Source organism: Rhipicephalus microplus, chromosome X, assembly GCF_043290135.1.
Source record: "Rhipicephalus microplus isolate Deutch F79 chromosome X, USDA_Rmic, whole genome shotgun sequence".
In the NCBI taxonomy this organism is placed as follows: Eukaryota; Metazoa; Arthropoda; class Arachnida; order Ixodida; family Ixodidae; genus Rhipicephalus; species Rhipicephalus microplus.
In genome coordinates this window covers 87,786,199-87,847,146 of record NC_134710.1, presented here as the reverse complement: position 1 = coordinate 87,847,146, position 60,948 = coordinate 87,786,199, and the positions used below count along the sequence as shown (strand labels likewise).

Genomic DNA, 60,948 nt, shown 5'->3' with positions numbered 1-60,948 from the left:
TTTCAAGCCCAATGCATTGCTTAAACCAGCGTTTTTTTTTTACCCAAAAGGCAAAATAAAGCTGTTAAACATGCAAAACTTGCTGTGAACGCTTTATCTCCTAACGGGAGACGATGGTGGCAATGGATTCACAGCCTCCCGTACGTGCACTCGCTCGGGCAAAACGAGTCCCGGCGGCTGTGAGCAGGCGTGATAATCTTCTAGGTTGCATTGGCCTATGTCGTTCCCGTGTCCCTTTTCGTTTATCCTGAAGTATAGGGAGTTTTAGCTTGTACGTATACTTCTTTACGTTACCGTGTTACCGGTTTATGTTTACCGTGTTACCGGAACCCGAGTTTTAGCAGTGTTTTGCTACACATACGGGAACCTTTACGTTCGTACGTAAAAGTTTACATTCGCTGATGATGATGATCATGGATGCACACATATTCGTTTTCTTTTAAATAAAACTTAACCAGCACTGTGGCGCAAATATAATAACTTTTAACATGTAAAATTGTCAAGTGTTTTGGTGCTATATAATCACCTAGCCCATTAAAGTTGGCTGCGTGCAGAAGGCTATAAGGAGCCACCGCATAATTCTTTAAGCTTCTCTGGCTAAGCCTCTCTGGTTGAACGGTCAGCGGCTAGCCGCATTCGCAAAGAAGTGGTCGTCGATATGGCAAAGAGTGTGCTCCAAGATGCATTCCTGGCTCAAAATCTACCGTGGAAGTACATCGACGATCTACTGATTACGGATCTGCTACAGCCGCAGCCGCAGAGGAACCTTCACGAGAACGGAGTATTGGATATCGACGCCATCGATGAAACCACCTTTTATCGTAACTTCAGGTTCCACAAAGGCGATTTGGACGACCTGATCGTTGGCCTGCTCATTCCCGGTGAAGTGGTGAGTGCGCAGCGCGTCCGAGTGTCAGATCGCGAGGCTTTGTGTATGACACTGCGGCGCCTCGCTTATCCAAATCGACTTTGTGACCTGGAGACAATATTCAACCGCCACAGCTCCGTGATCTCAAGTGTGGTGTCCAAAGTAATGTCTCACATCGAATATTACTTTGGACACCTGCTTGCAGATCTCACGGTTCATGGCTGGATGAACCTCCAGAACCTGCAACTGTTTTCACAGGTAAGCATAAAAGTCGATCAATTTTGTGCGAATATCACCTTTTTTTGTACGAAGCAAAGTTGTAACATGTCCAAAAATTACGGCATATTCACGGGGTGAATGATGATGAATGGGCGAAGCTCCGGAGGGATTCATCGGTAAACTGTGAATCTTCCGTGTAATTCGCCCAGTCGATCATCATGTAAAGACGTGAGAAACGCTGTGTGTGTATATACACAAATCAACTTTTATTTGTTCTTAGACGATGGATGGCTTGCGATGCCCCTTCATTATGACGGCTTTATGGTCTGTGAAATGAAGGGAGAGCGGTTCCTGTATGGGTTGCAGTGGGCAATTCGCAAATACTAGTTCTATGCATGTTCCTCGGATCGTGGTAGGTTTCATATGGTCAAACGATATACGTCTGAGTGCATATCTAGAAGCCATATGTTGGATAAGCCAATTATTGTCTATGATAGCCACGTTAAAGTCTCCAAGTAGTACAAATGGTCCATTCTTGTATTTGTTCTCATAATTTCGTAACGCAGTGTCTATGAATGTCTTGATGTTCCCGGTCGATATGTGACATCATTCCTATTTTATAAGATCTCGCGTCTTTCATCAACTACAAGTACCGCTTTCTAGTTTATAACATCTTGCATCTTTTCATCATCAGCTACAAGTACCACCATCTAGTAAACACTACAAGAACTAAACGAGAGGTGGCTACATACAGGAGACGGTACCGCCATCTAGTGAACACTGCAAGAACTAAACTAGAGGTGGCTACATACAGGGGACGCTACCGCCATCTAGTGAACACTGCAAGAACTAAACTAGAGGTGGCTACATACAGGCTACAGGGGACGCACCGCCCACGCCCTAAGGAGCTTCGCCCCTAAAAACTGGCAGAATATCCATAGTAGCTGGCGTGAAAGTTGAAACGACAAAATACGCCACGTTTATTTCAATTACTGATTTCGATTTCGTTGCATTGCGAGTCTACTAAATTGGCGATTTTACGGCATAGCAGCAGGACGCTGCAGTAAAAACCTTGATTCAGGCTGGTTAAATGCATTGAAATGCGTCTGTTCGTTCCTCAAAGTTTAAAATGTTCAGTTCGCGTCGCAGCGAGTTTAAAGACATATTCGCACACGCTGAGAGAATACATCTGTACTACAATTTTGAGCTCAGACAAACATGGGCACATTCCAGCGATCACATTACATGTAAATGTGGCAGCTTGTGTTGTTTTTGTAGCCTGTTTATTCTTTTGCAACGCTGTTTCTACTGTGCAAGAAGACCATTACACACGAAAAAACAACAAACAACAGGTCAATGAGACCACAAGAAGGCGGTGCAATGACCTCTTGTGCGAATTCTTTCACCGGAAATCCTTGATGAAGTTGTTCGGATCCATAACGGTATTCCGTGTGAGCCATGTATGTAATACCAATATTACCGGACCGGTAACACGTGTTTCAAGAACAAGATTGAAAGTAGAGCACCCATTATGTGAGCTATTGGCATCAAACATCTGTGACACAGAGGAAGGAAATATGCTAGCAGACTCATGTGGCAACACACTGAGGCTCATCGAGACTCTGGTCAAGCTGTGCATCTGTGTTGTTTGTTGGTCTCAGCAATAAGTCGGCGAGTTTGATTTCAAGTGAATGCAGTGGAGAAAAAACTTACTCATTTTGAGTCCGAGGGGGAAATTTTTGGCGAGTCTGAATCGGAGCAAGTGCCCAGAGCAAAATATATCTTTCGAGTGAGTCTAAGCGAGCTCCCATACTCTGGCAGGCTTCTCATTCTACGTTTACCTTTATATTTGTTACTAAATCGCTGCTGTGCATAATGTTTATGCTTTAAGTACTCCTAATCGTTGGCCTTCTAATGTGACATGAAACATCATTTGCATTTAGTGTCCTTTTAATTCAAGGAGCCCAAGTCTAACTGTAAGTTAGGAGAGGCACGCATAATTCACCCTTCAATTATATTGCATATTGCAGTGCGTCTTTGTGAAATGTTAAGTGAAAATATTTGTCAGTAATGGATTCAACACTGACGCACTGGGCACTGCTTGTTCTTGAGCACCAAGCTCATGCTGTGTCTGCTTTTATCATTGAGTAAGCTAAGAATATGAATGCTTCTAGTAAACTCATAAGTGTGCTTCACAAAAGCAGCAAGCATCATAAACAATAATTGCCACTGCTTTCTCACATATGGTTACTGCTAAAATAAAAAGACATCATTGTTATATTTGGCACTGTTTACCGTTTTGGAATATAGCCTGGTCCAAAAAGGGAAATGTTCATGTTTATGTATCAATCACCCGTTACTGTAACTGCCACTTGACGTGCACTCCTAGACTGCTAAGAACGTCATTTGTTATTTTGAGTTAGCTTATTCACGGCCTGGCATGAAATGATTCAACTTTTGATGCCCCTTAGAGTTTTGAAAGACAGAGTGAAACTCTGCTATCTGTTACGGTACGAGTAAAAAGCAAAGTGCCCTCCACTGCGGGTGGTGGAGACAGTAGCGTAAAACCAGTACAAGAACAGCTAGAAGGCAAGTGAGAATATTTCGTTTGGTCACGCTTGTTGTTTGTTTGTGTGTCTCGGCTGTTCATGTCAAATAAAAGAGCAAGGACAATGTTTTTTACTAAGATTATATCTGGAAACTGTACTTGTGCATAAATGCTATTGGCAGCTGCTTCATCTGTTCTTTTGTTATTCTTTTTAGGCCGTGCACCAGAAAGGTGCTCCACTGAAGAACTGCTGGGGTTTCATAGATGGCACGGCACGATAAATTTTTCGGCCGTCTAAGCTCCAGCAGGAGCACTACTCTAGGCACAAGCGCTTCCATTGCCAAAAATATCAGGCTGTTATGTGCGCCAATGGAATTATTTGCCAGCTAGATGGCCCATTCAGGGGACGGCGTCATGATGCTGGTAAGTTCTGCGAGTAAGATTTTGCCTTTGCAGAAACTCTGCTTGTAGCTGTCAAATGGCAAATTGTCATATCACAAACATACCTAGGTCATAACTCATGTGCTAAGAACCTAGCTGAACAGTGAGCTTTTGGTGTAGTGTTATTGTTATTTGTCTAGGGTAGTATAATGTCAGCATACTGAGATCGTATTTTTGACTTGCAGACGGCAGGCAGCTATCCTGTGAACAGATATGGCTAAGATCACTGTTAGTGCATGAGGAAGCCTCTGTGGCACAAGCACATAGAACACTGTTTCAGTTTTAGGACAGTCGCTGAAGGAAGCAACCGCAGTAGGTGGTAGCTGCGATTGCCACCACTCCCCATGCATTGAGAAGAAATTACTAATAATATACCACTCAATTGAGTTAGTTCTGAGAAATCTTTTTCAACAATATCGATGAGTAAGTCTCCTCATCTAAAAGCCATCTTAATGTTTGACCGTGTGGCTGAGTACAACTCCTGGATTTTTTTGTGTGTGTGACCACTGCTTCACAGTCAGCTTAAAATAATTGCATTCATGCAATTAAATGTGATGCCACATGGTCAGTGACATACCAAGGGGTGTTCATGCACACAGTTGCATCAAGTACAGATTGCTGAGAAAGAAAACTACTTGATCTTGCATAATCTTTTTCAACCAATTCATCTGTATATATAGTGACTACCAAGATCTTTTTCAACCAATTCATCTGTAAATATAGTGACTACCAACAATGTAAGCCAAGATGCCATTCCAGCTACCAAAGTTTTCGTTTCACAGTACACCAAATTTTGCAACAGCGTGAAACCAGACTTCTCCACTGTGAAATACAGTCGGGAGGTGAATGTTCTGATTTCAACATTAACTCAACATTACAGGCCACATACAGGTACTATGTTTGCATCAGCATTGTTCACTCCACTTGCGCTCATTACTGGGAAACCATTGTTTGTCATTCAAAAAGTTCTTTATTATTATTTTCTTATAGGGTTTATGGTAGTGCAGTTAAATATCCTGATGATTACAGTGCAAGCTAAACATTTCTTTGTTACATGCCATGCAAAAAAGTCACACGTGGTATTTTCACATCTGTCACACAATAATCTAATCAATTGCATTGTATACTGTTCCTTGAATGCAAGTTAACACAATAATTTTGATCTGGTAAATTTAACTTGCCCAAATTGCTTCAAGATCCTACAATGTGAAAAATTACCTCCTTTCTTGGAGCTGGCTTCAAGGAAACTGTCACTTGCAGCCATGTGTAATGAACTTCCCAACTTTTCACGTTTTAGCTGAAATATTAGTTATTTTGCTAGAAAGTTGTTAGATTAGCTTAAATGACATATAGTGTCAAATGCAGGTATGCAGCATGTCTGGGGAGAAGACACGGTGTAGAGCCAGCATGGCATTCTCTGCCATTCTTTACAACCATGTTGGCACAAATGGACACAAAAAATACTGTCGACACTGAACCTTGTGTTAATGCTGTGCACTGACCCTCATGGATCAACCAAGTTCTGGCATAAGAAAACTTGTGACACCTTTGGTTTGTTGCAGGCATCCTGAAAGACACCAGACTCTACGAAATATTGTCAAGGTAGCCAGGGGTAACAAATATGTGATTTATGGAGACCCGGCCTACCCATTAAAGCCTCTGCTCCTGAAGCCTTATGGAGGCGCCCGCTTGCAGCCATACCAGGCGCACTTCAACAAGTGCATGAGCACTGTACAGCAGGCTGTTGAGTGGGGCTTTGGTAAAGTGGCTGAAGACTTCGCATTTGTGGACTTTCACAAGAACTTGAAAGTGACGCGTCAGAGAGTGGGAAGGATGTATAAGGTCGCTACACTTCTCACCAACTGCCGCACCTGCCTGTACGACAGCCAGGTGTCTATGTACTTCGGCCTTGAGCCACCCTCACTCAGTAACTATTTAATTCCATTTAACTGATGCAACCCTATGCTTTCATTTTATTTCTTTTCAATTTACTGTAATAATATTTTTTTCTTGATACACAAGAACATTTGATTTGTGCAGAAAGTCTAGTGTCGAATGATGTTATGGTATTGTATTCAAGTGTGTGCCGTGATATGACCCTGATATATTGATATGTGGGGTTTCACGTCCCAAAACCACTATATGATTATGAGAGACGCCGTAGTGGAGGGCTCCAGAATTGTCGACCACCTGGGGTTCTTTAACGTGCAACCAAATCTGAGCACATATGCCTACAACATTTCCGCCTCCATCGGAAATGCAGCCGCCGTAGCCGAGTTTCAATCCACGATTTGCAGCTCAGCAGCCGAGTACCTTAGCCTTTAGACCACCACTGTGGGGCGTGATATAACAGTGGAGGACAGTGAAGAAAAACTGGCACTGGCGTGTAGAAGCAAAATGAATTAATAAATGAAATCCCACTTGGAGAAAACCACGGCTATAGTTCTGAAGCATGAGAAGAGAGGGAAGCAAATTAAACTGAAAAAAGAAGAACTTGAAGTAGGAAAGCAGCAAGATGACAGGCCATGCATCTCAGTCGTTGGGTTTTCTGATATGATCCAAGGCATCTATTTTAGTCTACCAGAGACCTGAGCACCTGTTGTTCTTGGCTGTGGGTTGCTGGTGTGCTGCTGCTGCTGAGAAAACGTTCATGTGCCCTTGGACTAGTGTAAGCAGTCGGACTCTGTGCCAGAGCTCAGATTCTGCTGGAGTCAAACACAAATCTATTGGCCGCGAGATCGAGCAAAGTCGTCACCTGGTGGATTGCTCCGTGCGTCGTCTGCTAGCCACGTCATGCTTCTATGTGCGCGTACGTCTTGGAAATTTTCAAAGTGTGGTTTGTCCAGTCATGTCAGTGCGAGTGTAACTATTTTACCTATGCCTATAACGACGTACGAGAGCATTTTATCTTTCGGATGCTTATGCGTTGTAATAAGATCAGCGAGTGCAACTTTCCAAAGCGCCGTTTATTGTCGTTGTATCCTCCATTCACCAGAATAATTTCAGAGTGGGTGCCGCTTTCTGTTTCAAGCATATCACAAAATGCTCTGGGCATCCTCCCAAACATGAGGACTATTAAATAGTGTATAAATGCAGCGTGTTACTATAGAGACTCGGTAGCAAAAAAAAAAACAGGCTCTAGGCCATACATTTGAGCGCTGTTGGTAGGTGTACAATTACCGCACTGTAGTTTATTGATCGTGCTAGGAGCCTTAGTTGTGTTTATCTGGCCGTGGTATCGCTACATAGGAATATTACTACCACATAAACAGTGACACATCGGTACTTAAACTGTACTGAAAACAGAGTTACCGCGTGCAACCGTGTGCTTAGATTTAAGAATGCTTTAAAGAAGCCAGACATTGGAAATAATTCAGACGGCATGCCTTATATGTAATGTCGTGTAACTTAACTGAAAATTTCATCTTTGTTACATTGTCTTCAGCGTTTATGTGGCATTGTTAGTGACTGACTGAAGGCAGTAATAATTTTTGTCTGAAAAAAAATATGATTGTCTCATTAATCAGGCTTTTGTTGTAGCACTGTGATGCACGTAATCAATTGATGAAAGCTTTCTGCTGAACTCTTATATAAGATTTTTATGTTATTACTGGTGCGAGAACATGTGCGTACATGTGGTAAATGCAGTATAGTGTCAGCCCCTGAGCCACTGAACGAAGCGCGGCTGCGAGTATTTGTATATGCGCCGTCGACCGCCTATCCACACTTGCGCGGGTGCGGTGCTGGCTCCTATAGCCCGATCTTTGGGAGGTTTCCCGATATGAGAAATCCTTGAACCGCTAGACACCAATGGCTAAGATACCCTTTATTGGCTGTTGTGCTTCGCTTTAGGCATCTTCTTCATAATTTATCTTCATGAGATCAGCTCCTGTGTCATCCCTTCTCTCTGCACATAACAGTATGTTAAAAACAAAGTAGTGCACAACTGTCTGACACTAGGCATGTAGCTTATGCCTTTCTTCATGACTTATCTTCAGATGAAGGGGTGATTATTTCTACACTGTTATCTTCTGTCTTTTTAGGTGTTATGTGTTCTGGTTTAAGTGCAGTTGTTCTCTAGTGGTGTCAGTTCTTCAAGGAGTGTTTAGAAGACGCCTCTGACATACCAAAAATAACAAAACTTGCTCGTTGTGCCAACAGAACCTAACAGCTACTCATGTCTGCATTTTCCCATTAGTCTATTGTAAGATGGTCTGTTGAAGGCCGCGATTAAGTATGGTGAACTACATGTGTGTGTGTGTGTATGTACATGACAAGGTAATCATGGTGGTGTTATCGGGTCGCTCCACACCTAAAAATCTACAACTTTTTTTATGAACCACGATGTAATGAAAATACGGAGATGAGAGCCAGACACCTTGCTATGTGGAAGGAGTGAAAGCAACTACCTGTAGCAGCACCTTCTGCCGATGCTCGTGCTCTAAACCCATTTTTATTTATTTGCAACACACCCTAAATTATTTAGAGCAAACTTTTATGCCCATTTTGCAAAATATTCAGATATATATATCCATTTTGATGCTTATAGCTGGGCAATAATGGTCAAATATTTTGCAAAGGTTGCTTGTGCTAAGTCTGCGAAATAGCGAGTGCCAAAAATGAGACGCCCAATCAAAATTACACACCACGCAGAGTTTCACACCGATGGCACGTTTAATTATGCTTGTTGAGTGCTTCTGATGGGACTTCGTACACGACTTTGAAGACTTCTGTTGTGTCTGTTTCAGCATATCTTGTTCACGCATACCCAACACACATAAAAAGGCCCTTAAAATACTTTGTGCCTTTTAGGTTATGCATTTTTAGGATTTGTGGTTACATTGATGTAAAATTTGATGGGATGTTTGCAGTTGCATAGATGTATATCTGTTTGGTGCTGAAAGATGTGTATAATTTATGCTGGTTTCTGCAGCTTTGTGAAAATGAAGGATTGTTCAGTATCTCACCCAGTGTCGATGTTTTGAAATAGCATACAGTAGTCTGGAGTAGAAAAATCACGGCCTAGGGTAGAGACTCATTGCTCACTCAAAGTAGCAAAGTGTGCATAAAATTGTGACATAAACCTGGTGAAAAAATATTTGGTTTTATTTTGTTTGACATATTTCATTACTAAAGTCACTACTCCGCTGGGGCACTCAAGGTTTCCAAAGCATCTATGTAAACTTTCAGGTACAACAAGCATCACAGAATGTATCGCATGAGACCACAAAATGAAAACTATTTTAGCCCAGCCAGAAACTTTGATCTACAAAGTGAAAGCAAGAGGCAACATCTGAACAAGAGCCGGCTAAGCAATGTAAATATACTTGAGTTTATTGTCTATCACATAATTAACCGACTAGATTTATTGAGAAGTAGCTCGGGGACATTCAAGATCTTAAGTACATGTAACAAATTTCACGTACATCTAGTATCACAATAATATATCATGATAGCCCCTGCAATGAAGACACTTTCTGCACAGCCAAAAAATTTCATCTAGCTTTTGACCAAGCTGGGTATGCACAACACCCTAAAAGAAATAGCCAAAGCACAATGCATTTCGCAGCTTGAATGCGTGTCAACCACTACCATAAGAAAACAAATTATGAACAAACTTGGTACAATTTACCACCAGCATGGCCAGAAAATTTATATCTCAACAAAAATTTGAAACACCAATGCAGTGGCTAATATTCATGGACACGTGCACCTCGACTACAACAGAGGCCGACGAAAGGCCAAAGCGGAGGCTTGGCTTTGTTTTTTTTGGCAGAGAGAAATGCATGCTTTGTTGACGTGACCGAGTATTGTAATTGTGACAAGGGTCACAATTACACTGCCGTAAGAATAGACAGGTTTCAAAGCTAAAATTACATGCAGCATACGCATGGAACATTCGAAAACAGCAGATGAAGTAGTCATATTGCTGCAGGAAAAAAAAACATGCACACGAGTGCAGAGTTGGTGCCCCGCCGCGGTGGTCTAGTGGCTAAGGTACTCGGCTGCTGACCCGCAGGGCGCGGGTTCGAATCCCGGCTGCGGCGGCTGCATTTCCGATGGAGGCGGAAATGTTGTAGGCCCGTGTGCTCAGATTTGCGTGCACGTTAAAGAACCCCAGGTGGTCTAAATTTCCGGAGCCCTCCACTACGGCGTCTCTCATAATCATATAGTGGTTTTGGGACGTTAAACCCCACATATCAATCAAAGCAGTGCAGAGTTGGTGTTTTGGCGGTATTTGTAGTGATTGCGCAGATGGTGATCAGTCGGGTCAATTTCCTCCAATCTAAGCGAGCTTTCTCGTTCTTTTTAGTGCAACATCATCCTCCCGGCAAGCGTAGCTCCATCCGGGTACAGATCATGGAGCATTAGTTAAGGCGAAGTATATATGGTTTGAGCCTGGTGACACGAACGTCACTATTGACGTGACGTAGCAAAAACACGTCAGCTGGTGCTATTTCGTATACCACGTCACAAAATTGGCGTAAGGTTTGTACGAACCAGAAAACCAAGAGAGCAGTTTTTCCGCTGAGCTAACACAGCACGAGGACGTCCAGAGCAGTACAAGAGAACCAAAAGGCAATTGTGTCTTTGTGCTGATGATCGTAGCGTCGCTTTTGAGAAGGTTGCGACGTTGCGAGGTCTTGACGAGTGACCTCTCGGGCATGGACGGCCGAAGTGATTGCATCGTGCGCGTAATTGGTCGTTGAGAATATAACACCAGATGGTAGGAATGTGTCGAACGGCCAGACAGGGCTGTAGCCATACAAAAAAAGAATGGGGAAAATCGAGCGGTTTCGTGACAGGACGAATTGTAAGCAAAATGATTGTACAGTAAAGCGGTGGACAAAGTGATGGGGATTGTCGGAAACGTACATGGCCAGCATGTCAGTTAAGAGTGTGGTTTAGTCGCTCAGTGGGCCCCTTCCTTTGATGGTGGTAGGCGGTAGCAATCTTGTGTTCAGAAGCTCAAAAGCGGAAAGGTCCATCGTCGACCTTTGACAATAAGTAACGGCCACGATCCGTTAGTAACTGTGGAAGGGTGCTGTGGTGTAGAGTAACATCGGGGAGTAGAAAGTCCACAACATCTGCTGCACAGCTGGTCGGCATTGCTTGTGCAATGGCGTATCTTGCTGCATAATCTGTCACAATGGCAATCCACCTGTAGCGAGAGAGGAAGACGGCACTGCGGCCAATGTGGTCGTGTCAAACTCTCTGCTTTATTTTTATTCGATTGCTGAAGTGGAGCGGCGGCGGCTGCCACGCCAAAACCGCCAGGCGCGTGAGCTTGTTCTAATCCTCACGCAGCTCGAGCTAGCATCATGCGCGAGGGGCGCGGCGCAGTGATCGAGAAATGACAATGATAATCATGCGTATAGGTCCCCCCAGCGCTTTGCGCGATTAGAAGTGTATACGACAAAGAAAGAGACTATACACGTCAACGACAATCCGCAAGGTGTCCGTTTGGCAAGTCCAGTTTGTCAACATGTACTGACCATCGAGAACCAGTGGGTATCTGGTGGACGACGCTGGGAGTTGCGCAGTGGACGAAGAAGTAAGCGTTCGGTCCCTGTGTTTGCAACACAAGTGGGTGACAAGATGACCAGCTGGGGCCAGCTGGAAGCGCACAGGGTGTCGCAAGTGAGCATTGCAGGTAGAGGTGCGTTCAGGGTGAGATGAGGGCGGGTGTACAAAAGTCGATTTGGCCCCTGCGCGCGAAGCAAGAACTCAGTAGGAGGCATGTCATGTGATCCAGCAGATGTGAATTCTGGAGGAGGCTCTGTGGGCGTACCTTGACTTGGGGAAGCACCTTCAGTAGTCGGTGCACGTGGGTTCGTGCGCAGGTCAGTATGGAGACGGGGGCCTGTATGGCAGGCGTGAGATGTGCGGTCTGCTGCGACATAGGCGGACCAGGCACATCGTCCTCAGGAGCGTCGGTCATACTAGCAGCGTCTCGGAAGTTTGGCCATGGTCGATGGCTGGTGGCTTTAACTTCGGCTGCGGGAGACTGTAAGGGCGATGCTGGTCGCTGCTGGCAGGATGCCCAGAGCGTTGAGGCTGGTAGAGAGTCCCCTTCGGACATTGGGGACGGTGAAGGTTCAGCGACCGGGAGGTGAATAGCGGGTGGAAGGATGTCTGCGCCAGACTCCGAGGCGTGCGGCCAGGTAGCCGTCGAAGAGTCGGATAGGGCCACGGTGTCGTGTGCCGTTGATGTCACGGAAGATGTGCATGTGGCAGGCACGTGCGACGAAGCTGCGCATGGGGGCTATGAGGGACTTACCTCCCCTCCGAGAGGAGGGGAGGTAAGTCGCAGTGGGGGCGTCTTCTACCTTGCGGTCATGGTCAGATGCAGGAGTGGATGTTTCTGCGACCGGACGAGGGGTAGAAGTAGTCGAAGCTGGGGTACCAAGGCAGCAGTCAATGGAGGGCTGCGGACCGGTTCGTACCTTGCTCTGCGACGCTTGGGAATCCTGCCAGGTTTCCCAGGCACATTGACCACTTTAAGCGCTACCTAGTTTCCGGAAGTGAAGCGGCCTGTGTATGGGGACAAAGAGTGGTGCATGAGCGGCGAACGTGTCCGATGACCTGGCGAAGACGGGGAGTGGTAAGATTTTGGCGAGAAATTGATCTGGTTGACGATAGTGATCTGGTTCGGCGTGTAGGGCGAGAAGGTATGATCATCGAGCAGCAGGTGGTTGCGACTGGCATAACCATTGACGCTTGGTTTGCCATTGTCGCTGACTAAGACATTGGATGTCGGTTTTCCAGGGTAGTGGCAAGCACATGACGTTTACTGCAAAGCTCCATCGTGGTACCCAGCGCATCCACCAAATGTTGCGGGAAGAGTGCAGAGGCACACGAGTGCATAGTTGGTATATTGACAATAATTTCAGCAGTTGTCCAGGGGGTGACGAGTCGCGTCATCTGCTTCCAATCTGAGCGAGCTTCTTCGTTCTCTATACTGCAACAATATTTCACTGGCCCTAAAAAATCAGGTATGCGAAGTTGTCTAATGCAAATCCGAAACAACAATAAAAAAAGTATTCTAAAAGCACGATTCCCAAGAAAGCCTTGGACATTCTGGCAAAAGCGGGCAGATCCCCAAACGTGAGCTCGGCAATCTTGTAGTTGCCCACTCACATCCCCACAGAACGTGATATCCTCACAAATAGAAACGAGACTACACACTTGATGGCCAGAGACATGCTGCGCTGAACACGGACATGCCTCTCGTACAATAAGGAACGTACCTCATGTATAAGGATAGGATCACTAACTATAATGAGAAAAACAAAAGCATATGTTAACACAAGAAGGATATTCCCACCGCTTAGTCCCAAACAAAACAGCAGACTGGCCATTTTCCGGGGGTAGCTCTAGATGAACAACTTCTCTAATCCAGTCCGTCTAAGATGGATATATTCGAACAACCATCAGGACGACACGTAAAATTCATACCAGAAAGGACGTGCAACACTCTAACACATGTTATAGGGTCGTAGTTAAGTTGCCAGAATGCTTGCAGTTACTCTGGAGACCCTTTCATTGAAGTTGGCTACTGCTCTGCACATCTAAACTTTGGCGTCTAAATGTGGGCAGTCCAGCAAGCTCACGAGCCGGCTTTGAGGCAAAGCTTTGACGTTTCCCCGTGCGACACCAAGCCGATATTGCATTAAACCTTGATAGACATTCGATAAAGTTGTATCCATAATGAAAAAATTGGAAGCGCAAACCAACGGGACACAAGAGAAGAGACAAACAAGCCCGTTGTCCCGTTGTTTGCGCTTCCAATTTTTTCATTATGAATTTGTACCAACTAGCTCGCCTGTCAACCCTTCTGAAAGTTGTATCTTTTGAACCATAAAGTGAGAGAAAGAGGCAACATCTGAATCTCGAGCTTGTGCCCCATAGCTAAAATGTCTCAGCCTGAAATAAAATTAGGGAAACAACAAATTCAACAATGAAGAGGAGGCTGTAACTCAATGAAGGCATATATGCACCTGCAGGCATCATATGACGTTGGTTAGAAAAGTACACAAACTTTGGTGGAACAGCAAAAACGGGCATTATTGGAGCATTGTAAACCTAAACACCCTCAAAGTAGTCCCCTTGGGACTCTAGAGACTGCTCTTAGAGGTGCTGCCATTGCTGGAAGCATTTGCACTGCTCCAGTCGCTCCCTCATTTTCCTCGCAATGAAAAACCAATGAGAGCACTGTGCATACCTCACTCAAACACTGCATCCCAGCAACTGACGGAATTGCCAGGCGGGAAAAAATTCACACGTGCACACGAAGGTTCAAAATCGGCTAATGCAAGCGCGCTTGTTCGAAATTCATGAAGTGCTTGCAAAAAAAAGGGGTCGGATACTTTTCTAACAGACCTCGTACATTTTCCACTGGCCTTATGTGAGACAGAGGGGCAATGTATTGGCAACAGCAAGTGGCAAACGGGAGGCGCTATCTGCAGAGCTTGTTGAACAGCTAACAGCAAAGCATCATCAAGAGCAGCTGTTGCAGTTTTGTACAAACATAAAATTGTTCATAAAATATGCATAAACCTCCATGTAACTAAGTACGAAACATCACCGATACAAATCATCGCATTGAAGGTTCTTCGCATAAGAGTTGGTACTTCTATGGCGAAACCCTCTGCAGTTTTATTCAAGTGATTTTATGACTTCTGTATTAGATTACCACACTGCATTTTTTCTACTTCAACTTTTTCCAAAATTTAGAAAAATGTATTCCCCTTCAACTGTAGTGGCTGGTCTCTGTTGCACGGAAGATGACTTGACAAACGCTAAAACTACATGTTTTGACCACTGGCACTAGCAGATGTTTTAGTGTATTGCATTCCTTTATCGATTTTTTTATAAAGCGCATAGACATTCAGGTGCTAAATAAAAATGAAACTTCACCCTTAATTTTCTCCACGAATAAATAATTTCCAACTGTGAAACATGGGGTTAGAGTTCTCAGAGTGCAGGTTGTCAACCTAAAACCAAGTCATTGTATCTCTTTAATGTTCATTCCAAGAATCCATGACAAGTAATTTTCATAATTTGTATTATAAAAGTTGGTCCTTTGCTGTTGACAAATGAGCTGCTGAAATGTCAGCCCATTTGGCTGAACACTTAATTTATAAAGAGGATTGTTATAAACACGCATGTGGCCCGGTAGCCTCACAACAGTACATGTGAACCATGACATAATAAGACACTTGCTTTGTGAGTGTATCTACTCCGCCCAACAACTGTTTCATGGTCAGTTGCGGTACAATGGAGCTACTTCAACTTTTGTTTGCCTTGGAATTGAAAAATTGAAGAATTTGCACTGGCTGAAGTTCGCGAGAAGACAGACCTCCTGCATGAAACACATGACGTCCCACACCCCATGGCAACATAACGGTAGCTGGCAGTGGGGGGAGTTTATAGCTGGAGGCTTCTATAGCTGACTTAGCGATTAGATATTATTTTTTAATGTCTGTTTTTCATACATTTACAGGCACAATAGACGCTCTACAATTTTTAGCTGAGAATAAAAGTACGGAGGGTGACCTTGTCATGGCCCCGAATAAGTACTTAGTTATGGCGGACTTAGCTACATGGAGGTTTAAACGGATACATCTACTTATTTATGAATGACTTTATGATTTCAAGCTGCGCTTCTTGATAGCCCCTATTGTGCCTGCGCTCTTCAGCTAGCGCCTCTAGCTCCTGCCGCCTTTGCTGGAGCTCAAGCTCCTTTAGCTTGAATTTTGCCTCCTGCTCCGCCTGCCTCTGTTGAAGCTCCATTTCTTTCAGCTTCATTTTCTGCTCATGGCGCTTTATCTCGAACCGGAGCCGCTCCTCTTCAAGTTAGAGGTGGCGGTTCTCGATTGCAGTGTCCCGATCACAGCGGGCCTCAATGAGGGCATATGTTGCCTCAGCGTACCGCTGTGGACCTGCACAAATTTACAAGGAACAGTTAACTGTCTTAGGTTCAAATGGATGAGCAAGTGCAACAGTTTACAAAACACCATGATATTCTACTGAGCACACATGGTTCTTTTTAACACAGTAGACTCTTAGTAAACTGAAATCTATTAAAAGGAATTGTTGCTTAAATGAAACAACTTCATTCAACACGGTTGCTTTCGTACTTAGATTCTCCACTTTTTTTTATCTTGGAGCTACTGTTAAATAGAAAACATTTTCTAGTCTCTTCACATTCCATTTAACGAAAGTCTACTGTACAGTACTATTCTAAAACACTAGACTTATTAAACACAGGCAGGTAAATACTGTATTAATAGTCAAGCTGCCTCTGTACACACAAAATTTCTTGCAACAAAATGTTGCGACTAGTTAAAAAAGTATTGGGAAAAATCTTATAAGTTGTTTCTACGCATCAAATGAAAGGTCAAGCCCTCAAAACCAAGAAAGTTCACTTATACACTTGACTACACTTTAGAAAGCAACTGAAACACGTTTTTAAAAAGCTGGTTCTGTTTCGTATACTGTATACTGACGTCAAGACACACTGTAGCCACATGAGTTGGCGACATGCTCACGCTAGATATGGTGATATGGTGACATTACACGGACGTTCCATCATCTATTGCTATACACATATGGGTCAAAGAAGGACCAAGTGTTGTTCTGGCTGGCATCCAGTTGCTGCACACTTGTTCTAGCACCCAATAGTGAACGAATCTATGGAACTTGTATCTATTGCGGCCTGTTTTGCTACTGAAAGTTTATACGGGGCAAAATGTTGCTGTCAAGACAACAAATCACAATAAAATTATTTCCTTGCCTTGTGATCAATTTAGACGATGTTGGAATGCACACACAATGACAGAAGCCATGTTTTACTTTACGCGATTGTAAGGTATGATGAACTACTGCAATCGAACAGCGAGGAGAAGTGACAGGAAAAGCAACATGTAAGCAGCAATTTTGTACGCTTTGGTATCTGACATCGCATGTGTTCATTTGGGTGTGTGAAGTCACCAGAATTGATACTGTAGCCTGACGTCATGCATGTACCATTGAAGTCTTAGCAGCACTTCCGGACCTTTATATTCGCTCAGAGACGTGTCTGTACACAGGAGATTTGTATAAGAGAGTAAACCCAGCTTTGAAAATCGGTGTTGGTGCACTTACAACTGCCTACATGCATACCTCTGATTGGAGTGGCTCGGGGGCGCACTATAGTTGAAGTGCGAGTCGCAGCAGTCAACGGTGAGCATGGGCTACTTTGAGCCCTGCGCTGCTGCGAATCAACTGGCAACTCTGAAAGGGCAATCAGTGAGTGAGTCATGCGAATTTATGCAATACATTTCAACCCCTTCCTTTTTTTTAACTGGCTGATTCTGTCCGATTTCTGATACAGTAAAAGCTCGTTAGGTCAAACAACACAGGACCGAAAAATTGTTTTAGTTATTTAATCTTGAATTATCAACAGTATCAAGAAAACAAAGAAATGCCTGTGATACCCCTATCACACCTGGCAATATAAGTGCACTTCGAGCGAGTACACTTAGCTGCGAGTGTCATTTGCGCGTTGTCACACGAGCAAGTTTAGTGTCACTCGCCGCAAAGTACACTTGCTGGCAAGCGCGTTCCCTAACCTCACTTCGCTTTGACCAAGTTTGTAGCCTCGGTCCCAGTGGCTTGCACAGAAATACGCTGTTGCCTAAAGCGGTCCTCATAATATTTTTGAACTATTGTTTTCATCATAAGGAATTCTGCTATATACTAAAACAAGTCATAAAGCAACAACTCTCGCTACTCTCTCCCTCAGGCAGTTTGCGGCCACATCCGCTGTGGGGATGCGGCACCTCATGCTTGGTGGGCTTCGCGGATCATTCATATTACCCACGTTGGAACCAAATGTAACCGAATCAACAGGTTTGATAGCAATAAACTATACAAATACTGGCCGGGGCCAGGAAAAACTCCCGAGTCATCCAATTTTCTTAATAATTCATTGAGGTCAAATTAACGAGCTTGTTCTGTATTACTCATGAAGCTGCACAGACTTGTGCTAAACAATCATGCACAAATTTCCAAAAATTAATCTTATAACAAAGATGACCTACTCTATGTCTATGACTCTTTAAAGTTAATGCAAAGGCTCTCTGGCTACACACATATACTTTCTGGCAGCGGAGCAAAGGTGATGACATTTTTATTAACAATTTAGTTCTGGAATATTTACTGGAATAGTTCCATTGTCTCCTAGTGCAGCAAATGCTTCACATCAATCGTAATATGCAACACTTCACTGCACTAAAAAGTAGCACCTTTTATTGCCACCTTGACTCCACCGCAAGTTCACATCATTGCAACCGACTGGAAGATGATTACGTGTGCTCAAACATTTCTCACAGTGAGAGTGGCCACATGTCCCTGAGAGTGTGGATCTATTGAAGGCCAGAACAGCACCCAGACAATGGCACACCTAAGCACATGCCACGTCATAAATTTGCCTAACATAAAAGGACACATGATACACCAGTTTGCCCATGTCTCCTTTCCTGGCCAAGACTAAAGATGCGATAAAGCCATATACTCGGAGATTTTAGGGGACAGAGAAATAAGCTTTCTCAAAGAAAGATTTACTACAAAATTGAAGTGTTTTTTACTCTTGCCTTCAATAGCAAGCATCTTCATTTACAATTGTGTACAAGTTCAGAAGGAGGCTGCTACTTGAGTCTAATGCACATAAACCAGACTTATTCTCAGGGAGACAAAGAAAAGATAGAAAAGCAGCAACGGCAACTAAAAGAAGTGGATCCATGATGAAACTATGCAACTAGTTTTTGAACATACTGAAACTACTTACACTTATTAGGTACTTATTCTCTTATTAATTTATTATTGCATAGGACAAAAATATTGTACTGAAAAACAAAACAATGTCCTTCGCTGAGCTCATATTAATTTAATTAAGGACTTGGTGCAAACGTTAGCAACAGCTAAAATCTGACCCTGTATTTCTTTCATAGCACCAAATAGAATTTTTCAGGCAATCTTGAATGATTTCCTAGACTCAATAGCTGCACCTAAAGTCGCTTTTGTTGATGTTGTAAGCACTAATGACGAAAATCATTCAAATCTGTAGGCATGCACCAACAAAACTAGGGATTACAAACCTGCAGCAGCAACATCTGAAGGACTAGATGTTGGGGTTTGAGCCCGACTGGGTGCAGCAGTTGCGATGCGGTCAGGTGCTGGGCATGAGGCCGTCCGGTTGTCTTCGAGTTCTGTACATCACAAGTGAACCAACATAAGAGCCGTGATGTGTGCTTTGAGCTTGAACCCAGCTTTCCTTTCCAATACACATCGGCAATAACTCGTCTCATGCAGCAGCTCTTTTGATGAGAAATACAGGCTCATCCTAGTGCCTTATTTACATGCTGGAGGCTAGGCCTCAATAGTGCCGGTGCAATTACTTGAAAAACCTTAATTTTTATGATCTCCCAGGTATAACATGGACCAAAAAAATGACAAACAACACAGGGTGATGCACAAGCTATCAACTAGCCCCTATTGCCGCCTTAGTAGCTTCAAAAACCCACTGCAAGGCTAAAAATTACAGGTAGGAGAAAAGAGAAAAATAATCGAAAGTAATTTCAGGCCATGCTGAGAGGCCCACCTGACTGGAAATGACTATTTAGGACTATTTTAAGGGCTCCATGGTGTTGCCATTTCTTCCGTGTGTTCGTGTACGTGCATTTTCCAGTCTTAAAATGAATTAACACCAACTGTCCCAATTATGCGTGCTACAGCATCCACTGGTTTATGCAACAGTGTATTCAGCACGTGTGTAATGAAAAACTTTTAGTGTTTCTCACTGTATTTTCACTCACCACAGTCAGGCAGATCCATGTGAATCTTTATGTTCTCCGGCTCATACATTGAATTAAGAAGTATCTGAGCCTGTGACGTGCTTGCACCATCTGCTGGTCAGGAAGAAAACATAAATTTTTATTGAGCTCTATTTATTATAGCCAGCAGAAATTTGATTTGTTATAACATAAGGGCTCTAAACCAAGGAACAAGAAACAAAAGAGAAGGAATACAAGTACTTATAGATAATGAGTAGGTTACACATAAATAGGAATAATTGTAAAAAATTGGAGAACCATGCTAAAAAACATCTACAAACTCCAGCTAGACAATTATTTCAGGTACACTTATAAATAGTCTATTTCAGCTTTGTGCAAAGCTGTTTAAGGCAAAAGTGTCATCTAATTCCTTGAAAAAAAACATTTCATCACAATCACATGTTGCTTGATCCTTAAATCTAGCCAGTACCTCAGCCGAACAATCTGTCTGATATTGAATCCCACTGTTTGGTTCAGAAGAGTGAAGTTGTTCTAATCTTTGCTAGACACTAAATGGCATATCACAGCCTTCTTTGGTGAGACAGCTATTCCTCAACCTTTGGCAGAATAGTTCAAGCTCTGACTTAGTAAAATGTTATGTAACTGGTGAAATGATTATGTAACAGAAAACAATTGCATATTCATAAGAATTTCATCTACTGCAGGGTGAAGGCTTGCATGAAGATATTCCAATTCGCCCATGTTGTGCAAGCAGACTGCATGTCATGTCTATAGCATTATCAATTTTGCCACTTGATATAACTCATGTTCAAGGTTCTCTGTGTGACTCTTTTCTGAGCATGTGTGTGTTTGTAAGTAGACATATCTTTTTGCACATGTGATCCTTTTTTACATCACGGTAATCACCTGACACCAGAAGTAGCAAGCTAGGCAATCAAGCAAACATTTCCGGAAATCTTATTAAACATTGCTATATCTCTGTCTCCACCTATCTGGTAAATATACCACAGTGCCACATAGGTAGCACCTAACTAAGTCATACAACAGGCCGCAAAGTGTGCTGCAAGCATGGCTGCTGCCTTCAGATTTCACACAGAAAACTTCCAGAGGTTGTGCCTGCTATGATCGTGCAGAAAGCAAACGCTTACAAATATTTGTCCAGTTTGTTATACTCTCTTCTTAACGTACTCAACCGGTGAAGCACTGTAGTATCATGCAATTGATCAAATGACACCACCTGTAAATTCAACGCAGGCCAAGTGTATGGCTCACTATCAGTTAAGTACGAGTAAGAATTGCGAAATCAGCACATTTCTTACCAGGCTCAACACCGTCCCCCGCTGTTAACTCCGTGTAGGCCGCCAGGGCATCTTCTTCCCTGTTGTCGACGCGACGTTTCGCTGGCGGGCGGGTGACCGAGTTTCTTGTGGCTCTTTTTTTGATGCCGTCGCGTTCAGCGAGCTGTCGTGCGGTTGATGGCGGTGGCGTGTAGCCGCACTCGCGCGCTATGTCAGCCGCTTGCTGCAGGAGGTCCTCCAGTTCGGACTGTTCCTCCTCTGTACCGGAGCTATTGCGGAGCCAGTAATCACAATTTTTGTCAATGGGAAAGAACAGTACATAAGAAAGTTCAATAGGAGACGCACTTACCTCTTAATTTTCTTCTTCTGATCTCGCAAAAAACGCAGGAGGATTAAGTTAAGCCTTTCCCTGACACTGCGAATGCTGAAGCACCTGCCGAGCACCTCAGAGAGCCGATCGGTTATCTTCAGCCGCCTCGTAGGGTCAAGGAAAGGATTTACATATAATACCTCCTTTACCAGAGCGATGTCATCGCTGAGAGTAAATTGCTTGCGCCCAGACATCGATTCCGCTGACAGAGTGAATGTAGACAACGTGTTCGCCGTTAGCGCTTCTGCTTCGGCTTGTCTTGACTCGGTGTCTTGCTCCGGGCCGTGAACGTAAAGCCTATCCGGCGAGTAGTTTACGTTACGTAAAGGTTCACGTTCTGTAAAGACTCGCGCATGCGCAGATTCTATCCGGTATCCGGTAACACGGTAACGTAAAGAAGTATACGTACAAACTAAAACTCCCTAATACGAGGGACTACGGCACATTTACTTCCTTCCCATCACGAAAAACTTTCGAAGGAGTAGGCTGTACGCTGGCGCTTATTACTGTCCAGAACCTACACAAAGTTACACCACCAAAGAGAAAAACGATTTTGCCCTTACTAGTGAATTACTCTTTAGCAATTCCAAAGTCACCACACTTACCACGATATGATACTTGGTAAATGAGGAAACAAGCAAAAAGAAAATTTCTGATTGTTTTTGTATTTCGCGGGCATTTGTAGTTAGCAGAAAAACACCAATAATTCACAAATACAATCTTCGAAACGGTCTAATCGGACGTTTTGCAAAGCGATTTACAACTTTCTCATTGAAAGTTTTCATTTTCATCCATCTTCGTTCCTTTAAAAGTTAGTTAATTAGACAGATCTATATAAACAATACTTTCGAACACAAAATATAGTATAACTCCAGGTAACTGTCAGCAACATGCATTTCGTAGCGTCGTAATTGCATGTGTCAGTATATTTTTATAGTCTAGCTAAAGATATCTGGGGCACCCTGTATATGGCAGTAGGGCAGTTTTAACAGCCGAGCTGTTTAAGCTTAGAGAAGCGCCAGTGGTCGACCACGCAAAATTGGCGAAGCCGCCAAGAGCGAAGCTCAGAAAAGGCTAATGCAAAGTATAGTTTTGCAATGCCATGGTAGAAAGATGTAGGAGAGTAAATGTACCCTAAAGCATAATGTAGTGTAGCGGGGCGGTGAGAAAGTGATGTGAGGGGTAGTAGAGCAACAGAATAAAGGGAGTTTGTAAAGCATACCATGTATATCAGGGGTCTCAAACATGCGGCTCGCGGGTTGTATGCGTCCTGTGAGGCTATCGGCTGCGGCGCGCGACCAGCACGGGACTGTCTTGTTTCGCCTCCAATAAACAATTTTCAGGGGTGAAGCTCCTGAAATCTGTTAAACCTTGTCAGGCGTTACGCGTAACCGACAGAACAACAGACGAGAAAGAAAAGGCAGTATTGCCTGAACAGTGCATGCTATAGACGGTGCTGTCTCATAGAAGTACATACAAACAGCATTTGAGTGAGGAGCCCCGCCGCGGTGGTGGTCTAGTGGCTAAGGTACTCGGCTGCTGACCCGCAGGTCGCGGGTTCGATTCCCGGCTGCGGCGGCTGCATTTCCGATGGAGGCGGAAATGTTGTAGGCCCGTGTACTCAGACTTGGGTGCACGTTAAAGAACCCCAGGTGGTCAAAATTTCCGGAGCCCTCCACTACGGCGTCTCTCATAATCAAATGGTGGTTTTGGGACGTTAAACCCCACAAATCAATCAATCATTTGAGTGAGGATATTTTTGATGGTGCTGTACCACTACTCTCCGATTGGCTGCTCCGTGGGCTGTGCTTGGGTACGAGGAGAACGAGTGCCTCTCTGTCTCCTGGGTAGTCGCCGTACGTGGCGGATCGTTGGTGGGGCATGGACGAAGCAGAACGGCGGGTGCGTCGAAGACGCTTGCGCTTGGTTTCCTTGGCTCGCGTCTCATCGGTGTTACCCGCGCGCCGTCTGCATTCTCGATTGCGATTGGACGCATGGGCGCAGGCCCGGACGGACCGACGCATGGACAGACAGACGCTTCGCCCGTGCACCATCATAGGCGTGCATCATCGTTGCACTCCATAAATATGCTGTGATTTTTTTATATATGTTCGTAAGCTACACAGGACTGACTGGTTTATGGCATTGTCTGTGAGGCATCCTGCCCCGCCGCGGTGGTCTAGTGGCTAAGGTATTCGGCTGCTGACCCGCAGGTCAAGGGATCGAATCCCGGCCTGCGGCGGCTGCATTTCCGGTGGAGGCGGAAATGTTGTAGGCCCGTGGGATCAGATTTGGGTGCACGTTAAAGAACCCCAGGTGGTCTAAATTTCCGGAGCCCTCCACTACGGCGTCACTCATAATCATATGATGGTTCTGGGACGTTAAACCCAACATAACAATAAATCAATCTGAGGCATCCCGTGTGTTAAACTTGTTTTGAAATGTAACCGGGAAACAACAATTATATTTCACAATCGGCATCCATAGATCTGAGTAATTTTCGAGATCCATATGGACATGTTGGAATCATGGCCTCCAAATCTCCTACACAAAAGATCTGCAAATAAGATTTAGAGAAGATTTTTTTTCAAATTGCAGCATTTGTTGCCAAACTGTATCCTTAACTCCCCCGTTCACGGCCCCGGCCTTTGCAAGACTACATTGCGTGCCAGCGGCCTACTGGCGGTGGTGAGTGTGAGATGCCTGCTGTAGCATTTACAGCATAGTATACCGAGGCGCGGGAATGAGAAGTGAGGGTGAAGAGGAAGGTAGAGTATAGCCATGTATAGAATAATAATAGATGGGAAAGAGAAATTAAGGCAGGATGAGGCAAAGCAGGAGAGAAGACAATATAGATTAGCAAGGAGTCTGGAAAGGTATGGAGGGTGATGTTGGTAAAGAGGGGAGGAGAAGCAGAATGGAGAGAGTAAGGCGTACAGCAGCCATATAAAGTATGGTGGAGCATGGTGCAGTTGGGCACTGCGCCATGCTCCCTACAGGGCTGCAGAAATTAGGTGTCTTTTCCTTTTCTAAGCAGTACCGCTGCCACCACCTAGGAGCGGAAAAGGAGTAAGAGTGGCCCCGCCGTGGTGGTCTCGTGGCTAAGGTACTCTGCTGCTGACCTGCAGGTTGCGGGCTCGAATCCCGGCTGCAGCGGCTGCATTTCCGATGGAGGCGGAAATGTTGTAGGCCCGTGTGCTCAGATTTGGGTACACGTTAAAGAACCCCAGGTGGTCGAACTTTCCGGAGCCCTCCACTACGGCGCCTTTCATATTCATATGGTGAATTTGGGACGTTAAACCCCACATATCAATCAATCAGTCAATCAATCAGGGAGTGAGGGGGACGAGCGATAATTCGAGAGCAAGGAGGAGAAAAGGAGAGAGGGAGGGTATAGCATAGTTTAACGGAAGTGAGTGGACGGGGAAGGTGAGTTGCAGGTTGCAGACATGTTGAGAGATACCACGAGCTCCGCAACTTCCCGAGTCATCGCTCCACTAGTGCATAGCTGCCTTAATTTTTTTTCACATTGTTAGTCATATCAAAGTTCGCTACACATGGACATGGTTGTTACACGGGAATGAAAAGCGTTGCATGATGACTCCTTAACACAAAATAATTCGTTAACAGCTATAATTCAGGGAACTATTACTTCGCGATTGAGTTCCAAGCTGGCATGTGAGGATAAAAAGTTTGACTATATGGCCAAGCAGCTAATAGGGTATATGTTTTTTTTTTGCTTATGTGAGTTCAACGGTGAAAGTTTCACACGTCCTAAACTAAAGCCTGAAAACCAAGCCATACCATTTGTGATTGCTCTAGTATTATGGTCTAAAACTTCGCCTGTCATGTGTACGGTGGTACACCGTGAATTCGATAGGCGTAGCCAGAGGGAGGGAGATGATTAACTCGGGGGGGGGGGATTGTATGGTAGCTCCTTCCGTCCAAAAATTTTCTACTTTGCATGCGTGTATATATATATATATATATATATATATATATATATATATATATATATATATATATATATATATATATATATAAAATAAGGGAAAGAAGTGTATACCTAAGGGCTCGTTTTTCCGTGGTTTAACACAATATTAAATGAGATATAACAGACAGTAATGCCAAGGAATGTACAGGGGAAGTTATTAAAACCAATGGAATGTAAAATAAGAAGAAAAGTGGATGAAAAAATTACCAACTGTGAGCAGGAATCGAACCTACGACCTTCGAATTACGCGTTCGATGCTCTGACCACTGAGCTATCACAGCGGGCCTCCCTCCATCCACTTTTTTGGGTTTATCTGTGAATTTAGAAGTAGGAGTAACAGTCAGCGCCATCTATAAGCCAAACAACGAGTGTGAAAACACTCTTATGCGCATGTTTGGCGTCACGTAGCACGTGAACTTATTATGAGCGAGCAGCTGATTAATTGTCCCTCCTATACAACCTAAACACACCAAGTCTGCCAGTACGAGACCCTCGTTCAATGAAAATAAGGGAAAGAAGTGTATACCTAAGGGCTCGTTTTTCCGTGGTTTAACACAATATTAAATGAGATATAACAGACAGTAATGCCAAGGAATGTACAGGGGAAGTTATTAAAACCAATGGAATGTAAAATAAGAAGAAAAGTGGATGAAAAAATTACCAACTGTGAGCAGGAATCGAACCTACGACCTTCGAATTACGCGTTCGATGCTCTGACCACTGAGCTATCACAGCGGGCCTCCCTCCATACACTTCTTTGGGTTTATCTGTGAATTTAGAAGTAGGAGTAACAGTCAGCGCCATCTATAAGCCAAACAACGAGTGTGAAAACACTCTTATGCGCATGTTTGGCGTCACGTAGCACGTGAACTTATTATGAGCGAGCAGCTGATTAATTGTCCCTCTTATACAACCTAAACACACCAAGTCTGCCAGTACGAGACCCTCGTTCAATGAAAATAAGGGAAAGAAGTGTATACCTAAGGGCTCGTTTTTCCGTGGTTTAACACAATATTAAATGAGATATAACAGACAGTAATGCCAAGGAATGTACAGGGGAAGTAATTAAAACCAATGGAATGTAAAATAAGAAGAAAAGTGGATGAAAAAATTACCAACTGTGAGCAGGAATCGAACCTACGACCTTCGAATTACGCGTTCGATGCTCTAACCACTGAGCTATCACAGCGGCCCTCCCTCCATCCACTTTTTTGGGTTTATCTGTGAATTTAGAAGTAGGAGTAACAGTCAGCGCCATCTATAAGCCAAACAACGAGTGTGAAAACACTCTTATGCGCATGTTTGGCGTCACGTAGCACGTGAACTTATTATGAGCGGGCAGCTGATTAATTGTCTTATAGATTGTCTTATTGTTTGTCTTATTGTTATAGATTGTCTTATAGATTGTCTTATTGTTTGGCTTATAGATGGCGCTGACTGTTACTCCTACTTCTAAATTCACAGATAAACCCAAAAAAGTGGATGGATGGAGGGCCGCTGTGATAGCTCAGTGGTTAGAGCATCGAACGCGTAATTCGAAGGTCGTAGGTTCGATTCCTGCTCACAGTTGGTAATTTTTTCATCCACTTTTCTTCTTATTTTACATTCCATTGGTTTTAATAACTTCCCCTGTACATTCCTTGGCATTACTGTCTGTTATATCTCATTTAATATTGTGTTAAACCACGGAAAAACGAGCCCTTAGGTATACACTTCTTTCCCTTATTTTCATTGAACGAGGGTCTCGTACTGGCAGACTTGGTGTGTTTAGGTTGTATAAGAGGGACAATTAATCAGCTGCCCGCTCATAATAAGTTCACGTGCTACGTGACGCCAAACATGCGCATAAGAGTGTTTTCACACTCGTTGTTTGGCTTATAGATGGCGCTGACTGTTACTCCTACTTCTAAATTCACAGATAAACCCAAAAAAGTGGATGGAGGGAGGGCCGCTGTGATAGCTCAGTGGTTAGAGCATCGAACGCGTAATTCGAAGGTCGTAGGTTCGATTCCTGCTCACAGTTGGTAATTTTTTCATCCACTTTTCTTTTTATTTTACATTCCATTGGTTTTAATAACTTCCCCTGTACATTCCTTGGCATTACTGTCTGTTATATCTCATTTAATATTGTGTTAAACCACGGAAAAACGAGCCCTTAGGTATACACTTCTTTCCCTTATTTTCATTGAACGAGGGTCTCGTACTGGCAGACTTGGTGTGTTTAGGTTGTATAAGAGGGACAATTAATCAGCTGCCCGCTCATAATAAGTTCACGTGCTACGTGACGCCAAACATGCGCATAAGAGTGTTTTCACACTCGTTGTTTGGCTTATAGATGGCGCTGACTGTTACTCCTACTTCTAAATTCACAGATAAACCCAAAAAAGTGGATGGAGGGAGGGCCGCTGTGATAGCTCAGTGGTTAGAGCATCGAACGCGTAATTCGAAGGTCGTAGGTTCGATTCCTGCTCACAGTTGGTAATTTTTTCATCCACTTTTCTTCTTATTTTACATTCCATTGGTTTTAATAACTTCCCCTGTACATTCCTTGGCATTACTGTCTGTTATATCTCATATATATATATATATATATAGTAGTGTAAATTGAAACATGGGGTGATATTCTGCGACACTTGGATTTTGGCGGCCTCTGTAGCTAACACAAAAACTACTTTTCTTTGTTTCTATTTTCCAGCAATAAGTGCTGGTCCTTGTTTACGTTTGCATGTGTAAATGTTGGGGATTACTGACAACGTTCATGCGGGAAAAATTACGTGGCTGGTGTCAGTGTGTTCGTGACCTGTCAAAAAGAGGCTTTTCGCATACATGCAAGAGGCTACTCGTGCGTCCGTACAACACAGCAACTTAAACACACTGTTACATCAAACATATCCCAAAAAGTTTAGTTCATTTGATGCCCTGGGACAAAGCGGAATTCTTTTTCAATTATAGCATGTGAGAGGGGCAACACACGACAAAAGCGCATCGAGTTGGTTTTGAAAGTGTCTTAATAAGTGAACCATTTACTTACCCTCATTATTTATTTTATTTCTTTGTTTAAGGGAGATCGGATGTGCAAGAGAATATTATATAGAGCTTCCTTACAGGAAAATGACATGAAAAAGCGCACACTTCTCGTCAGGACAAGATTCGCTCCTTCCGCGCTTTGTTGATGTACTTGCACGTTCCCAAAGATGCTCTACATATGGTGCATGAAAAAGTCGGTAGAATCTGCCAAGCTGCTCACAAACGCGTTCATGAGATTTCGTCCCTCTCTCTCTCTCTCTCTCTCTCTCTCTATATATATATATATATATATATATATATATATATATATATATATATATATATCAGCTTCATCACAAACGTTTTGACAAGCCTACATAAAGAAAGGTTAAACCCCTCCCACCCCCACCCCCCTAAAAAGTTGAGAAAAATTTAAGCCTACACTCTTGATGAATTCCAATCTTGTGATTTAATACTCTGCCTGCTAAGAACAACGCCCATAGGATAGCACCTGCAATAAAGCTCTTCCCGATATTAAGGTGCGGAGGAGAAACACTCTGCGCTGTTGTTCGCCTGCGGGAGCCGCTAAATGATCAGTGAAGCATTAAGGGCTCGTGGAGGACTACAGGAGATAAACGCGGTAGCTACACGTACGCATTCAGGAAAGTCCTCTTTCTTTTGTGCAGGCTAATGGGCTGATTACTGATGCATTCCATTGCCTTCTTTGAAATTCAAAACGCTTCTAATGAGGCTGCGTTTGTACATCAACTGCCATCGATAGACTTCCTCTTCGTATAAGTTTAAGGTCATGAGTGCATATGATGCAATGATCCATTACCTTCGTTTTTTCGTACTTATGATTCTCGCATGCGCTATCACTTATTATAGTATCCTGATTGTAGAGCCAACACACGCAGCAGATCAGATAAACAGTGTCCTCGAGACCGAAAACCCACCCCGGACGTTGTGTTCGCTTGCAGTCTTCTTCATAGAGCGCGACACTCGATGTCTCGCCAAACTAAGGACGCTGCATAAATAATAGAGCGAGAAAGCATTTGCAAAATATAATATCGATAGAATTTCGCACACCCATACACGGCTGAGAGTACAAGTACTTGAAATATTGAATAAGGTGCGTGAGTGCATCAACTGTCCCTTTATCAGCATGCATGCGCTTTTCTTGACGCGCATGCATAGTTACTGCTTTCATGTATTGGCTTCGCATATGTAATGGTTGTGCCATATTTTTTTTCCTGTTCTGCTGATTCAGCGACCCCCAGCCTCTGAGTGAAGAAGTTCGAGTGCGCGCTTGTTTTACATGTACCTTCCCTTGCAAATGTGTGCACACTTATTTGTGCTGAGTAAACCTAACGTAATATGCGATAAACGAGTTTTACTCAGACGATAATTATTGTATTATGTGGCGAAGTTTTTGTTATCTGAATTTCAGTATATATGCACGCCCTTTGCCAGTCCATGTGCCCAGACATTTGCCAAGAGAAAATGACGTCAGAAAACGCAGCAGAATCGAAGCGGCACTAGCAGTGGTATTTTGAGGCAAGTTTTGTCCGAAAAAAGTGCAACAGCATCTAATTTGTCACGAGAGACCTACAAAACGCTACTACTTTAGTAGTGGCACAGCATTAGACCAGTATTGTGTAATTGAAGTTCGAGTTCACTTTCGAAGGGTGCCCCCGCTAAGGTTCGCCTAACTCAGATACAGCCTTTCGGGCCGGCCTAATTTCATTTTAGCCCGCAACAGTCATTCTAATAGATACAAAAGTGGCAGAAAAAAACAGGCGCTATATGGCGTGAAAAGGGGGCTGGTAATTTCTGTTGCGAATTTTCAGACCCATCTGAATGTTTTTTTTTCAGTAGGACGAATACATGAGAAGAACATAGAGCAAAATTTTTTTCGCCAGAAGCCAAGCGAAGTTCGGGAACATATGCCGCCGCATTTCGTGGGATATGAAACGCGAGCGCCCGCGTCAGTAATGGCCCGCTGGCAAATTGAAAAGACGAGCGCGCATCGACCGCATACGGTTCCGAAGGGGCCTTTTGGGCGAGCGCGCGTGCCAGTAAAAATAATTTGGCTTTTTGCCGTACAGCCGATGCATTGCATTCATGAATGGGGACATTTCGCCTATAACTCCGCCTGGGCAGAGTCGCGCACAGAGCACCGATCAAAAGAACCATTCCGAGGTCGGTGCAGAGGGGCACGCCATGGTGCCTATTGTGAACCATGTGTAGCGGAATCCACTTGCCGTTTGCGCTACATAGTATCAGTCACATTTTCACTTCGTTAACCAATACCGTTGCCTGTTTCGTGTCAGACAATGCAAAGCAAGCAAAAAAAAAATATGGCAACCGGCGAAATTGACTATCTCCATATGCGTTGGTTGCCGCCGCTTTGCTCAAACTTTAATCAATTGAATGGTGTAACCAGATCAACGTGGCAATCAGCTTCATAAACTGGAGAAATACCCACCGAAATATCTAGAAAGAACGGAAATTTTAGCAAATTAGTGCACACAGGGATTCGTTGAGACTACAAAATGCACTCGAGATACGTCTTCAGTGTAGCACAAAAGAAAACAAGTCGTCCGCTATGTAGTGTACCACTGATTACGATACTCGGCTGCTCATTCGAAGGTCACAAATCCGATTCTTGGTGGTGGTCGCATTTAGGGGGCGGTGAAATGGTAGAGGCCCATGCGCATGGTTAACGTGCACTGTGCGATTTCAGTGCACGTTAACCAGCATCAGATGGTCCAAATTTTTGAAGCCCTCTGCAACAACGTGCCTCATCATATCGGGGTTTTGGCACGTAACAACCCAATATTATTGGTATATATTATGAAAACAAGTATGTGAGCTGATCTATACGCTGTGCGGAATGGCAATGGGTTGCAATAAACGCATTTAAAGAGAGACAACAGCAAACACCACCAGGCCCGTATGAGTGGCGTGCATAGGGAATGCCGTTGTAAATGGTGCTACAAGGATCTCGCGTGGACGCGGTTCCTAATGCGACTCTTCGCGAGAGTGTCGAAGTCAATGGTGTGATGCAACTACACGAAGAAACAGAGGAAGAAAAAAAAGGACGCAGACCGGCCTTGTGAGTACAGAGAAGGGGCACACGAACAGGATGCGAGCAGAATCTTCGCGACCATGTGGAAAATGAGGAGTCTATATGTATATACAGCTCTAAAAAAATGTGGTAACACAGTGGCTGTGACATTTGAGAATAAGCCGGATGGCGGAACATTTTCCAGTGTTTTAAAGAACTAACTGTATGGTTGAATAATGGTTTTCTCCTCGAATTTAAAGCATATATCGCATCTCGTGCCGACATTATGCCTTATATTGCCCGCCTCCATTGGGAAAAATCAGCTTCTCACCAATGTCATTTTTTTCTACAAATAAAGATGACGGAGACATCGAAGGCCTAATTAATCAGTGCGCAGAGTAGGCACTTTGGCGCTAATTAATGAAAACCTCAATCGCAAAAAAAAATATCTGACAGGATCCTAGCTGAACCTCAACGCCGCCTGGTGGAGAAAAAAAAATCATTGTACTGGTAGCGAAAGACCCAGCGGAAAAATATGTGTGTTAAAACGACTTTCATTACTTCTAATTAAGTAGAGTGGATACTAAAAGGCCATATAAGCTTTGAAGTAGTCGATGTCAATAGAAAGCAACGCCATGAGAAGCAGCGTGCAAAGAATTGAGGCTTTGAGTGAGGCGCACTTATCCCCGCGTCAAATTACGGCGCTCCTTAGGATGGTGACATCGGCGTAAAGGGCAGACTCTTTCCTCGGTGAGTCTGAGGCCCCGTCAGAGGCTAGACTCTGCAGAAGACGTAGAGACAGGCCGCCACAGGGCGTCACGTTAGTTAAGGAAGACTCGAAAGAAACTCGCTTGTGAGTGAGCAAACGCATCCACCAAACAGCCAATTACACATAGACACGCCTACACGCTCAGATCGGAAGTCTGCATACTGTACCCACAACAGAAGATTGTTTGGACTAACTGGAAGCATGATTTCTGATGTGCTCAAACATTTCGCCTTTCAGCAAACGGCGTTTCCAGATAACAAAATTTGTGACACATTGACTTAGTGGAGAAGACAAACCTTTTGCGAAAGGATTTCAGAGAGACAAAAAGAAAGAATGGTTTTTATTGGCAGCACGGGTAAGGCGCAACCACCCTTCACCTGAAATGAAGTTTTGTGTGCAAAATTAAAGCGGCAAACTTGAGGGAAATATGAAAAATGCTGAGAAGAGCTATAAATTGGTTCAAGTATTAAAAATCATCACTGTTGGAAGAGCAACAATTACCTTCTTTCGAACAGCCAGGCTTTATATAGACATGACATGGTTCGCTATCTAAAGGAAACATTAAAAAATAATATGGAAGTTTGACTAGAAATAACATCTTTTATTGCGATAGCAATTTATAGACATTCTCGGTTGAATTTCACCATCGGCATCACCGTAATTCACCGTATATATATACATATCTATATACAAGAAAACGCAAAAAAAAGATATGCTGAAAATGATTTTGGCGCACGGAGTCGAGCATGGAACGACTGAATCATGAATGCGAGGCGTTAACAACTTAGCTATGGAGAAACACGTCCTTCAACTTTCAAACGGCAAGCTACTTATATCTGCCACCTCTCGCAGGTGATGGGCATCCCGGAGAAACTACTATCGTGTTCTTAGCATTATCTGCGACATGGCGCAATGAGCGCACGTCGTCAGAAGGTCACGATGCGGCGGTGGCGCACGCTCTCATCTCCCTCGCCTACTTTGCCTTGCGGAGATGGGATGATCTCGCGTGCGCTCGCTTATCTCCTAAGGGGGGGGGGGGGGGGGCAGTCGTACGCTTCGGGCTGTCACCGGAACAATTCTGTTGTAATTACCGGGTTCACAATGGTCACTGCTCTCGTAGCGCAGTCTCCGTTTGCGAAAAGGGCGCGCTTTTCAGACACAGTGAAATCACAACTGAGATGCTTATTCGCGTTCATCTGTACCTATGAGTACGTTTCGTGCGTTCTTGGTGCCGCGGGGCACGTTTCGATCTGCTTGCCATTCTCTGTGTGACTTTCCAATTTGTATTTATTTGTTAAAACAGTGCGTTTAGTGTGGAGCTGTAAGCGTTGTTAGTTAGCTCTCGTCCTGCGTGTGTTGTTTTCTTGCGATCACATTCATTGCGTCGCCCTTGCGGTGAAACTGTGAGTTTCCCTTAGAGCGTTCTCACAGTCTTTATTTACGGACATAAGCAAACCAATACCACAATGGCGTCTCACACTCGTGCCTTCATGACTTACTGTGCCTGCCCATCTTACTTCGCCCGCAGTCGTCGGCGAACTCGTTTCTGTGCGTTTCAAGATTATAGGCTACAGCGAACCCATATGTGCCCATATGCCCACAGCCCAGTTCACCGCACCACTTGCATAGCCGCTCCTGTCGCGTGCGTTCAGCGGTACCTGTTCAACTTATCTTCATTCACGAAAATGCATGCAACACTGCAGTAGGATATGCATTTATCTACGTCTTCTCACGCCTGTGGCATTTTCTCTGCATTTACCACGCCATGCTCACCGTCAAATATCGCCTAGTGTAACATTGGACAAAATTCCTGGCGCATAATTTATGCCTGTGGTTGCTATTCAGTTTTCTCGTTTGACGTGTTGCTCAGTTTCCGGCAGTGTTTATGTATACACTTTAGGTGCACGAATGTAAACATTCGACAGATATTTGTCTGTTTTGGTCGGTGAACTGGGAAACAATTTTAAGTGCAACTAAAAAGTACGTGAAAATGTGTAAACCCGACGTTTCGGTACGGACTTCGTTCCTTCCTCAGGGGGGACTGTGGCTACGTTAGAGCGGCGTCTATAAGGCCCTCGCGGGGTGGTTAACAACCCTAAGCACCTCAATTCCGTGCAACCAGCCATACGATTCATGGCCGGGTGTGAAAGCTGCCGCAGCCTGCCCATTCTCGACGTCCATGTGGCAAGAAAGCAGCGACTTTTCGTATGTTGGTACCACATCCGCTGAGGTGGCTTCGCCCGCGCGTCTGCTGCTCGTTTAGTGCTTGGCTAGTTATCTTATTTACAATGGTTCGGCACAACTTCTATGCGGTGGGTGAAGAGGATGTGCCGGTGATCGTCACTAGGGACTTCAATGTAAAGGTACTTCGGTGTGAGAACGAGACGCTTCCGGAATTTCTTGATGCTGAACTTGGACTTCATCTCCTTTCGAACATCACCCAGCCAACTACAAACAACAGCACCTGTTTAGATGTTCTTGGAAAGGGTTCGGTGTCATGAGTGGAGTGCGTGCCGTTGCCAATGTACTTCAGTGACCACAATGTGGTGGTCATGGACATCGAGTGAACTGTTTCACTTTTATTCCCCTGTGTTTCTATCAAATATTATATTTCATTTTCTTGATGCTCGTAATTAAACACGTCTTTGTTTGTTCATGTGTTTTTTGCATTACGATCAATTCGGGCATGCCCGGGCGATGGCCTCACAATACACGTGCGCCCTACACATTTAAAGCTGTGCCCAGAGGCGATACACAACGTGTCATCACTTACTGCTCATGGGAGGCGCTTCTGATCAACGCAGTCGTTCCGCACGCACCTTTTTCTGGTCGTTCACAATGGCCACGCCGAATGAACCTAGGTTACTTGGTAAGCGCATGTTTGCTACAATTAGTACTGCTTCTGAAGCTGCTAGCTTCACTTTGTATAACATTCCAATTTGTTGCTATCGCATTCAACGCTTCGCCCTTATGCCGAGACTGTGACGTTTTTTTTTTCAACAGAAAACTAGATCTGTTATCGGGAAGTCTTTTACGTGACGAATTGGCGTCATAGTACTGAAGTTTTACTTCGAGCAAGTAACAGAGGGCTTCAACTTCCGCAGGTATAATACAACTATATTCGTCAAATAAATGAAAAAAAAAGTGTTTCGAGATTACGATCTGCCAGTCGGCACTGATAGGTTTCCTTTTTGCCTAGTAGGCAGGCCCATAGCCCAGAATGTTTTTCAAAAATGTGAAAGGGGGGGGGCAATTGTTAAAAGCCTTGAAAAACATCTATTTTTATTATTTATCATGATAAAATACCCTCCATACGAATTTCCGGGGGGGGGGGGGCAGATCGCCACCCCCGTTCTCTTGTCTCGCTGCGGGCCTGTTATTATTACATGCAAAAGACAGCACTATTATCTGCCACAACGTTCATGAGCTAACTATAGCCCACATAAGAACCACTCTTTAATGAGGTTTAACCTTAACACTTATATTCGCGATTTTCAAGCATCACCAAGGTCGGGAATTCTGAATGGTAATTGATGCGCGGGGTCATTTGAAAGAACGTGTAAACAAGAACAAACAGAGACATGCGAGTGCCAAATCTGACTGTATTTGGCAGGTGATGCGCATTTGTCACAACAAATAAAATGCAGCTTTAAACATGCGAAGAAGCTCATTTTTTTACAAGAACAAAGATGGAAAAAAGGTGCATTCTATAATCTCCAAAACTATTTATCATGTTTGCTTCGATAATTTTTTCTGTAACACATCCATGGGTTAACACCTCTCGCAGCAATGCAACACTAGAACGCAGACGCATCGCAAAACGCGATGAGCCAAACCATCGTCTTTGCTCTTCTCTACAGTATACTTGCTCTCGGATATCGTGTGTAGTTCATAGCAGACGAGCACATAATTAAGCTGGGAAGGGGGCGGGGTTATATTTACTATATATACCGCGGGACAAACCAATGATCTTTAATTTGACCTCTTCTAAGTGCAATACGGCATTTTACTTTTACATTTGAGCTCACGTGTTGGCCACAGATCAGTAATGTAAATGAATAGGTTCATTGTCTATTGGATGGCCCACTCTGTAAGTACATGCCACGTAATAGTGTTCGTAGATCAGTGTCCTGCAAAAAAAGAAAGCTCAAGTACTAAATGCAAGTTTCAAACTCTGGTTGTAGCAATGTTATGACTGGCCCACTGCTACGAATCTCTGTTATTTTTTTTAATTTCTATGTTTTCACATGTTGGAAGGTGCCCCCGAAGTTTACTTATTTGTGTCACGTCATAGGCCACTATTGCCCCGTTCTTCCTATTCTTCGGTATCAGTCAAAAAGGCACTAAATGAACAATATTGAGAAACACTTCAATTGGGATTGATATTCTCTTTAAAACTACATTTTAAATATATTTCCGAATGCAGAAGTCAAATCCAGAGCCCTTGCTGATGTGCCAGTTAAACGACAAATATTAGGTGCGAAGCAACTTAGAAGCTAGGCTTGTCGGCCCGTACAGTCATCACGTTGTCATGTAATCATGGTACATTATAAAAGCGAGTATGCGGCACAATTAGTAAATTCTACTGCTCGCAACCAGCCCACTAAAACAACTGCAGATATATGAAGAGAATACTGATGGAGCGATGCTAGGTCCTAAGGTCCATAATATGTACGTTGATGTCGCCGACTAGTATGATAAAGTACAGCTACATGAATGGATATGGAGAATGGAGATGGATGGACGGACGACTGAACATACAGATGCACGGATTGAGTGTGGTTTATTTTGAACATATATGCGCGCTGTGAACAAGTTTCGACAACGGCATCAACGGACATCATGATAGTATAAGAAGCTTTGCTCCTAAATATGAAGGCAACAGCTAGTACAACAAATAGCCGACGACGTTAGAGGAGCCAAAACACCCTTTCATATATACCTTATAGAGAACTAAAAGCGGGCATGTCCCCGCCACGGTGGTCTAGTGGCTAAGGTACTCGGCTGCTGACCCGCAGGTCGCGGGTTCGTATTCCGGCGGCGGCGGCTGCATTTCCGATGGAGGTGGAAATGTTGTAGGCCCGTGTGCTCAGATCAGGGTGCACGTTAAAGAACCCCAGGTGGTCGAAATTTCCGGAGCCCTCCACTACGGCGTCTCTCATAATCATATGCTGGTTTTGGGACGCTAAACCCGGCATGTCAATCAAAAGCGGGCATGTAGTAAAGAAGGAAGAGAGAAAGAAGTACCTTACGGTAAGCTGTGGTCCGACACAGTTTTCTGACAATTATTGTGGAGTGGAAACGCATTTTTCGACATGCCCAGTTTCAGGCTCGGCACCACTAGTACCTCATCAAAATTCTTTTAAAATGCTATATCCTTCGCCCCTGCCCAGGTTTCTTGTTAGTGAAGCTGAAACACCCTCCCCAGATGCTTCGCCCATCCCCAGATTTTCCAAGTAATTTCACATATTAGAGCCATGGTACATATCAGAGGATGTTGTCACTGGTCCCGTCAATTAGGGAGGCAATTGTCGGGCTAATTTGAAGGGCTGACGTCTCTGCCCCCCGAATCGCGCCATGAAAGCGCGGGCAATGAAGTATTGGTCCCGCTGGTGCACTAGCGAACGCTGGATGTGGTCCAAACAACGAGGCAGAGCCGAGAGTTGATAACAAAACAAAAATGTATTCTCTAGTATGGCAAAACAAACAACACACAAACATGTACAGTCGGCAATAGTAAAATACAATACGTCACCAATCACAAGTTACTCAAACAACGTGGTACAGAACACAATGAGATACTCTCAAAACAGCGGGCACAAACAAGAACACATGCTACAATGCAATCTCACGCATTAACCAGCCATGATACTTATAGACTATAATGTTCGTCAAAGTCAATCCAAAGTTCTCGGAACAAGGCTTGAATGCTTCTCTTCAAGGAAACACTCGCTCAAAGTACAGCGCCGGTTGTAGTTCCGCTGCCCTCGAAGTTTCTCTTCCAGGAATCCTCGCATTGTCAAATTTCCGCACTTCAATGAAAAAAAAAAATACCTCACCTGTAACACGTCGGCCACTCACGTTCTGCGACTGCAGAACATGTCTTCGCCCACGGGTGGTAAGCACACACTTTTACTCTGTTTGTAGCACAAGCCCCCATTCGCAGGTGGAAAACCTCATCTCCTCCTGTGGCTCCCGCCACTGTAGACTTATATGCACTCGCTCTGGGTTCTAGAAATTTCTATAGTCATTTTGTTGGCGCAGCGTCCAGTCAAGGCCGTGGAAAGGGCGGGACCTCTCTCGTAACGTGACGCAGCTCTGCATCACCACGCCCCTTCGAGATTTTTTGAGAGATCACTCGGCGACAGATGCCAGGTGGTTGGTCGACATAGCGGCGTCTTCGAGATGGAGAGGTGGCCCGCCCGAAGAGTCCTTTGATGCTTGTCTTCTTCTTTTACGGTGGTTTCGGTCGCGTCCGAATGGCGCCCAGAATTGTCGACACCGTTAGAATTCGGTGGCTTGCGCATTTTTGGGCGCTGGTTTGTGACAAATATGCGGGCAAATTTTGCTAAACTCACTGTTAAACAGTGTTAGGGGACAGTGTAGCTATATTTACCGGTATAGGCTTGATAGAACAAACGCTGTGGAGACCGAGGATGTTAAAAAAGCCATGAGTGGGGTAAAACTTAATATGGTGTCATGGCCATAATTAGTTTTAGTCGTTTTTTTATTCGACTCTCTGTAATGATATGAACAAAATTATTGAACATTAGGAGCGTAGTCTAATAGTTAATCATTTTTAGTCTTTAGTAGTTCTTAAAGGGGTATTTTGAGAGGAAAGCAAAATGAACCAAAGAAATACATACAGGGGCCCACTTAACGTCATTCGAGGCGCCTGAGGTAAACGTGGTTATGCTAACTAGGTATGCAAAGCGAGGCCGTAAGAAAACGGCGAGAAAGGTAGGCCGAGGGCACCTATCTCTTACAGAGTGCAGAAAGCTTCGCAGTTTTTCTTTCCCAAAATGGCTGTTGTTTACTTTGCGCTCCGCGTCTTACCTCCGCTGGGGAGCACTTCACTTATCCACGGAAGGAAAAAGAAAAAGGGGCGTGGAACACAGTCACGCAGAAGGAGGCGAGAAGAAACACCAGCCGCCCCTGATCTCAGCCGCATTTCATTAGCGAGAGCCCTTAAGAAAGGATCAAACAGTGCGCAGAAAGTGTACTTCGCCCTCGCCTTGTTCCTTGTCGCACATTTGCATTCGTTTAGGCCCCAGCAACACCAAAGCAGGCCTCTTATTTCTGCTCCCCGGCGCTTAACGCACGTCTACCGTTGGCGTCAATAGAGCTAACCAGCCGTGGAGGCTTAGGCAATTTCTCGGGCAGCCTATTTCTTTCCCGTTTTCTCCCATCCCATTTCGTACGAAGGAGATGCACCCGGTCGCTTTCTCAGATGAGCGAAGCAGTAAAATCTATTATGCGCTTCGGTGACCATGCTTGTTTCTAAAGGCCTTGGTCTCGAGATTCGAGACGGTTGTTGCTCCCTGTATGGGCTCTCAACGGCAACAGTATAACTGCGTGAGCTCGAACCATAGGGAATGTTGCGTGTTCGAAAAAGAAATGCTTCAACGTGGACAGGTTTATACAAGACTTACATTGTAACAGGATCGAAAGATGGGCTAGTTGGTAATTCTTAATTGTTCAGTGAACTGGGAGCACGGGAGGAACACACACAAGGAGCAGCGCTCATGCTGTGTGCCCCTTCTCTGCTTCGTGTGTGTGTTCATCCCACGCTCCCAGTTCGCTGAACAATTATACATTCAACATTAAACTATGTTTATTTGCAGGAAAGACATACAGATTTTCCCCGCGGGAGGCAAAGACTAAAGGCTAAAAGCCTGACGAGATCTCACCCCCTATTAACCAAAAGAGTCTGCATCAGTGACATATACATATACACATTAGCAACACACAACTATATGCATCGGTTACATATTTCACACATATTTACATATTTTATTGGCCGAAAATACTGGCATGCTATAATATAGTTTTATCTATTCGAAATAATCAAACATTGACAACATGCATTTTTGGCATATACAAACAAAAGCACACATTTTAAAACACTCTTCGTTCTACATAATATACATTCAGAATACACTCAATACGGAGAAAAAAAACATTGTTAGAACCAATCCAATTTTAGAAGCACAGTGAACAATAATAAAAAATAAACAAAAACAAAGCAGACACTTACTCTTACGTCTAAATGACTAGGAGTCTACAATGACGTCAGTCGAGAAAAGAAGTGATTTAAGATAAGATTTAAATGATTTTTATTTCAGCGTAAAGTTTATATTCGATTTGTGAAGGTTTAGCAACTGAATAACTTTGTAATAAATGTCATTGTTTCCGTAATTCGTGCGTATTTGCTTGGTTTTGCAGGAAAATTTTCTGAAGTAGTTGATATAGTGCGAAGGTAGGAATCCCGTAGTTTATGCTTATGAATATGTTGCAGCAGCTTAAAACTATAAACTTTTCTAACAGGCAGAATTTCGTGTTTGAGGAAGAGCGGTTCAATGTCAAGGTATACAAAGCACGCACTTCTGTAAAACTAATAATCTGTCATAATTGCTCTTAGTTGCTGTTCCCCATACCGACATTATATATAAAAGTTTGGAGTAGAACGAGCTATAATACAGCAATTTAAATAACCATGATGGAAGGAGGAAAACGATTTTACTCAAGCACCCTACCGAACGAGCTAGATTTGTTAAGAGACCCTTAACGTGAGGCGTCCGTGACAGGTGCTCGTGAAACCAGACTACGAGGAATTTTTGTGTACTGACAAGGAAACAAGATTGCAGCTTCATTCCTTGTATTTTCACCATACTTATGAAATGCCTTACTGTACAATCGTGCAAGCTCAATCGAGTTGGATTTGAATAATGACTGCGTATTTCCGTCTTTTTTTCCAACCAGGTAATATTTAAAAGGATTTCGGCCTGTTTTTAGTGATTCATACCTTCCGTTGCACTGTGTTCATTGCTTGTGACTACATGTTTTGTCAATGTTAAAGTTGCCGTGTTCCACCATGTGTATCCCTCTAAATGCAATTGCTTTTACCTAATTTATACTGAACTTGGTTTCTTCTAATGTAGGCCACCTTCATGCATTATTGTAGCAGGAGCCTTAAAAAGTATGCATAAATAATGCTGATAACAGCATGTAGGCATCACATCGATTCATATTGGCATGTCCACATGCTGATGTTGAGCGGCGCAAGTTGGTATCAGAAGTCGTATAAAAAGATATAAAAGCTCTTGGGTATCCTGGCGTGCCTTACATTCACAGATACGAAATGGCAAAGTCATATGTGTTGAACAAGCTGCGTTAGACACAATATCATTGAGCACTATTACGCAATGATGCCAAGGAAGTCATAGGGGTTGTTAATGAAATAATTGCAGCTTTAAATGGGAAGAAAAACAGTGGACAAAAAGTTAGCTTGCCACTGGCAGGGACCGAGCCTGCGATCTTCGAATAATGCATCCGATGCTCTACTACTAAGCTACGGTGGGGGTCATCCCCCCGTCCACTTCTTTAGGGGATATATATATATATATATATATATATATATATATATATATATATATATATATATATATATATATATATATATATATATACGTCACACGATTCCCCCTCCCCCATAAAGAAGGCATGGACTACGAACAAGAAAAAGTAAACATTGAGAGGTTAAAAAGTCACAACTTCCAAAATTAAGAATTAGTTCTATGCTCCAGGGAAGTCCCGTAAACTTTCAAAGACTTCTGGGGAGAGTGCAGCAATCCGGTTAACGCAGGAGTTCTGGTGGGCGAGGCTGGTGGTTTGGTCCTGGATAACACAAAAATGTTTTGCACGTGGAGTTAGAGGTAATCACAGCATGTATTCTTCTGAAGAACGAACGAGGTTCGAACATCTTGCATAATCGATAGTTCCTATATTGTAGGCTTCGAATTCCTCGTCGTGGGTGATACACAGACCATACAGGCAGCTTGCGTGCGCGTTGATCGAGGTTGACTGGGCGCTGCCTGTGTTCCTGTCGAGTACAAGGGGTGCTTTTGTGGCTTTTAGAGATTTTTCCATAGCGATGTCGCAGATGTTTTGATCGAAGGCGAATTTTCGATCTCTGGTGGAGAATGTGTCCACGACGATGGGCCTTTTGGCAATGTTCTTTGAGCCTTAAGAATGGTTTCGATGGGGTTTTCTTTCGTCATTGACAACGTTGAAGTATACGTTGACGTTGTAGTTTCTTGGTTTCGTCGACTTGCTTGTGGTGTGACATTGATCGTGGCGTGCCAGTATTCTTAGCAAGTCCTCCGCAGGCTTCTACGACGCCAACGAACGCTGCTGTTTCTGGTGCAAGAACATGTGGGGGGGTTTCGCGCACGTGAATCTTCTGTATTCATAAACCGCTCATTGTTGGTGGTTGCCTGAAGAGTACTTGTGTCGTCCGAAGTAGCACCTGGGTTTTTGTTTTCATCGTTGGCAGTGAGGTTGTATACTAGATTCACGTCGCTTTGAACTTTTGATTGATGAATACGAGACGCTTCTGTAGAAGGCTTTTCTTCACAAGATGCTGATTGTGAATGCGCCCGTCTTTGTTGAGCTGCTGAGCTGAATACTTTGAACGAATACTATTTCTGTGAACATTCGTTGTATGATTTGGTTTTGCGCGGATTTATTAACTCATCATGCGTAAATGCGACGCTCTTATGAGGTGCTTCATTAGGTTTATCAGTAATGTTGATGACAGGTGATGCCAAGTTAGTTTGCAAGGTACGCATGCCGCACGAAGTATCTGGGTCATAAATAGTGGATTCAAATGTTTTATACAGCGAAGAGTTAAGCATTGGCGATATTTGCGCTGATGAGGAACCAGGTGGAAGGTTCTGAAAACGATCGCGTGGTCTTTCCATTAGCATGTGGTAGCTTCACCTGACGGGAATTGTAAATCCATGCTCCGTGGTCGAATGCATGAAGGCTGCTTATGACTGTGATGACGGAGTTCGAATGCATTGAGAGTGCATGTTCTAATCGAATCTTCATTATAGTCTTGAAACCAGATGATCATTTCTTCTTTTATCTTTTGCCAAGACTCGTCGTTGTGAAATATGTGGGTGAGGTAGAATTTGAAGGCCTCACCGGAGACGTAGTCGGTAAAGTTGGCGACTATCTCCCGTTCTGACCATGATGCAGCGGTAGCGTGGAGCTCGAACAGGTCGAACCAGTCCTGTACAGGTCCATCGTCCGCTGCTCCGGTGTACATGGGGATGGGAAGGTCTGTCGATGGTTCTGTCATGATGCCGGTAACTGCATGCGTCGGAGATCACCTCTTCTGTGGTCGATATTCAGTTGAGGCGTACTGCCGGTGGCTTCGTGAATGATGTGAGGTTGATGAGCGGTGGCCAGGTCTTCATCCTGCCGACTCGTGTGACGCTATGATGAATGGGAGACGTGACCTGGCTTATACGCCACGTTTATTATATTTCTGACTTCTTCTTCATCGGCTTCTACCAACCATCGCTTCATACGTCACACACACACACACACACACACACACACACACACACGCACACGCACACGCACACGCACACACACACACACACACACACACACACACACATATATATATATATATATATATATATATATATATATATATATATGTATATATATGTTAAGAAATAAAGAAATAAAGGAGCACTCTTGCAAAAATTTTATAGTTGTTTACTCTACGTTTCGGTCTGACAAAGGCCGTGCCACGGCCGAAACGTAGAGTAAACAACTATCAAATTTTCGTAAGTGTGCTCCTTTATTTCTTAACTATATTTGCACCGGACCCACAGAACTTTTTTAAATCATATATATATATATATATATATATGTATATATATATATATATATATAGTAGAATGGATAGGGTACAATTAGCAGTGCCTGCAAAAAACGAGGAAGAGGACCATGGTGATAGCTTCGATTTGGATCGCTGAGCGCTTGACCGGTGTTCGTTTTTTAATAAACGCGTCGCGGACTCAGCGCTCAACGCGTACTACCAAGTGGTGGAGAGTGCTGGTTCTCTTTTTCACCCTGGAACTCCGTAGCTGGACTCTACCTGCGCCGTCCATCATGCCTGACGACGTTGCAGCACAGCCGAATACTGCCCCACTCCCCGTTCTCCGCTGCCCCGGTATTCCGAGGGAGCGCGACCCAGTCCTATTCAATGGCACTGATGAACAGGACGTCGAGGACTGGCTCACTTTGTTTGAAACAAGTGAGTGTCAACAACCGGTGGGACGATAATGACAAACTCGATTGCGTCCACTTCTACCTGAGGGGTGTCGTGGACCTTTGGCTGAACAACAATTATGCTGAGATTGCCACCTGGGCCTTTTTCAAAACGACCTTCGTGGACGTATTCGGCCGACCAGCAGTGCGCAAGCTCCGCACAGAGCAGCGTTTGCGTGATCGTGCCCAGTTGGCAGGAGAATGTTTCACGTCTTACATTGAGGACGTCGTTGGCCTCTGCCGGTGCTTCAATCCGGCCATGTCCAAAATCGACAAAGTCAAGCATATCATGAAGGGCATCGACAACGATGCGTTCCACATGCGTGTGGCGAAAAGTCCTCGAACCATCACAGACATCATTCAGCACTGCCAGAGCTACGACGAGTTGCGAAAGCAGCGCATTTCCACGCGACGTCACAGTTTCGACACGACCAGCACGTCAGCACTGACCGTTGGCGCGATCTGTCCAGATCCGGTAGTACTGACGCACCAAATACAACAGTTCATTCGCGAGGAGGTTGCCCGCCAATTGTATATTGCTCCCTTTCTCCCTAGTAATAGACATGGACTCCCCTCGTCCCTGTGCCAAACCATTGAAGAGCAAGTATCCGAAGCTCTTCCGCCTACGCACCAGCCACCGCCTGTATCAGTGCCGTTGACCTATGCCGACGTCGCGAGAAGGCCTTCACATGCAGTGCCATACAGCACCGGCTCTACTCAACGCCCTCATAGCTTCCACGCACCGCGGGCGCCGCCAAGCCCGCAAGTTCCGCTTTGTCGACGTCCTGCCACCCTTCCCAATAATCCTTGGCGCACACTGGACAACTGACCAATATGCTATTATTGTGGTCTACCCTGGCATGTCGAGCGTTTCTGCCGCTGCCACGTCCCTCGTCAAACTACCGTTGAAGCCAATTACAGCTACGATCATACATAGCCGCAACAGCCAATGCCCTCCCACGCTCCTTCAAACACCTCATCGTCGAACCGCCGCACCTCCCACTCGTCTCGATCAGCCTCCCCACGCCGGCGCTCGCTATCGCCCATGCTTCGACACACCACGCCTGTCCACACGGAAAACTGACCACCGCAGTTCCCGAGGCAAGAACTGCGCCACAGTCGAAATCTACAAGGCCTCGTTCCCAGCCTGCAAACGAAATCTCAATCTTCATTGAAGGTGTTGCCGTGTCCGCTTTAGTCGATACTGGAGCTGCTGTGTCCGTGTTGAGCGAAAGATTGTGCCGCAAGTTGAAAAAGATTACGACTCCGTTTTCTGGTGTTTCTCTCCGTACGGCGACCGCACATCACATACAACCTTCCGTCACGTGCACAGCTCGTCCACTCATTCAGGCCATTTTGTATGTGGTTGAATTCGTCGTCTTTCCGCACTGCTCGCATGACGTTATGTTGGGCTGGGACTTTCTTTCCATGCATCATGCCGTTGTCGATCGTGCCCGTGCCGAGCTTGAATTATCAGCAATCTCGGACATCGCTCCTGCCAAGTCATCTTTTTCTCGTGTCGTCATCGCCGAGGACACGGACATCCCGCCTGTGTCGTCTCCTATTGTGCCAATCCCCTGCGACTATGCTTTCTCTACCACCTTGTTTACGCCGTCAGCGAAATTCACTTCCCGTAAGCACTTTCTTCTTCAATTCGCTCTTATCACGATCGAAAACTCATCCGCAACCATTTATGTCACGAACCTGCTTTCGGTTCCAACCACTATGTTCCGCGGAGAATGTATAGGGCAACTTGAGGACATTGATTCAGTCTGCCCTAACTCACTACCTGGTCGCACAACAAGCCTCCATGTCGCGAGCGTTAATCTCGATACCACGGCCAACACATCTACCCCAGATGTCTTCCTTCCATCCATTGCTTCTGACCTTCCCAGCGTTCAGCGGACGCAGCTCTTGAAGCTTCTCGGCCGCTTTCGGATGCCTTTCGATTACAAGCAACCCAGTTTGGGCAGAACAACTTCGATCGCTCATCATATAGACACCGGCAGCCATGCACCCCTGCGCCAGCGTACATACCGCGTCTCTCAAGCTGAACGTCGGGTTATTGAAGACCAGGTGACTGACATGATTAGTCGGGGAGTCATAGAGCTTTCCCACAGTCCCTGGGCATCTCCGGTGGTGCTCGTGAAAAAGGACGGTAGCATCCGCTTCTGTGTTGATTATAGGCGCCTTAACAAGATCACGCGCAAAGATGTCTATCCGCTTCCAAGAATTGATGACGCGCTCGACTTTTGCAACGAGCGGAGTTCTTCTCTTCGCTGGATCTTCGGTCGGGATACTGGCAGGTACCTATGGACGAAGCCGACCGCCCGAAAACTGCGTTCGTAACTCCTGACGGCTTGTACGAGTCCAACGTGATGCCGTTCGGCCTTTGTAATGCCCCGGCCACATTCGAACGTCTTATAGACAACATACTTTGAAGTCTCAAGTGGCATACGTGCTTTTGCTATCTGGACAACGTCGTAGTTTTTTCAAGAGACCTCGATACCCATCTCCAGCGCCTCGCAAGTGTCCTAGAATGCCACACACAGGCGGGGCTATAACTAAATTTAAAGAAATATCACTTCGCTGCATGGAAGCTCGCAATCTTAGGGCACGTTATCAGCAAGGACGGCGTTCTACCAGACTCAGACAAGCTCCGCGCCGTCACCGAGTTTCCTAAGCCGTCGACACTCAAAGAACTCAGGAGATTTATAGGGCTATGCTCGTATTTTCGACGATTTATTCGTAATTTCGCATCTATAATGATCCCGTTAACACGTCTAGTTGCTGACAGCCAAGGTATCTCGGCATGGTCGTCCACCTGTGACGACGCATTTGCGAAATTACGTCATCTTCTGACATCACCGCCGATTCTCCGTCACTTCGACCCAGACGCCCCTACCGAAATCCACACGGACGCTAGTGGAGTCGGCCTTGACGCTATCCTTGAGCAGCGAAAGTCTGGCTTCGATGAGGACGTCGATTCTTACGCGAGTCGCACTCTGACCAGAGCTGAAGAAAATTATTTGGTCACGGAGAAAGAATGTCTAGCCATCGTTTAGGCGATCGCTAAATTTAGACCTTACATATATGGTCGGACATTTGATGTCGGGACTGACCATCATGCCCTCTGCTGGTTGTCATCTCTAAAAGACCCATCTGGTCGCCTATCCCGTTGGGGATTACGACTCTAAGACTACGACATCCACGTCGTCTACAGGTCAGGGCGCAGACATTCGGACGCCGACGCTCTCTCTCGATCTCCGCTTCCCCATGACTGTTTCTACCTACAATTCTGCCTCCCTCAGACATGCTGACAAGTCATCCGAGCAGCATCAAGACCCTTGAATAGTGTCTTTAATGGATTTCCTATCGAAGCCATCACAGAGTACCGCCAGTCGCTCGCTGCGGCGCACAGCTCGCCATTTCACCATGCGCGATGGGCTACTTTACCGCCGCAATTACCTCAGTGAAGGTCGCAAGTGGTTGTTGGTGATTCCTCGCCATCTACGTGCTGATATTAGAGAGCTTTAGTGCTGGGTACCCAAGCTCTTGGGGCGCTGCGGGCTAGGGGGCGCGCGGCGTTGCGTACCCAATCCATACCCAACTGGAATGCCTTATAGAGGCGCGCACGCAAACGCAAGCCGCACGAAGGTCACACGCGCTCGCAGCGCCATAGTGTCTTGTCGCATAAGTATTATTTAATTATTTTTATGATTTAAAATGTAAATTAAAAAACATAGTGATCAGGACACTTTTTTATTGTGTACAGTATCCTGGTATAGGGGGTATTCATTGACGCGCAGCGCGTGGTGCGTTATGGGAGAATTCGCCATTTTGAAGTTCTTAGTCAGGAAGCGGAGCACGGGAAACACGTTGATGGGAGCGCTCAGAAAACTTATCGTGGTAGCGTATTCCAATACTACGTGCGACAATGGTTTACTGTGTGATAGTCGGTTGCTCCAGCCGTATGCAGAGCAAACAGATGAAAATTGAAAGCAGCAGCAAAGATCCAGGCTTCTTCAATGTCCCGAAAGTGCGCACAACAGAGTGCGAGAAGACAAGGCTCCTGTCGGAAAAGCGTCGTCGCGAGTGGATCAACCGGCCGGTAACGACTGACCCCGACAAGTACCGAGTGTGTTCAATTTTGCGTACGTGCGGTGGGAGCCAGCTGTTGGCGACATCTGTGGTGCAATTATATACAAATTCCAAATCCGGACGGAGGCGGTCTGTCGGTGACGTCAAAAAGTGGGCGGTCCACAGTGGTCGCGAGGACGAAGGGAAGTGAACAGCCAATGAGCGAAATGAAGCCTTGCGTCATCTTTTTGACGTGGACTTGGGGACCGTATAGCAAAGTGAAAAGTGTTTGTAACGTGTTGAAAAATGTTTAACTACTATTGATCACTATCAAAATGTGTTGGCACAAGTTTTCAAACGTTCAATGAAGAATACGGCTCAATATAAACGTATTTTTCTCGTTATTGTTTTGAAATGAGGTTAAATTTAGTGGGACGGTAAGTAGTGGCGCTAAGTACAACCTCGTTTAAAGCAGTTACTGTTTTCATATCTCCATCACTATACAAACCTAAACAGCGCAACTTTCGAAGTTGTTGGCTCAGTCGAGCGCAATCATGGTGGAGGGGAACGGCACCAGTAGCCAACAGCAGCAGCGGCTGTTGGCGAAAAACAAACTACAACTTCTGCAACCCGGTCGGGAGCACGGCACTGCGCCGTGCTCCCGACCGGGTTGAGAAATTAGGTGCCTTTTCTCATCTTCTAACCACTACCACCACCATCCGCGTTTCCGAAGCTCAGCGCGCGCTGGTGCTCGCCTTTATGGACGAACACCCCCTGCTCGTGGCGAAAGCCATCGAGCTGCGGCACGGCGTCACCGACCGCCGGCGGCTGTGGCAAGAGCTCAGTGACGTGCTGAACCATGAAGTGCCTGCGCAGGAGTGGCAAGCTTGGTGGCGCAGGCTGGTGCACGGGACTCGCCGTGACGCCGCCGCCACCAGAGAGGCACAAACGGGAGTAATCGTCGAATGGCGCGGGCGATTTGTTCTTTGACATTGGTGTATATTTTCAGGGGCACTGGAGGGGGTTGGCTGCCTGGCTTTCGCGGCCTGGTTCTACAGTTGACTGGGATGACACGCTTCAGTGGCGTCTTTGGTCTCACCTATCTACAGGTAAGCACTCTGCCGCCGCAGTATCACGGGGTCCTGAGTGGTGCCATGACAGAGTTTGATATCTGAAGGGGTGCCTTTAGCGGAACCTTGTTATACGGGAATATAGCGCAGGAGAAAGTATTCAAAAGTGGGTAGGTTTATTAACTAAAATCTCAGTTTGCAGCCCTTGCAGTACAAGGGGTATTAATTTATCATAAAACACGCAACGCCTGCGGGCAAGTGCATGCACTAAAATGGTAATACATGATATCAATGACCACTGAATAGCTGCAGAACATTTCCGCAGATGTTTAGTACGTAAGGTTTCAAAATAGCCAGAGTAACGAATACTCACTTTCTGAAAGATCATGCTTACTACACTTTACAACAGGTGGATGTTCCCACTGATGCGGTGGAAATGGATGAGGAGGCCACTGAAGCGGCTGAAGATGGCAGTGACACAGTAACACGCAAGCATCTGAGAACTTAGTGCTTTATTGAGTGCAGGACCGGAACCTTGAGCAGGGTGACAAGGTGCTTCAGGTGAGTGGACTCTTTGTGTACATTTTACGTAAAGGGCATAAGCATTCTCCATGTTCTATCATGATGACTGAAACCAACTTGGGCTCTAAACAAGAACCATGCATTGTATTGAGGGCATGGTATCAGGTATCTGCAATGATAAACTGCCAGGCAAAAGGTTGGTTAGCCCTGAAGAGGGCTCTTTCATGGTGAGAGATGCATTTGGGGACATTAATAAAGAGTAGTTTCAACAAATGTTTTTTGGTCCACACGAGGAGGACATAGCTTGTACATAAAGCTTCCTATTTTCAAAGGATGCCATCAGGCCAGTTAATCTCCAACTGAGGGGAAATGGTTGTGCCCGTTGCAATTCTTGGCAGCAGCAGCAGCTTCCAGCCACGAGATGGTTAAGGGTTTACCGGCAGCTCACTTAAACATTTACACCATGACGATTCTTCGCAGGTGCTGCGGGAGATGAAAAAAATCAACCACCCGCATCGCTTCTGCAGCACGGCGTGTGGCAGCAGCACAGGGGAAGGCGGCAGCGGTGCAGGAGGGCACTGGCCATGGCTGAGGGCTTTCTGCGAGAAAGGGATACGTTGTTTAGTATAATTTTTTGTCATGTGTTCAATGTTTTTTCCTTGTCATCATTAATCAATGATTTGTCGGTTTCAATGTGTTTAGGTGCTGCTGTTCATGTTCAATTGCTTCGGGAGACATATACATAGTTTAGTTTGTTTTTCGCCATGTTTTCAACTTTTTATAATTCATAATTCGTTCAGTGTTTTTGATATGTTTACCTGTTGCTGTTCCTGTTCTATTTGATACGTTTTTTTTGCATTTAGTACATATTACTAGATTTAGGTTAGCAATTACTTTGTACAAGGAGTGCAGCATTTATTATGTTCGATATATGTATTTCTCAATGTATGTTCGAGCTGTTCCAGTGGCAGTGTTTTTTCCCCACATTTCAAAGGTGTCTAGTCATTCACACGGAGACCACGAGTGTATAGTTGACATTTTCTGTTAATGTTTCTGTGATATTTGTATTGTCCCACTGTGTTTTCTAGCTCACTGTGCTTTTTATGCAGCATTACCACATAGTGTAGTAATGTGATATCTTTTTGCATCACACTGTTTTGCAGTTCACTGTGATATTTACATTTCAGCACAATGAGGCTAAGATGCAACAACTACATTCTGAACCTTTTTTGAGAGTGCTAAGCTAGTAAGTGGTCATCTCGCAGAGTTTCACAAATGAAAATTGTCATCACAGCAACATGCCAGCGATTGATTTCATCAAGTTTTCATTGTAAACAACTCGTTGCGGGAATAAATTTTGAACGTGGTGTGGTTTGGGAGCCGCGAGATGGCTGAGCAAATTATTCGTGCTGTATGTTATCAAAACAACTTGCCTGTTGTTTGCCGTCTTGATTTGCGTATTTTTTAGCATTGCAGCATGACTGCAGTCGAGAATTCAAATTAAATGTTATTTTAACATTCACACAATGTTTAGGACAATGAGCGAAGAACCAGCACAACTTGACGAGCACAATTGCTCGTCAAGCCTGGCGTGCACAATTGAATGCTTGTAGTCTGTCACTATGAGAAGATATGGACTTATGTATCATGTGTTCATGCAACATGTTACTAATGGAATCGCGATTTTTATGCGTTCTGGTGAAAGAAATTTTGAGAAATTGCTGCATTGTTCGCACAATTTTGTGATAGCAACATTCAGCACAGAGTGCCGCTCATATATGCTTGCTCCAATCTAGTCTGTTGTGACTGTGATCACTAATATAGAAAAGGGTGTTTCTGTTGCATATTTCATGTGCCATTTAAAGAAAATGCAGCATTTTGACATTGCCACCTTGCTTCATATTGAAGCACAAGTAAGTACTTTGTGTATTCAAATGTGGCAAACACAGCCCTGTCATGTCTAGATGCACTAGAATCAGTGTAAATAAATTATGTGTGGGATATGAAAACATAAAAACTCACCGTTCCTGTGTACTTCAAAAAAGGTCCAAGACAGCGCTGCGCTGCTGCCGTCTCTGAGCAGCACGTTGCGTAGTGTGAGCATATGGCTCCCCCTTGGCTCCCCATCATCATCCTCAGCTGGTGACATGTCCACAACATACTCGTCCAAGGTCCAGTCGCCTGCATGCAACGCAATGTTGTGGAGAGCAAAGCAAGCATAGATGATTGGCGCTACCCAATCGTGGTTGTAGAGCATCGTTCAAAAGTGCTGCAAGCAGCGAAACTTGCTCTTCAACATGGCGATACACCTTTACACAACATTGTGCATGGATGCGTGCTCCCTGTTGTATCGGCCTTCGGAAGTGTTGCACGGTTGACTGCCAAGGACTGGAATTAGGAGCCATGGCTTGAGGGGATAGCCTGCGTCTCCTGCAATATAAGCATAAAAGCTGAGTGCTCTGCCCACATAGTACACATTAATACTTACCAAGCAGATATTCGCCAGGCTGCAGATGTGCAGCTAGGCGTGCACGCAGTGGGTTGTGTTCCCACACCCAGGAGTCGTGGCACGAATCTGGGAATCATGGGTCCATGACAATTATGCGCAGCCACGCTTTGCACACCTGCGATGAGGAGCGATATAAAATAGCACTGCATTTATACTCAGAATAAATCCCTTTTTTCTACGCATATTGCAGGAAACAATGCGTACTAGTACAGTCATTGGTACAAGGATCTTCACTAAGAAGGAAACACAGGGTGTAGCACACTGAGGAGGGGGAGGGTGGGGGCAACGACCCCACCTCTGCTGTACACATGGCTACGACTTCCACTGAATGATTAATAAGTGAAAACCTACGCGTTGCTCTTGGGAAAGTACGCTCGTAAATACCAAAGCCAGCTCGTGCAATTGTGATTGTAAGCACTTTCGTGTTGGAAATACTTCCCTGTCGTGTATATATTTCTGCTACGTCTGCTGTCCATATTACCGATTACCTCTAAAATGCACAACTCAATTGCGCATGCAAGCCAGTGCAAAAACGGCAACTGACTCACGCACAAAACACTTGCCACTTAATATTACCGAGGCCTTGCGAGCCACCATCTAGCTCACACCCAATTCCCTGCAGGTTCCTTTTCATTTGTTGCATTATTACTTTTTCCAGCTTTTGCGTCACAACTGAACAATTGCTCCGAAGGGCGAGTAATAAAGGATCCTAACTGCACTTACGATCATGACGTTCAGGACCTATTAGCCCCTTCTGGACATGAAGCTCGCCGTGTCGGCCAGTCTGAATCCCTCTGGCTTGCGAATGGTGACCAACGTGCCATCGGCACACGCCAGCACCCCTGGGATGCAACCGCGTAGCACAAACTCCGCCTTTGCCTCATCCTTAGCAGCTGTTGTCAGTGGGAAGTCCGCCACCCTTTCTCTAGCAGCCACGGTAATGATCGCCTCCGTCACCTCGTGGATGGTGTTGCTCACCGCCGGCTGAGACATGCCGATGTGTTTCTCGCGACCAATGCTCTTCTGGAAGCTACCAGTGGCGAAAAATCGCAGCGCGCACAACACCTTTCTCTCTGTGAAAAGGCCACTGGCTCGCTGGCATCCGATGATAGGGTCAAGTTCGTCGCACAAGCTACGCACTGTTCGTTTGGACAGACGAAAACATTACCGGAACTCTTCTTCGCGGAACTTTTCAAATGCATCTTTTACCTCGCGTCATCGCCTCTGCTCGGTTAAAGCTACCGCACAGGCAAGACTAAGTACCGTGTCAGTGGGAAACGCCATGTTGTCTAAGTGCCCCGATGCCAAAAAGTCGCGAATGCCTTCCATTTCAATCCAATCCAGGCCACCTTGCAGCCATTTCAATCCATCCGGTTGCTTTCGTACGGTCTCTCCGACCGTTCCTTCGCCTTTCTCCGAAAACCAGAGAAAAACAGTCTCGGGACACCTCAGCCCACGTCAATCATAACGTCACAGCATTCGTCACAGCTTGTATGGGCCAATCACGTGCGACTCAATAGAACAGACCGCCTTTGTCCGGATTTGGAATTTGTATATAATTGCACCACTGTGCACGAGTCGCCCTCTCACGCGCGCACGCCGTACTCCAAGTAAAACAGTAGGGCCGCCACATGAGAACACGCCTCGACGTTGCTGGCCATACGTAAGCAGTGGGCTGCGACTACTTCGCCATCACTTTTGGACAAAATCCATGCCTTGACAGGAGGAGCTGACAGGCTCTGTGAGTGGTTTACCTGCGTACAACATAAAACAGCGAGGAAATAAAATTAATGCCCTTCGCGACTGGCCGCATACAACACAGCGGCAAAAAAATCAAAATTCAGCTACTCGTGGCCGCGTAGTAAAAAAAAACTAGCAATTCAGCAAGTTGGTTACTTTAACAAGGAGGTAAAAATGCGACAAAATCTGGCAATTCGACAACGAGCGCTTACTTGAGTGATCACGAAGACGGTGTCCACGTTGACTTGTGTCAGTAGTGGCTCCTGCACCCAGCCGCTGGTCACGTAATTGTGACCCTCCATAGATTTATACGCCTTCAGCTGCTTTCGAGTCGCGAAACTTGTCCTCAAGACAAGAAAATCCGAGATGTCGCGTTTGTCCACGTGTGGCCAAAGGTCGAAGTTTGCAACATATCGCACGCCGGGAGAGAAGGGGTTCACGCCACACAGTTCAATTTTTTCTCCATAGCGCTGCCTGTCAGAACCGCTCAAGGTACTCATATACGAAGTGCCGCATTGTGTCGCCATCCCACTCACGTGATTGATGCACGAAGAGCCAAAAACACAAAAGAATCAGCCACAATGTTTACACGGCGTTGATGACTGAACCACTGTCGCCGCCATAGTCACCGCCAGAGCCACCGATCCAAAGGCGCCAAAATGGCTGAGAGCAGTATGTGATGTCCGTAGTGACGTCACATGAATACCCCTTATACGCAAAAAAGTGAAAAATACAAGGTTACTGTAACGACAGTGTCGACATCTTGTGACACTTCGTGCAACCACAATCACAGACATGTTAGCTGACGCGTAATGTTTTTGAAGTGAAAATGAATAAAAAGGTTACTCTATTGTAATATTGTCGCTGCGCAGTTTTTGCACCAGATGTACAATGCACAATGTTTCTGCAATAACAATGTTGTGGTCTTCTGTTTCACTATGACCGCGCTGGATGGCGCCACCTATTCAGCTGGTCGGGGGCTGGCATATTTTTAGTTTCTATGTTCCAGGCCATTCTAGCTTTGTGTAATCGCTATAATGTAATCGCTAACCGTGTAATCGCTTTAAGTGCTCGCACTTTGGCCTATTTTAACTCGATGGCTAGAGTATCCGCAGTGCGGATACCGTGAGTTCTTGCGAAGGTGGACCTTACAAGGCGGCCGATCCATGCTGTCCGAGATTTCGCGCCTTTGTGCCATGCTATTTGTATAGTGGCTAGCCACTATAATATTTGTGCTTAAAACTTAGTCAAGGTGGTGGCTCTGGCCAGCCTCGGCTTTGCTCGCCGTGAAGGTAACATGAAGCCCCAGCATGTGCGCCGGGGCAGCTTATCTTTGCTAGGAGGCCAGTGGTGGCAGCGTTGTTTATGGCCGCGCGGACGCATGGCCCCAACGCCCCAGCGATCTAGCGACGCATCTGTTAGGGGTTTCGTGCATGCGCAATACCGCCACTCCGACGTCCTGGGTACGCAAGCCGCTTGGGTACTCAGCACTAAAACTCCCATTTGCGCCTCGTTCCATGCGGACTTCCAATGCGGCCACACTGGTGTAATAAAGACGTATGGACGCCTCCGGCTTTGGTACTACTGGCGTGGAATGTACCGATTTGTCCGCTAATACGTGCGTTCATGCTCAAAATGTCAACGCCGGAAGAGTTCACCGCATGCCGTCACTGAACCGCTTCAGCCGTTGCCCTGCCCATGCCGACCTTTCGATCGCATCGGAATTGACTTATACGGCCCACTTCCATACACACCTGACAGGAATCGCTGGGTGGTTGTCGCTATTGATAATTTGACACGGTATGCTGAGACTGCCGCACTGCCAGAGGCTACATCACGTGAAGTCGGCTTATTTATTCTTCACAAACTTGTTCTTCGCCACAGCGCTCCTCGCGAGTTACTCAGCGACCGCGGACGCACGTTACTCTCAGAAGCCGTACAAGACCTCCTGCGTGAATGCAATGTTGTTCATCGAACGACCAGTGCGTACCATCCCCAAACCAATGGCATGACTGAACGCTTCAATCGCACAATAGGCGACGTGCTGTCCATGTATGTATCTGTAGACCGCACCAACTGGGACCGCATACTACCATTTGTCACCTATGCGTACACAGGGGCCACTAAGTCCGCGACTGGATTTTCTGCCTTCTTTCTTCTATATGGCCGTGAACCCTCCTCATTTATGGATACAATTCTGTTGTATAGCCCGGATACTTCAGAGTCTGCAACTCTCTCAGAAGTCACCACCTATGGGGAAGAATGTAGGCAGCTAGCACGTTCGTTAACTACACAAGACCAAGCACACCAAAAGGACCATCATGACGCCAACCTGCATCCACAGTCATATTCGCCTGGAACATTGGTGTGGCTTCGCGTTGCCTCCCCAGCTCCAGGCCTTTCTTCAAAGCTGCTGCCTAAGTATATATATCTTACCGGTTATATCTCATGTGTTGTGAGATTGAATTACAATGTACAATTGTATTGAGTGATCTATTGTGAATGTGACGTGTCATGAGCGCCAGGCTATGTTACAGTCCTTGAGAGTGTGGGGACTGTTCGCGCTCGTTTGTGTGGTTTTGAATATTATGAGATAATATTCTTAAAGTGGGGGCAGTGTCACAAAACGAGCGCTCAAAACAGGCGCGCCGCAAATTCTCGCGACGAAGCACCGAGAGGTCAACGATAAAGAAAACAAAACAAGCATACAGGGACTCCCCGGGCGCGCGACTCTCTCCCTCGGAAGCGTGGGTTCGCCGACGAACTTCCTCTCATCGGCGCCCGAACAAGCACTGGAACTTTCTAGAAGAAAGGGGCGGGGTGATGCCGGGTTGCGTCATCCGTCGCGGACGGCCTTCGAACCGTCTCACCCTCTCCTCAGCCTTTGCTGCGTATCGCGCCGACGAAATGATGAGAACTTTCTGGAATCTCGAGGGGAAGGTATTTAATCGAGCAGCCGAGATGAGAGATCAGGAGAAGACCGAAGTTAGCGCCAGAGCGCGTGGGGATTCCGCCGTGTAGTCGGCGAAGGTTTTGTCCGTAGAGACAAAGCAGGAGAATAAGATGATTTCCACCTGAGGGGTGACGACTCGAGCTACAGGCAAGAGTGTGTGTTTACCGCTATCGAGCGAAGACGCGTGGCAACAGCTGCGTGTGGGAAGCCAACGTGTTTCCGGCGAAGAATTTTGGAACCTGGAGGACAGTCAAGTGAAGAAGCGAGGTTTCCTGGAAGAGAAACTTCGGAGACAGCAGAGCGAGGTTTCTTGGAAGAGAAACTTCGGGGCAGCGCAACGACAGAGGTTTCCTGGAAGAGAAACTTCGGGCGCAGTCGAGGTTTCCTGGAAGAGAAACTTCGGGGGCAGCGGAACGACAGCAACGCTGGACTTTGAGTGAGTGATTCTCGGAAGAGTATCATCCAGACTTTTGTTCCAAGAACTTTGGACTGGATAGGTTTTCTATCTCTTTAGTCTTTAAGTGTCTTGGTTGTTCAATGCATGCGACTGCATTGTAGTGCGTATTGTTGTCTGTATCCGTTGTTTCGAGTGTGGCTGATTGTACTGTGTAGTACGTTGTTTGATTGGTGACCTATTCTACTCCACTATTGTGGAGTGTGCATACTTGCATATTGTTTTTGATCTGCCATTATTGAGAATATAATTTTGTTTTGTTTATCAACTCTCGGCTCTGACTTGTTTTTTGGGCCACAGCCGGCGTCCGCTGGCGCGCCAAAAGGACCACTTCTAAATTCTCCACGCTTTCGTGGTGCGGTTCGGGGGGCCGATACTTCGACCCTTGGAATTAGCCCGGCGATCGCCTCCCGAATTAACTGGACCTGTGACACTGTTCACATCGACCGACTGAAGCCGCACTATGACCCACCAGTCGTACCTGTGCCTTGGGTCACCCCGCGGGGGAGTGATTTGTAGAATGGATAGGGTGCAATTAGCAGTGCCTGCAAAAGACGAGGAAGAGGACCTTGGTTCGTGCTCGTGATAGCTCCGATTCGGATCGCTGAGCGCTTGACCTGTGTTCGTTTTTTAATAAACGCGCATATATATATATATATATATATATATATATATATATATATACATATATATATATATATATATATATATATATATATATATATATATGCATTAAACGCGGGAGCTGTTGCCATGAGCACGAGTGTGGAACACTTTTTTTCTGGCTGTTTCGTGTCACACAACACGTGATACTATTACAAGACCACAACTGACCAATTATCACTTGCATACTACGTAAAGGAACTAAGTCTGCCAGAACGAGACCCTCGCTATGAATGAGCTTGAAGTGTGAATTTAAGGGCTCTTTTTTGTTGTTTGATAGTGACTTTTAAAGATGAAAATTTTGTAGACTATGTAGATGGTGTGACTGGAGTAATGTTATGTTGAGAATAAGTAAGATGGCCTCTGAGTGGTCATGTTTTTATGAGCTGGAAGAATAACTGAACTAGTTATCTCACGATGTCAACACAAAATCAACAAAAAACTTGAAGGTGCACATACTGTGTATGTACTGGTACATTTGGAGGGCACTAAATATGTACATTCAATATTCCCACAACACCTCATTCAATTGAAGGACAGAATGTGCTTTTGTTTAGCTTTAAAGGTGATGTATAAAGAAGCCTCAGCTATTTAATGCATAGCGTGCCCTCTGTGTATCATAAGTGGTACCATTGAAAAACTGCATGCATGCAAACACACGTGTTACAGTATAGCTAGGTAAATGAGGAAGGGGGGTGCCTTTAGTGAAGTGTGGCTTTCGTTGAAGCGTACATTGATAAATCGCCTGATGTGGGCTATGCGCACTTCACCGCAACTAAGCGGAACTTCGCGCACAGTGCCACTACCACCAGGCATGAGTGAACCTTGAGTGTGAAACAGCGAGCAAAAGTGGGACAATAGTGTACGACACACAGGCGTAGCACTGACACAGTTTAAAGAAGCAGTGCCATTTCAATTATGTTGCATGTTTGTTATTTGCTGTTTATTGCTGGTCAGGTGATAATGAAGACTGACTTCTTAGTTTGAGCTGCATCTGTGTTCTACTTTGCTATCCTATTTTTTCATGATGTTTCACACTAAGTTGTACAGCAAATGGCTCACATGCAATCAGTAAACCTTGAATTGTGCTTGGTCTGATGGTCAGTGTACTGGGAATCAAGCCTTCTTTTGATTGCTTTATTGTTGACAAGTTTATATTTTGGTAATGAAAGAACATTCTTGTTTTACCTAAGAGTCGAGTGATGTAGCCCATTCAGGCACATTGTCCACATACGTGAACACTACTTTTTTTGTGCATGATCACTCGAAAAGTGTCCGTGAAAGAAGAAGGAACACTGAGACGTGATTAATTTAGTTGCTTCACGTGTTACATTCTGGAAGCGCCAAAAAAATACAGTCCTCGTTGGCTCACAGTGAATAACACCAGTCACAAATCGCACACATACTTCATCATACTAGTGATTCTTTTTATGAAAAAGTAGGGCATGAGTGACTTCACACTAAGCTTACAATTAATAATGGATCGGTACAATTTTGCGACCTTGCATTCTGCAAGTAGGGCTGACGTCGAAAGTGACTTATTTTCTTTAAGTCACTTTCGAAGTCCAACCTACCTGCATATTGGAAAATCACAAAAATTATACCGATTCATAAGTCAGAAGACACCAATGTACCATCCAACCACAGACCGATTTCCCTTACCAGCACACCATGTAAAATTTTGGAGCACATTGTACTCAAGAACTTGACCACATATTAAAAAAAACATTCTGGTTGATGTTCGACATATTTTTAGAAGAGGCTTATCGACAGTCACTCAGCTTACAGAGGTGGCTCATGATCTCGAATTAGGTATTAACGACCATAATCAAACAGACGCAGTTCCATTACACTTCACTAAAGAATTTGACTGTGTGTGCCATACCAATCTAGTTGCCAAAATTACTGCTGTGATTGGTGATGGTCTCATCAATGCATGAATAAAAAGCTTTTTGTGTGATCGATCCCAATTATCTATCCCATTATCGAAAACATCTCGTCTTCTCCTGTGCCAGTTTCTTCAAGCATCCCACAGGGCTCAGTACTGGGCCCGCTGTTACTTTTAATCTTCATCAATTACATAACAACGTGAATTGATTGTAAAGTTAAACTCTTCATAGACGATTCAAATAATATAAAATAAAATAAAATCATTTATTTCACAGAAGGAAACAGGTTCTGGAG

The 60,948-nt window shown here is 44.9% G+C and overlaps 1 protein-coding gene, 6 non-coding genes and 1 pseudogene across 8 annotated transcripts; 4 read left to right on the top strand and 4 right to left on the bottom strand.

Annotated features, from left to right (window-relative positions):
- Positions 1 to 658: 658 nt before the first annotated feature.
- LOC142775056 (uncharacterized) lies at positions 659 to 6,029 on the top strand (annotated as a pseudogene).
- Positions 6,030 to 25,785: 19,756 nt separating this feature from the next.
- Positions 25,786 to 25,858, bottom strand: TRNAT-CGU (transfer RNA threonine (anticodon CGU)). Its single transcript has one exon. It is a non-coding gene; the product is annotated as a tRNA-Thr (tRNA).
- Positions 25,859 to 26,239: 381 nt separating this feature from the next.
- Positions 26,240 to 26,312, bottom strand: TRNAT-CGU (transfer RNA threonine (anticodon CGU)). Its single transcript has one exon. It is a non-coding gene; the product is annotated as a tRNA-Thr (tRNA).
- Positions 26,313 to 26,693: 381 nt separating this feature from the next.
- TRNAT-CGU (transfer RNA threonine (anticodon CGU)) lies at positions 26,694 to 26,766 on the bottom strand. The gene has a single exon. It is a non-coding gene; the product is annotated as a tRNA-Thr (tRNA).
- A 307-nt stretch (positions 26,767 to 27,073) lies between these two features.
- Positions 27,074 to 27,146, top strand: TRNAT-CGU (transfer RNA threonine (anticodon CGU)). Its single transcript has one exon. It is a non-coding gene; the product is annotated as a tRNA-Thr (tRNA).
- Positions 27,147 to 27,527: 381 nt separating this feature from the next.
- TRNAT-CGU (transfer RNA threonine (anticodon CGU)) lies at positions 27,528 to 27,600 on the top strand. The gene has a single exon. It is a non-coding gene; the product is annotated as a tRNA-Thr (tRNA).
- A 381-nt stretch (positions 27,601 to 27,981) lies between these two features.
- Positions 27,982 to 28,054, top strand: TRNAT-CGU (transfer RNA threonine (anticodon CGU)). Its single transcript has one exon. It is a non-coding gene; the product is annotated as a tRNA-Thr (tRNA).
- Positions 28,055 to 50,571: 22,517 nt separating this feature from the next.
- LOC142776901 (uncharacterized) lies at positions 50,572 to 53,708 on the bottom strand. Of its 2 annotated transcripts, none has more exons than XM_075881230.1 (4): positions 53,678 to 53,708; positions 52,930 to 53,020; positions 52,468 to 52,875; positions 50,572 to 51,044 (listed from the first exon to the last, which is right to left on the bottom strand). In XM_075881230.1, exons 3-4 carry the CDS (start codon positions 52,700 to 52,702, stop codon positions 50,902 to 50,904), a joined length of 378 nt encoding a protein of 125 aa, XP_075737345.1. In that variant the 5' UTR covers positions 52,703 to 52,875; positions 52,930 to 53,020; positions 53,678 to 53,708; the 3' UTR covers positions 50,572 to 50,901. The 2 variants fall into 2 exon arrangements, with proteins under 2 accessions (XP_075737345.1, XP_075737344.1); XM_075881229.1 differs by having other exon boundaries at positions 52,934 to 53,020.
- Between the last annotated feature and the right edge of the window lie 7,240 nt (positions 53,709 to 60,948).

Coding starts and splice junctions, on each gene's coding strand:
- LOC142776901 (XM_075881230.1), bottom strand. CDS start 52,702: ATGCTCTACAACCACGATTGGGTAGCGCCAATCATCTATGCTTGCTTT. Junction 51,045..52,467: donor TTTTGAAGTACACAGGAACG/GTGAGTTTTTAT, acceptor CCTTTCTCGCAG/AAAGCCCTCAGCCATGGCCA.